The sequence below is a fragment of the Pelodiscus sinensis genome, chromosome 29 (genome assembly GCF_049634645.1).
Source record: "Pelodiscus sinensis isolate JC-2024 chromosome 29, ASM4963464v1, whole genome shotgun sequence".
NCBI lineage: Eukaryota > Metazoa > Chordata > Testudines > Trionychidae > Pelodiscus > Pelodiscus sinensis.
In genome coordinates this window covers 14264588-14324971 of record NC_134739.1, presented here as the reverse complement: position 1 = coordinate 14324971, position 60384 = coordinate 14264588, and the positions used below count along the sequence as shown (strand labels likewise).

Genomic DNA, 60384 nt, shown 5'->3' with positions numbered 1-60384 from the left:
AATTTTCAGAAGGCCCACATGACCTGAGAGGACTCTGTAAATAACTGATGTTTTTGATTTGCTGGGGGTTCTGGAAAAAATCATTTTGGGTCAATTTTTTTTTCCAGAATTTTGGGCAAATTGAAAAGTTAAAAAAATGTTTTAAGTCAAAGAAAATATTTTTAAGCTCAAACCAAAATGTGTCATTTCAATTTTGAACTCATTTTTAAAAAAATTTTTAAATTAAGGAAACTTTCAAAACAAAAAAAATTTGAATAAAAAATCAAAATATTTTCAGATTTTTTCCCAACTGAAACCATTTGGCAAAATCGGTATAAATTTGTGAAGTGTTTTGATCGATCCGAATCTTCTTTTTTAATTGAAAAAAGTCTCGCTTCGTTGAGGAGCCTAAAATTCATTTTCAAAAGTGACTTACAGACAGATACGTAAAAGTATTTAGGTGCCTAAGCATAGACAGATGTCAAGTGAGATTATCAAAAACATCTAAGCAGGTTAGATGTTGCTTTTGAAATCTCGTTAGGCTCTTACCTACATATTTAGGCACCTAAATACATTGGTAAATCTGCTCCTTAATCTCCTAATTCACTTTGGAAAATATTATCCTCTGTATAGATATCTATTATCCTTCTGCATATAATAAAAACATTCACATGTCACTTTTCAAACATAGAAATGCCCCTGCCATGGGAAATGTAAATAGACAAAATGCAGGTGAACAATGTGGGTGAGGGGTGGGAGGAATGCAACACACCAGCAAGTGGTTATGTTAGTCACTCAGCTTGTCAGTTCCATTTTGAGACACAGCAAGAAGGATGGTCATCATTTCTTTACATGGTTTTGTATGATATACATCTCATGTTAAAGCTATGTGATCAATAGAAAGCTTATTTCAGGGATCATTTCTATTCGTTTTTTGCTAGCTTTGTAGACATGTAGATATTTTACTTGCCATTTCTCACAATTTGGGCAAAATGTTGGGTGCTGTTCCAAAAGCCACTTGGCATTGGATGTTAAAGGTTCAGAAACCTTAATGCACCTATGTAGAATTTGAAAACTAAATAAATGCAGAGATTCTTACTGTGAATCCAGGGCTTTTTATTTATTTTTATTCATGTTGTTTTCTAACAAAAGATCCCTGTAGAGGTCCCAGCTAACACTGAGAACCTGCTCCCATTAAAGTCAACAAGAGCCTGTGTTTCTCCATTACCCACAGTTTATGTAGTCGTGTACATGAATGCAAAGTGGGCCTAAATGCCACCAGGTCAGAATGGTGGCATTCTACACTCACTTTGCATTGCTATGAATGATGACATGAGGTGCAGGCATGGCAAAGTCAGGCCTTGAAAGGTTGGGCAATAGCCACAGAACCAAGTCCCAAATAAAAGCAGTTGTTTTCACCACCAACCATTTGTTGGGCTCCTCCATTATACTAACAGAGCAGGTTTCTCATTTGTTCCAAACAGCATAATTGAAGCAGAATGGTGCCTAGGCCTGGGACATTAGGAGCACTGTTGGCCCTGTCGTAAATCACAAGTTGTCAAGGATTTTAATGGAAGCCCTCTGAGTGCTGTAAATTTGTGCAGTTTTGCCTGCATTCCCTCCCTCATTTCCATCACAATATCACTCCAGTGGGACTGCAGCCCTGCAGCATGTGCCAGGCAGCCTAGATTGGTAGGGCACAGGGGAAGAAGCAGAAAAAAAGAGAGAGAAGGGGCGGGGGATTCAGAACAGTTGGTATTGCAGAAGCAGCTGCTGGGTGGCCAGTTATAGAGTCACCTGGTCCCATAGTGGGGGAAGGGCAATTCATCCAGGGGATTGGAGGCTGGGTAGAACGTAACCATGGAGGCTGCTGGAATAAAGACAGATGTGCTGCAGTTTACACTTCGCTCCCTCAGTCTGTGAAGCAGTAAATTAGGCAAACACAGGGTCTCTTTAGCAATGGAGTTCCTGATCCGAGCTGGTTTGGCAGAGTTACTGTGTCTGCACTACACATCTTATCTCCTGTTCTTAGCCAGAGAGGAGGTTTTTCTTTTTAAGATGGATCCTTTTACCATGTTATGCCCCCATAGCCAACCTCAGCTATCGTCAGTGGAAATTTGGGGCCGTATCCTGGTCCCAGTGACAGAGTTCCCCTCAACTTCAGCATGACCTGGATTTAGCTTTTTAGGAATTATTTTCACACAATTGCCACTGTGGTGTGGAAACTTCAAAATGCCATGAAATCCCTAGCAACACAGACCCTAAACTGCAGGACCTGCTGTGAAACATAACTTATTTTTTGCCCTTCTCTAGTCTTTCTCCTCTCAGGATCTCAAAATACATGACAAATATTGGTAAAATGGGCCTCGTGATTCTGCCTTTTCTCCTTCTCCCATTGATGCAGAATGTGAAGGCCAAGACTATAATGGGATTGACAAAATAACTAGATAAGTTAACGGAGGATAGGTACATCAATGGCAATTAACCAGGATGGGTACGCATGGTATCCTTAGCCTCTGTGTGCCAGAAACTGAGAACGGGATACAGAGGAGGAGAGATCACTTGACAAATCCCTGTTCTGTTCATTCCCGCTAGGACACCTAGCAATGGCCGCTGTTGGAAGGCAGGATACTGGGTGAGATGGACCTTTGATCCACACCAGTATGACCATTCTTATGTTCTTATATTATCCCTGTTTTACAGACGAAAAATAAAATTGGATTTGGCAAGCAATACAATCTGACCAATTCTTTTGTTTTAGAACAGAGAGTGTGTTCTTAAAAGCAGATGCTGCACATGTGCAGTGATATTGTTTAGAAAGTCATATGGATCTTTAATCTAGGGATTTTATTACCCAGCTGCTGCAGCAGCAGTGAGTATAACAAACTTCACTAGTCCTAGCAGAACAATTAGAGTTGACAATCCTCTTTTAAAGGGATCAAGGCAAATTAGGTCCAAAATTTAGGATTTGCATTCATCTTCTGCCAGATATTTCCCAGGAATTTCAATTCATACATTGTCATAAAAGATCATTCTAGTGTTCTAGATCATCATTGTTCAGTATAGTCCTTTGAACCACAAAGCCCACAAGAATACCTAACCTTTGCCTTTGATAAAATAGACTCCAAAGATATTTAAACTTAATTCAGTAAGGCTTTTTCAAGGGTATTGCAGACAATTGCCCTGCCACCATCACTCTATGGATGAGAAAATAGTATAATCTTCACAACTCATTCAGTCTTTGGCCTCTCCATTGAGACTGACTCCTTCCCCCTAAAAGGAGGGGGAATGATGGGTGTGTTTGTGGAGGGGAGAATCAGCTATAGTGATTTTTTAAATACTTGTCTGCTAGAAATTGGACTGAGTCTGTCCAAAACTCATTTCACACAGGAAATCAAGCAGCCATCAGATGATATGCAGTGTTGCCAACTCTTGTAACTTTCTCATGAGTAACATAAAGTATGCATGGATTCACATAATTTTGTGAGAATCTCAGTTTTTATTTTGTTGAACAATAAACAGAAAATACTGGACATGTAAGGCCAGTGGGGACATTGTTCCCCTGCTGCATCTGGTGTGCGTGGGGAGAGGCGAGGAGCGCAGAGATTCTTAAAGGTGCATGCCAGTTTTTTTGTACTCCTGGTTTTTTTTTTTTCTGAGATTTTTGGTGACAGCATTTGGCAAGCCTATGTGAAGCTGTTTTGAGGGTCTTTTATATCTCCAAAACAAGGGGTTGACTTGAGACCTGAGCGACCGAGGGCAGCTGGCAACACTACAATGGGATGAAGCCAATGCCCACAATGTAGTCACTTCATATCAAGTCACTTCATATCATAAAATCATGACTGATATGAAGAAAGTAAATTAGGAAAAACTATTTATTCCTTCCCATAATGTAAGAACTAGATGTCACCAAATTAAATTAATAGGCAGTAGGTTTAAAACAAACAAAAGAAAGTATTATTTCACACAACACACAGTCAACCTGTGGAACTCCCTGCCAGAGGATGTTGTGAAGACCAAGACTATAACAAGGTTCAAAAAAGAACTAGATAGATTCATGAAGGCCAGGTCCATCAATGGCTATTAGCCAGGATGGGCAGGGATGGTGTCCTAGCTTCTAGGGTTGCCAGGTGTCCAGTTTTGAACCGGACAGTCCAGTATTTGAGTTTTCTGTTCAGGAAACAAATTGAGAAAATATAAATGTCCAGTGTTTTCCAAGTAAGATGTAATGTAGATTTTGATGTAATGTCAAGTGTGTCTGATATTTTTGTTGAAACCATCTGGCAACCCTACTAGCCTCTGTTTGATGAAAGCTGGGAATGGGTGACAGGGGAGGGATCCCTTGATGGTTAATATCCTCTGGGGCACCTGTCACTGGCCACTGTCAGAAGACAGGACACGGGGCTAGATGGACTGTTTGCTCTGACAGAGCATGGACGTTCTTACGTTTTTAAGGCTGTGTGCACTGACATGTTTGGTGCTGTGATGTCATGCGGTACATTTAGAGCTGTGATGTCACTGTGACACATTTGGCATGATGCTGTCTCGGCAACGCCACAGCAACACTGGAAGCACTGTGATGTGCTGAGTCGTTTGGCAGGGTGATGTGGGGATACATGTATTGCACTTATGTCACAAGAGACATGTTTGGTGCACTGATATGTTTTTAGTGCTATGTTGTCATGGTAATGGCAGGCCATGGTGATGTACAGAGTGATGTCACAGGGACGCTGTGATGTCACAGTGATACATTTAGCCTGGTGAAGTCTCAGTTTGGCGTGGTGATGTCATAATGACGTTTGGAGTGGTGATGTCATGTCAGGCTATGGCAGGGGATAAGAAATGGGGGTCGAGAGGAGTCTCCCCCTTTATAAGAGGGCCTCCCCCCTCAGTTGCTGGCTACCCCCACATCTCCTGAGGAGGAGGGCAGTTCTTACGTATATGGAAATCAGCGAGCTCCCTCACAGCTCTGATTGGTTGCGGAGGTTCAAATCGAAGCCCCGCCCCCTGCCTCCACTCCCGAGGGCCGTTGGTAACGGTTCAGCTCGAGCTTTTTTTTTTTTTTTTTTTTTTTTTTTGAGGGAGGGCAGGAAAGCAGAGTCGCCGAGAAGCCCAACTGCGCATGTGCCCACTGGCACGCGCCTTCCCTCTCAGGAGCGCGAGACCACAGCGTCCCTAACATCGCCGTGACAACCCTCTGCTCACCCAATCAGAAGCCGGGCAGATGCTTGGCCCAATGGGACTGAGGAGTGAAGTTAGCGCAAGGTCCCCGGGAGGCGGGAGGCGGGGCTGACGGGAGGATTTCAACCAATAAGAAGGCGGGCGGTAGCAAGCAGGGTAGGCAGCGGGGTGCAGGTTGGTTGAGAGCGTTACGGGGCGAGGCGGAAAGTTGGGGGGTAAAACGGGGGAGTGAGGCGGAGAGGAAGGGATCGGGGTCAGGTAAGAGCGGGGAGCCCCCAGGATCCTCCAGTCAGCGGGGAGCCCCCACTCCCCCTGCCCCCCAACAGAACCCCCAACAACCCGCACCTCAGCGCCCCTGCCCCCAACAGAGCCCCCAACAGCCCCCACCTCAGAGCCCCCCAAATGAGCAGCCCCCACCTCAGTTCCCCCGCCCCCCAACAGAGCCCCCCAACAGCCCCCACCTCAGTGCTCCAGCCCCACTGCAGAGCCCCTCCAAATGAGCAGCCCCCACCTCAGCGCCCCTGCCCCCCAGCCCTAGTGCAGAGCCCTCCAAGTGAGCAGCCCCCACCTCAGCATCCCTCCATGCCCTAGCCCCAGTGAGCTCCCTGCAGTTTCCCCAGTGCACAGTCCCTGAATATTCTCCCCAATGCAGGTTCCACCTATTATCCCCTGAGCAGATTCCTTCATATTTTCTCTTGTGCAGAGTCCACCCCAGTGTAGAGCCCCATCCTGATGCAGAGCTCTCCCATTGCCCCCTCCCCCACACCCAGACTGGAGCAGGGGGGCTGTGAGGGAGTAAGGAGTGATTGGGAGCTGTCCCTTACATTTCCTTTTCTCCACCCCCTTTGTGGGAATAGTACCTAAGCATTGTTGCTTTTCCTACTGTTGCCCTGCCAGTATCAAATTGTCCCTTTCCTTGCCAATGCCAATTCCTCTGACTGGTGGAGAGCATTACTATTAGGATAGGGGTGATGGAGGAAGGGGAGCTGCTCTCCCTAGCAAAGATAGTAATATGGTGGCACTGCATAGTGGGGATTTTACTTTTTTTTAAGTTGTCTCCCCTAGACAAGGTGGTTGTGTAGGCAGCAGATACAATATCTGACTAGGTTTTGCCCTTGTTTATACTGTCACTCACTCATGCTGTCTGTCTCTAGACCCCCACCTTCTTTACCCAACAATATTACCCCTTCACATTCTTTATACTCCCCTCTTGGGGAGATGTCCATACAGATTTCAAAGGATAAAAGTGGACATATACTGTGCTATAATTTATCCAAGTTGTGCAGTGATTGACAGTGATATCTGAGTACATAACAAGCTTTCCTGTGGCATTGGTGAAACATCTCCACTGTCTGATTAGTCATAAGTGAACTTATAAATTACATTACTCATAACTAAATTTTTAAATGTAAGCTTGCAAGATGCTGTCAATATGCTGGAATTTCTGGGGGAGGGGGTCCAGTTTGCTTTTTTAAAAATATCAAAAATCACATACACAAAACTACACTAAAAGAACATTAAAGGTCCTGCTTTGGGCAGGGGGCTGGACTCGATGACCTCCTAGGTCTCTTCCAGCCCTATGATTCTATGAAAGTTACAAAGAAAAGCACTCAAATTTAGGCTATGCAATCCTAATTCACTTCCCTTGTGTATATGCATTATAATACAATCTTTATATGATCACTACTATATTTTTTCCACAGTGTCTGCGTCATTCAAGTTTTTTGTATGTAAAAATGGAGATTGGTCAGTATTTCTCTTTATTTTTGGTTGATTTCACTTTCAGGTTCTCAAAGCTAATAATGAGCTACTTGAGTGATAAATACTGCAAGGAAAATTTTAAGTGCAAACAGAAATGATGTTTTAAATAAAAAATATGAGAACATTTTTGTTAATACATAACTACTATTTATACTTTAAGAGAAATTAAGCTTTACGTCCCAGAGAATTCAGTCAAACATGTCTCTGCCAAGATGGTAGGGTAGAATCTGAAGCCATTTGAGAAACATTAACTTCTGTATAAAGATTTCCTTTACCTTAATCTCCCTGTACTTTGCCAAAAATTTCTCTGTTGGCAGCAAAACCTGATTTGTTACGCTTGGATTTGTCATCCGTCTGATCACATGTAAGCACTGAGCTGGCATTCGTGTTAGGTGCTCACTAGTCAGTGCTTTAGTATTCCATTCACAAGTCTGAGGCGGATTGAGCCTTTAGGAAGAGAGAGAGGTCAAAGTGTTAAGGGAGCACTAATTCTGATGAAACAAAAACTATAAATAAATAATTCCACTTTAGTTTCTTGCAATAACACTAAGGATTTGCACCAACGCAGCTTCCTGATATCCTATTAGAATAATATCACAGATAGCAAGAGGTCAGAAATCGTCTTCAGCATCAACGCTTTTTCCCTCTGTGGAGATATCATTCAGATGGTAATCACTAAAAGCAGATGAGATATACATACTAGACATTCTATGTTCCTTCTGATCTGGTCTGGATGGGGAGAGAGGCATAGAGAGTGTACTTGTGAGGAAGAAATGAACATATCTCTTCCTGGAATATGCAGGGAGTCATATTGTATTTTATTTTACCAAATGTATTTGAGAAAACAGCTGGATCCACAAAAAGATGGATGGAATTGTTACTCATCCCCATACACTTTTCATTTTTCTTGTGGTCTGTTGTGCCTTTTTCCACAGGATGAAGGCATCAGATATCCTGCAAAAATATGGATCCTTTGAAGGAGTGGAACAGGAGACTGAAGAGTCGGATGAGAAGGATGTAACTGAACTAGACTTCTTACCAAGAGAACTAGAAAGTGAAGATAGTGCCGTGGACACCATAGACCTGGATAGAGTGGGGTATGAAGAGAAAAAAAGAATTCAAGATCCAAACATATCCATGAAAAAGAAAAGAAAGAGAAAGAGGTTAGAAATAACTACTGAAAGGGCTTTAAAAGTCCTGAAGAAGGCATATTATGTTAGTAGGAGAGCTTCTGAAAACACAGGAGGGTAATGGGGGAGAAAATGTTGGGGGACCGGGTGTTCTGACTGGTGCTGTGCAGAAGGGGATGAACACAGGATTTTTTTGGTGAGAGAGGAATAGGTAAGTTGTGAAAGGGTGTGTCTACACTGCAGGGCTTAACTTGAAATAAGGTATGCAAATTGAGCTACATCAATTGTGTAGCTTATTTTGAAATAGGGAGCATGTACACAGCACTTATTTCAAAATAGAGCACTCTTCCTCTGACTTCCCTTACTCCTCATACAATGAGGGTTACAGGAGTCAGAGTAAAAAGTCCTTTGGCTTGACAGTATTTTCACACTATTTCGAAATAACTGCCTGCTGTGTAGACTCAGACTAAGTTATTTCAAAATAGGGTTGCAATGTCGATTTACCCTTAGGGTGTGTCTAAACTACATGCCTTCGTCGACAGAGGCATGTAGATTAGACAGATCGGCAAAGGGAAATGAAGCCACGATTTAAATAATCGCGGCTTCATTTAAATTTACATGGCTGCCACCCTGAGCCGACAAACAGCTGACCAGCTGTTTGTCGGCTCAGCGCGCTAGTCTGGACGCTCCCGCGCCGACCTGAAAGCCCTTTATCGACCTCCCCATTATGCCTCGTAGGATGAGGTTTACCGGGGAGGTCGATAAAGGGCTTTTATGTCGGCAGGGGAGCATCCAGACTAGCGCGCTGAGCTGACAAACAGCTGATCAGCTGTTTGTCGGCTCAGCGCGGCAGCCATGTAAATTTAAATGAAGCCGCGATTATTTAAATCGTGGCTTCATTTCCCTTTTTCGAATAAACTAATCTACATGCCTCCATCAACGGAAGCATGTAGTTTAGACGTACCCTTAGAGTGGAAGGTAGATGAAATTGTTCTGGTGTTATGAAAAAGTGATGATTTTTAAGTTTCATAGGTTGTCAGCTACTGAAGTAGGTACTGCTTTTCTTGAATGTATAGAAAGAACTTAACATGTAATTGTTACTACCATAATAGTAGTTGCAGTATAGCCCAGTAGAAGAAGAATCTTTACAGACTCTGAGCATAAATATTTTTGTCGATCCCCATTTATGCTTTATCACTTGGCTTTTGGATCATGACTCTGGGGAAGCTCATTAATAGACTGGTTATTTAGGAATCAGTCTTATTGAGTAACTGCCATATCTTTTTCTCCCACTGTAACCGAAAGATAGGCGCCGTATAGTACCAGATTGGAACTGAAAGCAGTAGCCAGGCCATATATTGCCCAGAGCATCCAGAAAGAGCGCTCTTCCTATAACACAGTAACTTTGGTTTCATCACTATATTCTTCCAGTATTCTGGTATTCTAGAATTTTTAATTGCGGGTATTTCTGCAGTGCCCATTGCTGTATTCTCTTTCTATATTATGTAAAATGTGCTCGCTCTTTCCTAATAAACTGTGTTGTTAAACTATAGTAATTTCTTGTTGAAAATTATCATTAGATTTCTGATGTAGCCTGACTACTGTAGCTGGTTACCCATACCATAGTAGACTTGATTAAGATTACTCTGTCCCCTTTTTATCCTTTCCCAGTGGGACTGCAATATCAGAGGTAAAATTAGGCTTTGTCTACACTGCCAATTGAATGACAAAACTTTTGTCGGTGCTTTGTTTTGCCATGACAAATGGCAGTGTAAACAGTGTACTCTTGCCAGAAGGAGCACTTTCCTGTCAATAGCGCAAACCCCACTCACAGAGGATGGAAGTATTTTGTCACCGAAAGTATTGACAAACAGCATTTGCACTACCCGACTTTTAGTGACATGGCCATGTTGCTAAAAGTTGTATAGCTGTGTAGACAAAATCTTAGCATTATTAGCCTCTCCCTCTTCCTCTTACCATCTCTCCATCATCTCTTTCTTATTTAATTTGCATACTGTTGTCCTGTTGGTTAGAAGGCCTTCACATTCTTATTATTAACAATCAGTTAAAACTTTGTAAGTATATGAAATGCTTACAGAAAATTGTGATTCCAGTGAACCCCACCATTTTGTGTGCTGTCTCTTCATTGTAGGAGTATTCAGAGGGAGATTGCTGATCACTTATTTTGTTATGGGGAAATGGGGTTTAAGATTTGTTTTGTTTGTTTAGTTCAGAGTCGTTACTAGCTAATTTGGCACCTGAGGCAAGTCTGTCCTCGGCGCAAGCGGGGGTGCTGATGTGGCACGAGGCATGAGCAAAGACAGTGTAGTAGCTGTCTTTTCTGTTCCCCCTCAGCTATGCGCCTGAGACAAGTGCCTCACTCACCTCGCTCTTGTTATGGCACTGGTTTAGTTTTCTGGTTATTGTAGGATTAGTTTCAGCGTTTCTTTTGTATTGACTTTTGTTTGCCCTCTTGGCTGGCACAATCAGGCCAGAGGGACAATGACCACAGTTCGTTGCAGATTCTGAGGGCTTAACCTGGGGACATGGCTTGTGGACTTTGCCTCCAGAGTCTATCTCTGTGGAGGAGTGTGTTCTAGCCATGGGAAGAGAGATTAGGTGTAGTATGCCTCCCACATGAGCAAGGCTGTTGTCATGTTTGTTGCCATATTTATCTTGTTGATCAGGTGGTTGCAGAGAAGATTGTTTTGCAGAGTGTTTTTGTCTTTAGTGTTCCCTCTGCTCTAAGCTGTGAAGCCCTGCTCAGCCAAGGTGAGCCCCTCCCAGATGGTAGGGAGGGGACATTTCCTTACTGGCTGGGAGAGACTCGCTGCTTTATCCTCAGCAGGTAGCTGCTGCTGTCACTGAGGGAGAAGTGCCTCTCCCCTGACCAGGCAGCTCCGTGCATGAGTCCTGAGCCCTGGGTAGTCTTCATTAAGCAGTTGTGGGGCTGTGCTGCTGCGCAGCTTAGAGGAAACTCTATTGCTGGATTGGTCCCTCTTGATACCGGCTTCTTAAGTCACTCTTTCTAATGTGCCTACATTTTCAGGAAATAAGCGGCTGGCCAGAGACCTGCTGAATTACAGTGAGAATGCTAGTCTTATTAAAAGGATTTCTTTGGGCTAGAAAGCCCCAGAGGTTCACTGTCTCCAGTCCTTTCATAGGCAGAGCTGGGCAGGTGATGAAACAGTAGGTGGAACAGAGCCATAGGTGGGGCTGGAGCTGGGTTGGAACCAGAGCAGAGCTGTGGCTGTGGGAAGAGAGGAGCTGTAGATGGGATTGGAATTGGCCTAAATGGCACTCCCTTTCCACCCTTGTATGGGGGCTGGCTGAAGCCCTGCCACACATACCCCTACAGTTCCTCCATGACCCCCTATGGGAGCACGTCCCACAATTTGGGGACCATTGGACTATACTATGTTTGTGCCTTGGCCACTGAAGACATAGCCTGCTTTCATTGTGGGACACATCTAGTCAATCAGTGCCCTAAGAACAGGAAGGTTACCCCTGATATGGTGATTCCATTCTTACGTATGTGCAAATTTCTGTGAGTAAAGCACAGGGTGGAGAGATTGAGCTGTGACAGAGACTAGGTCCTAATGGATCCTCACAGAATCATAGAACACTAGAACTGGAAGGGACTTCGAGAGGTCATCGAGTCCAGTCCTGTGCCCTCACGGCAGGGCCAAGCACCGTCTAGATCAGGGGTGGACAAAAGGGCCTCCGCCAGAGATGGCTTTAGTGGTCCTGTGGCCCTTGACTCAGGATTAAAAGGCCTGTGGCACAGCTGTAGCAGGCTTTGGTCAGCTCACTTGGGCTTGTGAGGCTCGGCTGCTGAACTAAAAGTTGTAGATATTCAAACTCAGGCTGCAGCCTAGCCATTGGGATCTTCCTTCCTCATGGGGCCCCACAGCTTGGACTCCAGCCTGAGCACACACATCTACACAGAAGTTTTACAACCCCACAAGCCAAGTCAGCTGACTTGGGCCAGCTTCTGGCATTTAATCGGTGCATAAACTCATCTTCAGTGGCACCTCATCCTGAGCCTAGCTCTGAAATGGAAGCTGAGCTTGCTGCTATGGATTCTGTGGCTTTCACTGTGGATCCTGGCCTGCATGCAAAGCTCCAGAGTGAAAAAAGTCTGTTGGAAGCATAGGGGCTATGCTGGTTTCTGAGGTGCTATGAAGAGGGTTAGTTTAGTCCATGCAACCAGGGAGCATACTGTTGAGTGAGGGTGCTGCTGAAGGTCATTCTTTGGTTGGAAGCATGGGGAATTCTCAGGTCTCGTCCCGGCAAACCACCTTCTCCAGTTTGTATAATGATATGTGCCAGAGACCCTGTAACCAGGTGTAACTCAGAGGCACTGAGACCACTGACAAGGGAGAGTAAATTCTGCTCTAAAGCCTGAGCTGAGAGCTGGCTGGCTTCTAAGTCATGTGGTAGAGGCATATGCCGATGACCCGGGTCTGTCAGCTTTACACAGAGAATAACAGTCACACTATGTCTCTAGTATAATTGTCTTCAGAGACATCTACTTAATTATTTCCATCAAATAATTTTTTAAGTGACCACTGAGCCAAAAAAAAAGAAAAAAAAGAGAGAGAGAGAATAGCCTATTGGATGAACATTTAGATAGTGCTGTACATAAATTTGTGGAAGTACACCTGTATAGTTCCCAGGACTTCCCCATAAAGCATAAACTGTTCTTTGTCTGTCTGCCTCTGTCTCTGCTTTTTTTTGGTTTTTTTCCAGATGATCTGTGATATGTTTGACCAGCTGCAAGTATGAGAGTGGTGAGTTCCTTTTTCATCTTTCCCAAATGCAGGAGATAAAGAATGGTGACCTAGTCAATTCATGTAAAGAGGGGTGCATTTTCATTTGCTCTGAAGAAAAAGAGCTCAATTTAAAATGAAATTTATTTTGTCATGTGAATTGTTAACTGAATATTAGTACTTATGAACATGAGCAAATAAAAGCATCATTTAGAAATATCATGCAGTCTGGGCAAGGATTGTGCGAGATTTTCCTCCTGGTGAAACTCATTCTTGACCCACGGCATTCCTGTTATTCCACCCATTTGGCCCCACATAGTTCTCTCAGCATATCTCATTACTGACCCAAGCATCCTCTGCTGTTTTACTACTTGCCCTCCCAAGACATAGTCTGCTAATGATGCTGAATTGTCACAGGATGAGCTTGTGATCATCAAATACATTTCCCTCATCATGACTGAAGTTAGGCAAGAATTAAAATCCTATGTGAAATCCATGAGCTTTTGCCCATGCAAGATTTGAATTTTTCTGATGGATTTGGAACATGGGGAACCAGTTCAAATAGCTCCATTCCAAATTAAATGAATCATTAACATTTTTTATTTCAAGAAGTTCTACTTTTCACCATTAGTTAGAAAGACCAATGCAAGCTTACGCCATCTCACAATTTTCTGCTGGTGTACTGGAGAGGTCAGCTTGCTCAACAATCATCAGTGAGTGACTGTCCAATTTGTCAAACAAAATGGACATTTTTGGGGCAGCAAATTCATGGGGACTAAAGGAAAAGTGGCTACCACTCAAAGTGGACATGGGGTCTGTAGATGGTTGAATTGAGTGGCATAAGTGAACCATGAGTCTAATTCTCCTTCTGAGTCCAAACAGCTAGAATTTTCTAAAGCCTAAATTTCGAATATGATTGAAACTGTTTCTTTTCTTATGATGCAGTGCGTCGCGCTGCTAAGAAGTATGGTTTACGGGAAGCAGGTGAGAATGATGAATGGACTCTCTATTGGACAGACTATTCAGTCTCACTGGATCGCATAATGGAAATGAAAAGTTATCAGGTACTCATCACTGTGAGGTAGTGAGGATATCAAATTATTACTTTTTCCCCAGTGCAAATAACAAAGAGGCTGGCAAGATGGTTGTTGTTATTATGTCTTTTCTCTGGACTTTTTTTTCCAGAAAATCAACCACTTTCCTGGGATGAGTGAAATCTGTAGAAAGGACCTGCTAGCAAGGAACATGAGCAGGATGCTAAAGCTCTTCCCAAAAGAATTTAACTTCTTTCCTAGGACGTGGTGTCTTCCTGCTGAGTGAGTTTTCCTTCTTAAAATGTCTACTGATTGATTTTTCTCTTGTCTTGCTTCCCTTCATATCACTCCCATTTTTTCCTCTCATCCTTTATTTCAGCTTACTGGTCTCTTCCTTCGTTTGGGCCTGAGTCTCTTCTTATTCCAGTGTAAAATGATAGTAACTCCTTTCACCTCCATGAAGATGCATCAATGTACAATTTGAGCAAGGGAGAAGAGAATCAAACCCATTATCATTCTGTTCTTTTATTTACACAGAGTAGTGGAAAAGACAAGGAACATTTTCACAGTTGAATGTTGTTGCTTTGAGCTGAATGCAGTAATCTGTTTCATTGCCAATGCAAGCCCCTTTGCTATTGAATGGAATACAATTCTTTTTTTATAATTAAGTCTACTGCTATATTACTCAATGGGATGGGTATTCATTGGAAGAAGAAATGATTTCTACATCATATTAAAAGTCTCTTTTATCTAAGAAACAAAAAGATCATTTCCATAACACTGTGTGACTCTAAATTTGCCTTTACTGGAAATAAAGGAGAGAGAGAGAAAGAAAAAAAGTTGTATTCCTGGCTCTGTGGAGAGACAGATATTTTTTCTTTCTGATCATTGGCTCTGTAAACATTTGCATTTGTCTGCCAAAATGTTAGCACTGGTAGGTGGTCAGACATCAAACCTTGGAATCATGTAATTCTAATTAATGTGTGACTTTTCTTTCTTTCCTCCATACCATCTCTCCTTATAGCTATGGGGATCTGCAAGCCTATAGCAGATCAAGGAAACATAAGACATACATCTGCAAACCAGACTCTGGCTGTCAGGGGAGAGGAATTTTCATCACCAGATCTGTGAAAGACATAAAACCTGGAGAGGATATGATCTGCCAGCTCTACATCTCAAGGGTAATCCCCCTGTTCCTCATGCCAAAACTACTGTTCTGTCATTCATAGTTTAATTCAGCTCAGCTTTTCTTGTCTATAATCAGCCAGCCAGTCACAAACAGCACTCACTCATTGGTCGTTGTCTTTGAATACATGACTATCAAAATAATCTCTCTCTTGTGTGCCATTGGGGTTCCTAAGTAATTTTTGAATAAGCTTTCCACTAGCAGATTTACCCACTGTTGTCTGGGTCTATAATTTGGGAATTCCATCAAGTGTATTTTAGTTCTTCATCCCTATAAACTCTTATCATTCACAATGTTTTAACAAAAAAGGGCTATAGTCAATGTGGTTTGCAATAACAGGTTCTTCTAGTTTTCAAACCTTAAACATTGATTTAGCTGTGCCAAATCAGAGCCCTACTCCACATTTCTGCATTTTATCTCTTTTCTGTAAAGTTTATTGGGAAGCAATCCTATTCCATGTTCATCCTATTTTTTCTGGCTCATCTTGGTTCAGTCTCTTTCAACATTTGCTCAGTTATGACATTTTGAAGCCTGTTCTTACTTTGGTGATTATATCTCTTTTCTGTTAGGTTTTATGAAAAGCAATCCCATTCCAGGCACATCCTGTTTTCCTTGGCACAACCAAACTCTTATGTTGCTTTAAGTTATGATAAAAGGACACTTTATACTTAATTTGGTGGCCTTAGATCTTCCCATTTAGGGAGAGTTCTTGATCAAACAGACAGACAAATTCTCTAAAATGTATCGTAGATTCACCTCTCCTCGGTGAACTAACCATTTGAGTGAACTTAACTAAATGAGGGACATCTTCTTCCTGCTGTACAGTGAGTTAGCTCTCAAAGATACACAGTATTTCTGTAGACCCAACTGGAGAAGAGAGTGAATGAATAGGATTGCTTGTGCCCTATCCTACAAACCTGTTTATAATGTATCTTACTCATGAATATATTGGCTGACATCTTGGCATTATCCTCTCTTCATAGAAAACATCCACATTCAATCCACTAGGATCTTCTGTGTGGCTTGGACTTTCATTTTGAATATGTTTCAGTATTATTTATTGCTGGTTTTTTTAACAGAGATAAAGCATGGTCTGGGGAGCTGAGATTCAGAACTGCTGGATTTTATATCTGCTCTTGCTCTGACTCACTATTTGGCATTCAGCAAATAACCATTCCATGTCAATTTCCCCACCTTTAAAATGGAGGGGGGGGAGGAAGAGGGAAAGCCTATGTGAGGATTAATGAGTTTGTTCAATGCTCAGAAAATTAATTTATAAGAATAAAGTACTCTGACAAGAATTGATTATATACCGGATACTGGGGTATATGTAAATTGTTTGCAGTATAGTAGAACGCAGGACCTCAAACAGAATTAGGGCCCATTCTACTGGATGCTTTATAATCATTTTAAGAACACCCAGACCTGTTAAGTTTCCAGGACTAGTTCTGATCATGTGAGCTTATAAAAATGATAATGCCCTTCATAAGGTTTGCAATTATCCTTTTTTGGATGGAATGTCTTATCCAAACAGTTACCCAATTTCTAAAATGGAGATAGGTAAGGAAGTGTTATCTTCCAAAGGATATTGAAAGATTTAATTGGTTAATAACTGCCTAGCAATGTAAAGAAGGAAAGTGATGTATATGTGCTAATGTGTTATAACGTTTGCAAGACTTGTTTTTTTCAGCCTGTAGGTAGGACTGTACAGCTATTTTCATCACCTCAGCTTTGAGTTAATGAGTTACTAATGTTCCTCTTGTTCTTCAAACAAACTATAATCAACTTGGTTTCATCTTCTCTTTCCCAGCCTTTTATTATTGATAGTTTTAAGTTTGATCTGAGGATTTATGTGCTGGTAACATCATGTGATCCTTTGAGGATATTTGTCTATAATGAGGGCCTTGCACGCTTTGCTACATCAGCCTATTCCGATCCCTCACACAGCAATCTGGTAAGTAAAGAGCTCTGTTAACATAAATTAACACCATTCAAATTCATAACAACAGGAACTATCTGTGGCACAGAAAGATAATGTTTTTGACTGCTACAATACCTTTAATCTGAGAATCTCCCTGTCCTTCACAAACAATAATAATTAAGTCTCATTTCATCACTGTGACACGGGTAAGGTATGGATGAACACCTCAAACACCACTGAAATGCAGCCACCTCTGTGGTAGAACATGGCTAGAGTTTAAAAGCGCACAATATCACTACATAATAGTTTCAGGACAGTTAGGGGCTGATCCTGCAAACACTTTCGTGTCACAATGACTTCCCATATAAATGATCCCATTTAAATGATCTTAAGACTATTTTGGGTTCATTAGAATGATGAAATCAATATTGAGCTGATCATATTTATTGCTATTAAATGCCTTGTGATTAAGATTTTTTTCTGTGTTAAGTAATGTCACCTGGTATCATGTACAAGAAGAGTGAACAAGACAGTTGCCTTTCTAACCTATAACCCACTTGTTTATTTGCAGAATAATGTTTGCATGCACCTGACTAATTATTCCATTAATAAGCACAGTACTAATTTTGTCCGAGATGAAGATTCTGGAAGTAAGAGGTAAGAAGGAGAAAATGTTAATCTTAACCAGCTAGTCTAGTCTCCTGAATCTTCATACATATTTCTACGCTTTCTTCATATATGTTTAAGAAATATTTCTTTCCATGGTATATTTTGTGTCATTAGTTACATAAGCCATTGAAGGGGTTTCAGACTTTGGGTTGTGGCTTGTAAGGACAATTCAACAGCTGGTAGTGAGACATTTTGTTTACCTGTGCCTGCACAGGTACATGGAATCGCAACTTCTGTTGGCCAATGGGAGCAAGCAGTCCTTGGTAGTTATGTGCCAATGTTTCTTCTGCAGGTCTCTGTTGATGCCAGAAAGACTCCAGTAGTATGTGATCATTTGGAGCAATGCCTTGGTCACTGTCCAACAGTGTAAATGTCTTCTTTCTGCTTCCTATCCTAAAGCCTTGTCTATACATGAAAGTTGTACAGCTCTGACTATACAAATATATTTAAATAAGTATCACCCACCTAGTACAGACACAGTTATATTTGTAGAAAGGTGCTTCATGGTGGTATAGATATTACCAGACAGGAAGGGGAATAACTATTCTAGCATAAGACATCTTTATACCAGTAAAACTGTGTCCATCTACAGTACAGTGAGGATGAAGGCTCTGAGATTGATCCAATGATCAATTTAGTGGGTCTTGTGAGGACCCAGCAAATTGACTGCAGATCACTCTCCAATCAACCCCATTATTCTACTCTAGATGAGAAGAGAAAGGTAAGCCAATGGGAGAATTTTTCTTGTTGATCCCCCATGGTGCAGTAACTCAGCCAAAGGTACATTATTCATCTAACTCAGGGTTTCCCAGCCTATGGGTCAGGACCCGAATATGGGTGGCCATTACATTTCAAAAGTATTGCCAAGTTTCTCCCCAGGTGGCTCTGCCCCCTACCTCCCCCCGTTTTTGAATTGCCTTGGGTCATCAAGTCTTCCTGAATTGTCAAAATGGGTCGCCATCTAGAAAAGGTTGGGAACTGCTGATCTAGCGGGAGTTGAGTATGTTAGGTCGACTTTTTGCAGTAGTGTAGACGTAGGCTAAGGCTTCTACTAAAACAACTATATCATTTAAAAAACCACACACATCCCCACTGGCATAATTATACCCAGGGCTTGACAAATTGCTGTTTCTACTCGCCCATTGTGAGCAGATTTCAGCCGGTCGCCCTGTTCACCGGCAGCGCACGCATGCGCAATGCGGGTCTTGTGCATGAGCAATGCGGGGCTGGCGAGTAGATTTCGCCGCCATTTGTCAAGCCCTGATTATACCAATACAATTTAAAGTGTAGAACTGTCCAAAGACGGAGAGATTAATTAGAACAGTGGTTCTCATTATTTTCCATATAAGGAATCCTTTCCTGTATTTCTGGGATCCTCTCTCTATTAGCAATATAGTTAAGGCAGGCAGGACATACTTTACTGACACTTATTCATAACATAACTGTTGAGAATCCTTGTAGTAATGCATAGGCCATCCTCAATATCTGAGAAGAGCTTACATTGATATATGCAAGAGTTTCAATAATAATTTGTTTTGTTAAACTTTATTTTGTTTCTGCAGGTATATGAATATAATGAACTATGCTTCACTAAAGCAGCATAAAAGCAAACAGAAAAGTGCTTACTGTGCACTGATTTGACATTAATATGGGTTACCAACTTATTTTTTTTTCTTAATAGGAAGCTCTCCACCTTTAATAAGTACATGCAGAAGCATGGCTATGATATCGACCTGATGTGGCTGGATATAGAAGATGTTGTTATTAAAACCCTGATATCAGCACATCCTGTTATCAAACATAACTATCACTCTTGTTTCCCCAACCACACTGTGGGTAGTGCTTGCTTTGAAATACTAGGATTTGATATTCTGTTGGATCTCAAACTCAAACCTTGGTTGCTTGAGGTAAGAACCACAGCAAAGAACCACTCTTAGATCTTATAACATGTCCATACTGTGAACTGGTATCCTTTTTCACCTTTCCTTACCTCTGGGGCCAAATTCTGCCAAATGAGTTGCTATCACAATACACAAGCCTCTTCCTTAACACCAATTTTGCCTTTTTGTTTCTCTAGATCTCCTAACAAAAGTCCATTGCATATCATCTCCTGCATTATTCCAGAAGCTTGGAAAACTGATTGGTGACCAGCAGAGGGGGTTAGACTACAGAAAAGCTAAAAACAGCATGCCCACAGACAGTCACATTGATCTGTAGCCTTGACATTTAAATGTGTTCCTGCATGTGGGGACAGCCTTACTCTCCAGTTCTTTGCACAAAGGACTCTTCCAGGGTTATCCATTAACTTCAATAGGAGCTGAACCTGCTAATATCAGAGTCTGAATTTGGTCCTCACAGTAAATCTAATTACATAAGAATGGCCATACTGTGTCAGACCAAAGGTTCCTCTAGCCCAATATCCTGTCTTTCAACAGTGGCCCATGCCAGATGCTCCAAAGGGAGTGAACAAAACAAGTAATCATCATGTGATCCCTCTCCTGTCATCCATTTCCAGCCTCTGACAAAGAGAGGCTAGCGACACCATTCCTATTCATCCTGGCTAATAGACAGGATGGACCCTAACCTCCATGAATTGATCTAGTTCTTTTCTGAACCCTGTTAAAGTCCTGGTTTTCACAACATTCTCTGTCAAGGAGTGCCACAGGTTGACCGTGCACTGTGTGAAGAAAAACTTCCTTTTGTTTGTTTTAAACTTGCTACCTATTAATTTCATTTGCTGTCCCCTAGTTCTTATGTTATGGGAACAAGTAAATAACTTTTCCTTATTCACTTTTTCCACACACGTCATGATTTCATAGACCTCTATCATATCCCCCCTTAGTCTACTTTTTTCTAAGCTGAAAAGTCCCAGTCTTTTTAAACTCTCTACATATGGGACCTGTTCCAAACCCCTCATAATTTGTGTTGCCCTTTTTTTAACCTTTTCCAATGCCAATATATCCTTTTTGAAACAAGGCAACCACATCTGTATGCAGTATTTAAGGTGTGGGCATCCCATGGTTTTATATATATATATTTACTCATATATATTACTCATCTTGCACGGAATACTATATTGGTTCAAGCTGCACCACTCTTGCAACTTGCACCTGTTTTCTGCCAAATCTAATCCACCCATTGTGTCACTTTGAATTTGGCCCATGGATCCTACTATACATCTGTTTCATACGTTGAAGTCTGCCAAGGATTCTTGCCAACACCAGATTCTGATTGGAATCCCTGTCAATCTAGTTTTCAGTCTAGTTTAATGTCCTGGGCTACGTCTAGACTGTCATGATTTTCCGGAAATGCTTTTAACGGAAAAGTTTTCCATTAAAAGCATTTTCGGAACAGAGCGTCTAGATTGGCACGGACACTTTTCTGCAAAAGCACTTTTTGCGGAAAAGCGTCCGTGGCCAATCTAGACGCGCTTTTCCACAAAAAAGCCCCAATCACCATTTTCGCAATTGGGGCTTTTTTGCAGAAAACAAATCTGAGCTGTCTACACTGGCCCTTTTGCGCAAAAGTTTTGCACAAAAGGACTTTTGCCCGAATGGGAGCAGCATAGTATTTCCGCAAGAACACTGACAATCTTACATGAGATCGTCAGTGCTTTTGCGGAAATTTGAGCGGCCAGTGTAGACAGCTGGCAAGTTTTTCCGGAAAAGCGGCTGATTTTCCAGAAAAACTGGCCAGTCTAGACACAGCCCTGAGGTATAATTTTCATTGGCTATGAACTACAGTTAATAGATAATATTCTTCATTTCAGGTGAATCACTCTCCAAGCTTTACCACTGACTCCTGGCTAGATAAAGAAGTGAAGGACCAACTACTGTATGACACTTTGGTTCTGATAAACTTAGGGGCCTGTGACAAGAGAAAAATCCTAGAAGAAGCGAAGCGGCGTGGAAAGGAGAGGATCCTGAAGCAATGCCGTTCTCGAGAGACCAGGTGTGTCCTACTATAGCTTCATCTAATTTCCTCTGATTATGTGAACCATAATTTTAAGGTGACCTGCAAATAATTTTTTTAAATGGCTTTTGTTTCTTTGTGATGTATACAGATGACCTGAACTGATTATTTTTAAAGGTTTTTTCTTTCCTGTTTTTTTAACCTTCAAACTACCAAGATTGTAAAGTCTAGCCTTTCCTGGCTTTGCTGGAGCGCCGCTGGGATACAAAAGGTTGTTCATTATAAGTTCTTCATAATCAAACTAAAAAAGTAAGGGTGCTGAATGTATAACAAAGTCTTCCTTTATTCAAAACGTTAATTAACATTTATTGAACAATTTGTTTAAATTAACAAAAGTAATCTGACTAAAGATTGCTTCCCCTCTTGATAGCTCATCTTTCGCTTTGTGCACTGTTGTGATATCATAATTTCATTACAGGTTGAACTTTAGCCCGGCATTTTCTGGTCCGGTAATATCTCTGGTCTGGTATGATTTTAGTTAAGCAGATGTCCATTTATCATAGGTGTGGCCAAGTTTCCCACAGTCCTATAAAGTTTGTTTACAGCCACCAGTCCTGGCCCTCAGTGTCCTGTACTGTTATTTAGCTCTAATTTATCCCTAAATGTCTTCTAAGAACCCAGTAAGCAGTGGAAGTGTTGGTAGTGCTGCTAGACAGTTTTGATCTCCTATGGTTTGGCATCGGTCAGGTCCCAAGGTGCTGGACTAGAGACGTTCAACCTGCAGTTCTTTAGTCATCATAGAGTCTTCTGGTTTAGACAGTTCCCGAATTTTTAATGTAAAAAACGAGCAAAAGATAAAATAAAAGTTCAGACCCTCTTTAACAACCACAGGGAAACCAGAAAGGAGACAAGCTCATTTTTTTTCCTTTGCAGATAATCTTTACATTTATGTTATGGGCTTGCTACATAGGAAAAAAATGAGAACCGTTCTGCATTAAGCCAAAACAAAGATGACAGGATTAGAGATGCAATTACAGTGTGAAACGAAACTTCTGTTCTGGAGATTTTTCCAAGGAGCTTGGCTTCACTTAAAATGCTGCAGCTTTGTTGCTGTCGTGCTTCGATAAAGGTGCTACCCATGCTGACATGGGGCTTCTCCAGAGGGTGTAGTTACTCCACTGCCTGGAGAGGTGATAACTGTGCCAGTGGGAGAAGTCCTCCTGTCAACTGGCAGTGAGATCTGCGTAATGGGGTCACTCAGAGATGCAAGCAATGCAGTTACAATTACATAAATTCCTATTCTGGATCCCACATGATTTGTTAACGGGTCTATCTGGGTTTTTTTTCCAGGGCTGAGGAGTATAAGAACTGCCAGGCCACTTGGCTGAAACAAGCTGAGAAATATGAGGAGAAAAACACAGGTGGTTTTCGTAGAATTTATCCCACATCTGATTGGGACAAATATGATAAGTTTTTCCAGAACAATAATTCACTCTTTCAGGAGACTGCAGCTTCCAGGGCACGAGAAGAACATGCTAGGTAAGGAGTATTTCCCACTCAGTTTTCATTAGAGAGGGTAGAGGATGCATCCTGAATTAGTATTAAATCAAAATACCCGTCACTTACATGGCACTTTATGTAAACTGATGGTTCTTTCAGATGGCCCTGTCAGATAGGTAAATTAATATTATCAATCTTAATCTGACAGGTGGTAAAATGAACACACATAGGTCAAGTGACATGCTCACAAATCCATGTTAAAGCCAGGATTAGAATTCTAGAGTTCCTGAGTTCAGGGCAGAGCTCAATACTCTAAATCATGTTGCCTGTAGATTTGACCAGATTTGTTCCATATCAGGCAGAATTTGTTGCCAAGATCCAGTGGGACTTGCAAACTGACAGATCTCATCAGAACTATTTTAGATCTTTTAGAACCCACCTGTTTCTTTATCTACAGGCAGCAGCTACAGGAACTGCGAATGAAGCAGGAGCAGAAAACAGCCCATTTGCAAGAGAAGAAGATAGAGCTGCTGGGAGAGTCAGGATGTGAAAAAATGAAGACTTTCAAAAATAAGCTGGTGAGAAGGGCAGCTACAGCACAAAGACTGAAGCAGGTGTGATTAGGGGGGATGATTCAGTTGATTTTTCACCAATTTTCCTTCTTCTTGGGGTAGGGGAATAGAAGCCCTAAAGGTCAGAAATAGAACATCCACAAGAAAACTAATGAGATGGGATATAACAGCAATGGGGATATTCGTGTGTGTCTGTGTGTATACACACACACATATGAAAACTCCACTTTTTTCCATCCAATCAGGTGAAGGACCCAGCGCTAATAATCTACAGGGTTTTTTTTCCATGTAGGCAAATATGTGCACCTTATAAGCAAATATCACCACCTAGATCTGGTTGTCATCTTTTTTGTGCCACACCACAAAAATGTTTCCTCCTTTCTCAGCAGTACCCCATATCAGATTGGCGAGGGGTCATCTGGCACTGGACATGCCTCCCTTAGGTTTATACAAATGGAGAATTCCCCACCACAAAGGGACTTCTCCACTGTCCATTTGCAGCTAGAACACGGTCCTTTTGTGCCACTTAAACCAGAGAAAGTGGCCGTAGTTCTTATTCTGGTAATAGTATTGCTCTTTATTCATATGAGATTTAATTTATTTTCTTTCATTCTCAGCATTATCTTTGTTCGGAGTCAGGACCGGGCACTTCTCTCCTGCTTCAAAGTTTCTCAGGGGAAAAAGAATCAAAGAAAGAAATTGTTAATGGGGAATCAATTCAACAAAAAATGCGCCCCACATCTGATGAGTATTCAAATGCACCTGAAAAACAATCAGGGAGGCATTACAGGTCCATGCCAAACTTGACAGAGCAAAACTCAACTGGTGCCTCCAACCAGTACAACTCCAACCCAGACCCAATGGACCAGGCAGTACATGGTCATCACTCTGTAGCAGATATGGACATCAGATTAATAGTAAGTAGCAGAACAATTGTATATACATATAGTAGTTTGCCTATGTTTCTATCTGCAGTCCATTCAAACATCCATCTCAGACTAGATATGGCACTTAATGTGGGCCCTGGCACTAACCTACAAGCTGTCTATTGTCTACATTTCTTCAGGCTCACTAAAAAGGGTTAATATGAGTAGTTGTTCAGTATAATTAACATTAAAACAAGGAAGAAGGACCATCAAACAGGGAAAGAGCAAATTAAAGAATATTTAGGTAAATTAGCTATATTCAAGTCAGCAGATCCTTATGCAAGTCATCAGTAGGATACTTAAGGGATGAGTGTAAGCAATATCAAAACTGTTAGCAATTATCTTTGAGAATTCATGTAGGATGGATGAGGTCCCAGAGGATTGGAGAAGAGCAGACATAGTACCTACTTTTAAAAAAGGGAACAAAGAAGATCTGGGGAATTATAGACCAATCAGCCTAACTTGGAAACCTGAAAGATACTGGAACTAATTATTAAACATTCAATTTGTAAACAGCTCTAGAGCATGTCTACACAGCAGGGCAAAAGTCGAATTAAGCTACACAACTTGAGCTACATCAATTGTGTAGCTTAAGTGGGAATAGCTTAATTCAGCTTTTGGTGCTGTCTACACAGCAGGAAGTCGAAGGAAGAATAGTCTTCCATCGACTTCCCTTACTTCTCATGAAATTAGGGTTACATGGAATACTTTGCAGTTAATGGAGTCGGAGTAAGACACACTGTTTGTTATTTTGGAATAACATCAGTTATTCTGAAATAACGCTGCTGTGTAGACATACCCCTAGAGGATAATCAGGGTATAAGAACAAATCTTGCCAAATGAACCTAATTTTCCATGTTGACAGCATTACTGGCATAGTGGATAAGGGAGACGCAAGAGACATTATGCATCTTAATTTTAGTAAGGCTTTTGACATGGTCACATGCAACATTCTCATAAGCAAACTAGGGAAATATGTTCTAGATTAAACTATTAAAAGGTAGGTGTATAGCTGGTTGAAAGACTGTTCTCAAAGAGTAGCTATCAATAGTTTGCTGTCAAACTGGATGTTAACTAGTGTGACCTTGCAGGGATCAGTTTTGTGTCCAGCACTATTCAATAGCTTAATTAATGACTTGGATAATGGAGTAAAGAACATGCTTATAAAATCTGGAGACAACAAGCTGGGAGGGTTGCAAACACTTTAGGGGCTAGGATTAGAATTTAAATTTATCTTGATAAATCAGATAAATGGTCTGAAATCAACAAGATGAAATTCAATGAAGTGCAAAGTATTGCACTTAGAAAGGAAAGATCAAATGCACAACTACAAAATGGGGAATAACTGGCTAGGAGGTAATACTGCAGAAAAAGATGTAGGAGTTATAGTAGATCACAAATTGAATGAGCCAACAATATGATGCATTTGAGAAAAAAAATGATATCAGCATGGGATGTATTAACTGGAGTGTCATATGTAAGACAGTCTAGTCTAGTTTACACTGGTGAACCTTCAACAGAAATACTATGTCCAGTTTTGGGCTCCACACTTGAGAAAGATGTGGATAAAATTGGAGAGTCTTAAGAAAAGCAACAAGAATGATCAATGTTTTAGAAAACCTGACATATGAGGAAAAGTTTAAAAACCTGGGCTTGTTTAGTTTTGAGAAAAGAAGACTGAGGGGACCTGACAACAGTCTTCAAATATGTTAAGGGCTTTTATAAAGAGGGTGATAATAATTTGTTCTCTAAATGTACTAAAGACAGACCAAGTACTAATGGGCTTAATCTACAGCGAGTTGGATTTAAATTAGATATTAGGAAAAACTTTCTAACTAAAGAGATTTAAGACCTTGAACAGGCTGCCTCCAAGAGAGATTATGAAATCCCTATCATAGGGATTTTAAAGAACAGGTTGGGTAAATGTTCATCTGAAGTGGTTTAATTTTCCTTTTCTTGTCACAGAGCAGAGGTCTGCACTTGATGACATCTTGAGATCCCTTCAAGCCTTGCATTTCTATAATTCTGTTATTCTACAAAGGATATAATTCTAATGGAAATTAGTCTATTTATATTAAATGACAAGCTCAATATACAGATAAGTCAGAGGTCAGAGCAGGTGGTATGTCCAAGCTAGATCCACCCACAATTCCAAGATCTACCTGCAATCCTGGGATAGATAGGTATTTCTTCTAAAATTATCAGCAGCAGTGAAATGATTCATGTTGAAATACAAATGATCATCATTAGACTGTAAAGTCAACACCTCGTTGAAGTGAATGGGATAGTTTACAGCTCACTAATTTTTCTTCCAAAAATACATTCCACTGTCATTCTGCAGCTGCTGAGGGAGTTGGTGCTGTCACAGTGGTCAGCATATAGCTTCATGAGCAAAGGAGCACGCCCATGAGATTAATGGAATAATTTATGGATTGTTTTTCGGAAGACTCATTCAGACAACAGTATGGGTATGTCTACACTGCATCCCTAGTTCGGACTAGGGATGCAGATGGAGACGACCGAAGTAGTTAATGAAGCGGGGATTTAAATATCACACGCTTCATTAACATGATCTCGCCGGTGTGCTAGTTCAAATCACAGCTGATTTGAACCAGGAAGTGTGCACCGGGACGTGTTAGTTCGAACTAAAGCCCTTAGTCCTAACTAACGTTACTCCTCAAAAAATGAGGAGTAATGTTAGTTCTGACTAAGGGCTTTAGTCCGAACTAACGCGTTCCGTCGCACACTTCCTGGTTCGAATCAGCTGTGATTCCAACTAATGCGCCGTCGAGATCATGTTAAAGAAGCGCGGGATATTTAAATCCCCGCTTCATTAACTACTTCGGTCGTCTCCATTTGCATCCCTACTCCGAACTAGGGATGCAGTGTAGACGTACCCTCTGTTACATAAGATGGAAGCCATCTCCTCCATCATAAGTGCTAAAATGTTAGACCGCAAATCTCTGTGCCTCCATATGCTTTGCAAAGGAATGGAAGGAGGCAAATATGACTTCAATACAGTCCCCCTAATCTTGTAGCAGCTGTTGGCCTGCCTGGGCCTCCAGCATAAATATATCAGCTTCCAGGATTCTCCAACCTATGCTTTGGCTGCAGCAGCCCCAGATGAGCTCTTTGACAGGTGACACTACCTGGAACGCAGTATGCTAAGACTGCCCCTTCCCTGCTTCAGCATGCCTACTGTACTGCCTCTCTTCTATAGAGACAGCTCAGCACTGGCCTGGGAGCCCCATTAACTGGGCTCTCTCTCAGAGCTTGTTTCTGGCTCCTTTACTGCCCCTAAACTCCACTGGGTTAATGTAAAGGGGCATTTGCATGAGGGAGAATCAAGCTTTTAGTTTTTTTAAATAATAATCAAATTTCAAATCCTGTAGAAACTGCTAGGGTCACTAGAAAAGTTTTGGTCAATCTGACTTTTGCCCCTCACTACCGTGATCTTTCTGATTTTTTCCTTGCAGCTCCAAACACCAGGGGATTGTGCCAGAGTATCAGATAATCCAATTCATTCTTCTTCAAAACCTTTCCCAACATTGGCTCAGCCTCAGGCTGCGATCACAACAGCAACTGATGTGGTTTACTGTGGAAGCACAGTCATTCAGAATGTGGTGCCATTTGGATGTCAGAGAGAATATTACCAGTCTCGTGCCAGAGAGAACTTGGTTTCATACTCAAAAATCCATAGACCACATGGAAACCTGTTAGAACCTGATATAGAAAAAAACCCCATCTTGATGTCGGAATTCTTCAGCAAGCTCAATTTATCACCAGGAGAGAAGGCCATAATATTCCCTTTCCGTCACTACCCTCATCTCATCAATAAAACACGTGAGTGCCATCTTCATGGAGCACATTTGTATTTGGCACTTACATGATACATTTCTGTGGAAATACAGGGTGATAGTCCCAGTATGCTTCAGACACACATGATTATTACAGCACAAGAGGAAATTCTAACATACCCACAATCTTAGTGTAAGAATACAATAGATATGCCCCTATAGTATTCTTACACTCTGTCTCACTATCTATTCTACCTTTTATCTCAGATACAGATACACAGACATGAACTCTACGAAAAGAGGTCTGGGGTACATATTGATTGCGGACTATAAATCTGACTTTTGTTTACACAGAAAGTGCTTTCCACTCCAGTAGAATCTATCTGAGTAGCAGAAACTCCATAGACAAGAGACAAACGAAACTTCAGAGTGCTCAAGTGGTATTCCAAAAAACAAACTGCCACCAGTTCAGCCTTCAGGATCTTTTGGTGATCTCCACTCCAGCTCGAGTGAACCCACGTCTTAAGAAAAGCAATACTCTGACTTCAGGGGATAATCCAACAGGCAGGTAATAGATAGAATCACTCTGCTGTAATGTTGTACAGGTCAGTAGCAATCTGGGCTCCTTCAGGGAATACTTTGCTGTTAATAGACATTGGTGAGGGGTAAATTGCAGTGTGAAGTTATACTGTTTAATTTTTAGTTGTAAGGTCAGGCTATCGCAGAAAATCTTGTTAATAACGTAACACAGTCAGTGACATTCTTTTTTCTGAGTAATCACTGTATCAGTCCCTCAGTTTGATGCTCAGGTGTTCTGTGCTTAATGGTATTGGGGAAAATTTTCAGAAGAGCTTAAGTGCCATTTTCAAAGGTGACTTAGGTACTCAAGAGCTAAAATGTCATTGAAAGACTTAGACTTCTAAGGCCCAGATCCTCAAAGATATGTAGGTATGTAACTCCCACTGTAATCAATCTAAAAATCAGTGGTAGGTAGGTGTTTAAATACCTTTGAGGATCTGGGCTTTAAGTGCCAAAGTCACTTTTGAAAATAGGAATTAGTCTCCTAAGTCACCGAGAGACAGATTTTTAAAGGAATTTACCGTAGTTGCCGAAATATTCACAGACACCTAGTGGGATTTTAAAAGCACCTAGGCTCTTTATAAAATCCCACTAGGCATCTATAGGCATCTTTACATAGCTATATTCCTCTAAAAATCTAGCTTTTAGGCACTTCTGAAAATTTTACCCAGCATCTTTTGATAATACATAACCTCAAAGCCTGGAACACAGGGGTTTCATTACACTTTTTGTAACACCAGGGGGTGCTAAACCCAGTCTCCTTTTCAAGTTGGGTCACTGCCTTCCTAGATTCCTGCTATAGTTTCAACTGGATGCATTCTTCTTCACATCCCTACCTATAGATTATTGGATGGTGTTGCTGCTTTAGAAAGCTCACTGCATTTCATTGTTGGGTGACTAATCTCTATATTTTAGCACCTGTGGATCTTTCAGGATAAAACAGATGTAATCTACTAATATTGTTATTGTCAGTTTCTGGTATAAATCTACACATGGGAATAGCAATGAACTCATGCCGTGATCTGGGACAAGGAGGCACAGCAGAGAAGGTGCATTCCAGGAAGAAAAAGAGCAGATTCCAGGCTGTTATAGCAGTGAGAGCAATTCATGGCATAATTTACAGTAAACTCCCAAGGGTTGTACTACAAAATCTTTCATAGTAGCCCTGAGTGCTATACTACTCCACCTTTCTCTTGAGGGCTGTGAGAAGGGTATATAACATCTCAGATACTGGACTGTTATATCTCCTATAACTAAGGAATTTTCCCAACACTCGTGGCTTCTTTCTGGATGCTACACATTGCTGGAAAGGTGTATAGTGGCTGGAGTGCTTATTTGTCCCTATTTGGCATTATTCAGTGTGGCATCTGACTCAGAAATGATCTGTTTTCTTGGTCTGAACTGTAGGTAGTCTAAAAAGAGAATGAAGCTGCTGCCTTCTTCATTTCTCCTATCATATATAATGTTAGAACTTCTATGAAAAGTGCTAGAAAATGTATCTTTGACCCACCTATTCAGTTTGTTTGTTGTTATATTTCCTTCCTGACAGGGCCTGAGCAGAACAGTGGCATTGTTTTGCCTCCTGAAGCCTGAGAGATGCTCACGCATATAGACAGTGTGTTCATCAGGAACTGACAGAACCGTTTTGTTGTTTCTTTTCAGATATACTCACTGGTGACTGCCTCCAGTTATGCAGCTTCCATAGCATGAAACATCACTGAATGACCAATGAAATTTGCTTTTAAAAACTGTCAGGAGTTTGTGGGTGTCTTGATGGGAAACTGCTGTACTGGAACTTGATGTAGATCTCCTCCTTTTAGCAGTGTCTGCTTGCTGCCAACTCTTGTTTTGTTTAGTGAAAAATGCTTTTATAAGAAGAATTACAGTGTGATGTCTGTTCTATACCCTGCACAACTCCAAATAACATCAGCTGGAAATGCACAGCTGTATCCTTGCAACATCATTTGAAAAATTGCCTTAACATTTGCATGACAAATTTATTTCAGCTAATATAGGGTGAAACTACAGTCCTGACTTCTAACAAGAGTTAAAAGGAAATAAAAATGGGCAGTGTAGTATTGAAGAGGTTACTACTTCTCAACATCACAGAAAGCAAAGGCAGAAGGCTAAAACAAAAAGTGCAACGGATACATTCTGTGGGGGAATATTGTAGATGCTTTCTACATTGACAGAGTATTTAATTCACCTCTCTGAGAGGCAGTATGTGGGTCTATAGAAGTATTCTTTCATTGACTTATCTGCATCTTTTATTGGAGGTTAAGCTGACCTAACTACATTGCATAAGGCACTAAACCTTTCATAACCCTGAGTGATATAATTAGGTCAATCTAAACATTTAAGCAAGCGTAGGCTTCCCCAAACATGATGCTGCAGGTTTTTAGATTCAGCAGTGTTTGTAGTTTAGACTCTTCCATTGGGAGTCAGTATTTTGCATTTAACATTCTCAGAGTACTCATCACTCAAAAATGCCTTTTGTTGTTCCGGTCTCAATCTGATTAGTGGAGACAAGATCTAAAATCACTGTGAGAAGTTAATTCATTGAACGGAGCTGCATCTTTTTCAAGCTGAATTTCTGAACCTGCGTGTTTGATTCTAAAATTAGTAATAGCAATGGCTACTTAGCTCATGCTGAAAGCCACAATACAGGGTAGCTGGATGACTGACGGGATACATGGATGTAGCTAGGGGCAGAAGGCTAGGTAATGCAAGTACTGCTAGTTAGAAAATGCACTGGTCAGTTGGAGAGGTGGTAAGATCCATCACCTTGTCATGATGGGTGATCACTCATTGCCACCTCTCAAGGTCTTTCAAGTGACGTCTGTAGGTTGTCCAAGTTTCAGACCCATACAATAGTGGTGGGAGAATCATGGCTTGATGGACCTTGTCATAATGTTTGCATTTGTGAACAAGGAAATCCCACTAGTTCATTATTAATTATATAGTGCCAGTATCTCTCTACAAGAAGGCACTGGTCTTTCCCAGTGGGCTTACAATTCAAGCAGTGATTTCACTGAGAAGTTTATCCAAGTAAGGAATGCAGATTTAGGCCCGAAGTGATGAAGTGAGGGATTAGTTAGTTTTCCAGGGGATTTGCATGCAGGGGGTGGACTCATTGTCTCTGGGAGCTACTGGTTTAAGAGGGTGGGGGAAGCTTGTTGCAGGAACCAGCACAGAACTGGGGACCCTGGCCAAAGGAGACCCCATGGTTGGTGACCAGGAGACCCAGCTCCCATAGCATAGCTGGTTCTGGTCAGTGGAAGGACAATGGGCTGCAGAGAAAGGACCCTGGTGACATGACCAGCTGGTTCCAGCCAGGGGGAACAAAGGATAGATGAGAGGGGAGGTGAAGAAGAAAAGGGCCAGGCAACACTGTTTACCTGGCCAGAAGGCAAAGGACAGGAGAGTATCTGCTGGGGAGGGATATCAAAGGCTCAGCTGAAAAGGCGGGGGGGGGGGAGGGTTCTGTATTGGGAAGGGAGAACAGGCAGAGCCACCTGGATGTAGGAAAGGCTTAGACATGCTGTGCTGTGGGAGGCCAGGCGTATGAGCCCTGAGAGTTCCTATGCTGTGTTCAGATGCTCAATAAATCCTCCTGTTTTGTGCTAGCTGAGAGTTGCTCAGATCTAGAGAACAGGGTTGCGTTATTCCCTCTAGGCGTGGAGGACCCATGTGTCCAGAGCGAGTGGACTCCTTGCGGGGGCCCATGGCAAGCGACAGGTGTGCTGAAGATTCAGAGAGGTGTGGTTTCAAGAAGCAGAGGGGCTTAACTCCTGAGAGAGCGCGAACCCCCAAGAAGAGCTGTCCCTCCTAGGGACCATATGGGGTCTGTGATGCACCTTTCATCCCATTCAACCCTGGGAGCTACAGGGGCTTGCAGTGACCCCCAGCACAAGTTAAAAAGAATCTATGTGCTGCTCTAAGTTGCTCCAGCCTGTAATAGTCTCCAAGGGGCCTATGCACTTGTAAGGTTCCCTGAAGCACAGGCATTCAGATCTTGCCCCATGCATGGGAGACATGCAGGCCCTGGCATAGAAGCAGCTATTCTAGCTTTAGAATAGCTAAGGGGTGCTTCACCCTAAGGCAATCCCCAACCCCATCAGTTTTATGCCAGCTGAGGATTTCTGCAGCGCACTTAGTGTCCCCATTCAGCAAACACATGAGTTTTTGTGACAATTGTCACAATTTTAGCAGGGATTTGCCTCCTGTATTTGGGATATTAAATAGTTTTTAGAACAGTGTAGAATTCACCAGTAAATTATGAGCGTAATATCCCAAGAATATATGATCCAAGATGTTCAACCATTTTAAATGGAGCTGTTGTATAATATTTCTCAGGTAATTAGTGATTTTACCCAATCAATCAACCTGTGAATTTTTTTCTCAGTGATTTAACAACTCTGATCATTAGCAACAGATAGATGTTAAGATCTAAAAACTATTAATAGGGTCATATTAGAGGCATAGATTTAGGGCTGCCACATTTTTAACTACCTTGCAACTAATTAGATTTGATTAGCTTTTGGAAACAGTGGAAAAATGTAGTGCTGGATCTAGGAAATAAATGAATTTTACAAATGCCTTTTTGTAATTATTGGATACTAAGGTGCTCTTAAAGCATCATCTCAAAAGCATTTACTCCATCACCTAACTAAAATTAATGTGGGAAATGAGGGTTACAAAAATACAGCATTTCTTCAGTTAACTAGTCAATGGAGACCAAGAAGAGAATATTTGCAGTTGAAAAAATGAGTACAGGGAGATGCATTTGGTGACAAAGGATTACACAACAAAAATGTACATAAAATACAGCATTTGTATTTTAAGTCTGCCTTGTCCTTAAAACTTTGCTCTTGAAACAGGCAGGCTCATCAGCAGCTGAGCGGAGGGGGGGGGAGTTTTTCAACAGTGAATGATCTTCAGCTGCCCAAATAAGGAAGCTGTCTTTACAAAAGGAGGGTGTTCTCCACCTTTAGCATTAATTCCTCTTATACTCTCCAAATCAGCAAATTACGTGCAGGAGAGAAACTCACTGATGTCAAATTCGTTCACGAATGAATGAATTCCCATGCATTTCAAATTTGTGTATCACTTATTTACTACCAGCAAACCAGGAGAATTACATTGTCTACTGTAATTACATTGTCTATTGTCTATCGTCTACATGTTTTGTTAGTCTTTAAGGTGCTACTAGACTATAGGTTGTTTTTTAAGTTTTTCTTGTTACAGACTAACTCAGCTATCCTTCTGAACCTATTGTCTACTGTAACAGGGTCAAGCTGGGGGACTACAATAGATAGAGAGAAAGGCAGCTCTAAAGCATCAACAGCTTTGGTCAATCAGGAGCAAAGGAGATAGGGCTGCTGTAAATCAATCAGAGTCAGCTGATCTCACCTGAGGCTGCCATGGAGCCTTTAAAAAGGAAAGTGATAGCAATGTAGCCATGTTAGTCTAGGGTAGCTGAAACAAAATAAGTGCTACATAGTCCAGTATTTTGTTTTAAAAGGAAGTCCTCCTTTTGGGGAGGGTGGAGAGAAAGTGCAGGCGGGTGAGCCCACCTGCCCCTGGCCTGAGACAGAAAAAAAGCAGGGGGTTTAGGCCCCCTCTCCTTTACCTGGTAGCCTGAGAGCCCAGCTGAGAGCTGGAAAGCACTGTTTTGGCAGGCTTGGCTGGCTCTGGGGCACTGGCTCCAATGCCCTTTGTGGCTGAGGGACCAGAGCTAATACCCTTCCAAGGGCTAATAGCACAGTACTGAGACTTCCCAGTGAAGGACTGAGCAAGGTACTGGGACCCAGGAGTGGGGTCACCCTGCCACGCTATATAATATCCATACCAAGTTCACTATTCTCTTATTGCACCAACTATGCCCTATGATTTTGCAATATAAAACATACATCTCTCAAACCACTGCTTTACAAAAGATCAAAACCTACACTGAACATCAATGGGGATTAAATCAGATTGGGAGTTTAGGCATGTAAATACAGTTGAGAATCTGGATTTACGTTCAGACTTCACTTTTATGCCTTTGAAAGCCTCCTCTGACATTCCTAGTTTTCTGACTTAGATCTAATTTCTGTTTCAGTCTGGAATCCCTTCTGAACCAATATGTTTTCCTGTGCAATGAGGAAGGGTGACTTTTAAGGACTGAAAAAATCAGACACCCCACACACCATTTTTCTGGTGTATTTTTAAAAGTAATTGTCTACTCTGGTTCTGTCAGACAGACACATTTATCCCTGCTGCTGTAATTCCACAGACCTCAGCAGCATTGCACCAAGAATGAATCTGGTCTAAACCATCGATCAATTGTTTGAGCAAGTGGAGTTACAGCTGTTCAGCCTGGCTGGGAGACGGATAACAGGGTCTGAATTGCAAAGAAAAAACTCCAATAGAGACCCCACTTAAAACACAAACCCAAGTTTTAATACTGACTGATTCAGTGTAATTTTGCTGTCCTGAGCCTTTCCTAGTTCCTATATGAAAACATTTCTAGTATAATACTTGTGCCTGGAACTGCCTTTTGACCCCTTCTCCTCCTGCCCTACACATGGGCTATGTCTAGACTGGCATGATTTTCTGCAAATGCTTTTAACAGAAAAGTTTTCCGTTAAAAGCATTTGCGGAAAAGAGCGTCTAGATTGGCACGGACGCTTTTCCACAAAATCACTTTTTGCGGAAAAGCGTCCGTGCCAATCTAGACGCACTTTTCCACAAAAAAAACCTCGATCGCCATTTTCGCGATGGGGGCTTTTTTGCGCAAAACAAATCTGAGCTGTCTACACTGGCCCTTTTGTGCAAAAGCTTTGCGCAAAAGGACTTTTGCCCGAACAGGAGCAGCATAGTATTTCCGCAAGAAGCACTGATTTCAGACAGTAGGAAGTCAGTGTTCTTGTAGAAATTCAAGCGGCCAGTGTAGACAGCTGGCAAGTTTTTCCGCAAAAGCACCTGCTTTTGCGGAAAAACTTGCCAGTCTAAACAGAGCCATGGAGTTTACCGTCCTATTGCAAGAACAGAAAGATCACTGCAGTCTTTGAGGAGGCCACTGTTTTGTTTTCTTGCTCCATTCCAATATCTTGACTCTCAGTGCAGTAATAGATGGTAGGGTAGTCTGCAAAAGAGGGGGATATCTGAGATTGGAGAGGACATCAGGCCTCTGAAATGGTGGAGGAAAAAATCTGAGGTTATCCAAGAGCTTTAAAAATGTTGGGAAGATACTTGAGTACAAAGGAAGAGGAATTGGAGACAGTAGAGAGTATGGGATAGGGGAGCTCTGATTCATGTTGCTGTATAAAACTGAGCCCAAGAACAGAGGCCAAAGAGGCAGACAGACTCTCTTCCTTTTATCCCTCATCCTTCAGTGCTGGAACCAAACCTGCGTGAAGGAAATGATCATGTTTTGCGCTTCTGAAGCACTTTCCATGCAAAGCACTTTATAAACATTTATAACTCAGCCACTAAGGAAGTAACCAAGAATTGCTATCAGTTTTACAAGTGGGGGATTTCTGAAGCATGCAGCAGAAAATAGCTGTCAAAGAGGAAGGGAACTTCAATAAAATGAACCTTATGACAGATGGAGCAGGGGACCAGATCCTCAAAGGTATTTAGGCACCTAACTACCACTAAAACCGTACAAGTTAGGTACCCATATGCCTTTGAGGATATGGGCCTAAGTGACTTGCATGGTCTCACACCAGTCATGAATGGAGTGAGAAATAGAATGTGGACCTCTGGATTCTTCCAGTATCAATCTAATCCCCTTGCATCAGCTTGCATTTTGATTTGGGCCCTGTTCTGAAATGCCCATGTCATGGGATTTAGTTAACGATCCGGTGAAATAAGCTGGTGTGCCCTGATGTGGTGCACCAGTAAGAGACTAGAGGCCACAGCCCCCGCCGCCCTGGCCAGCCCCCAGTGCTTGGGTAGCCAGGCAGGGTGGTCCCCGCCACCCCAGGGATCTGGCAGTTGCACAGCATGGTGGCTGCACTCCCAGCTCCAAGCTCTCCCACACAACCCACCCCCAACTCTGACTCCTATTCTCCCACCCATTGCCCTCAGCTCCCCCATGCCTCCAGCTCCCTGTCCTCAGTGCCCTCATAGCTATCCCCCACAACGTCCATCCCATACTTAAATTTCTTACAGGTGCTGTCTTATCACAACCCCCCTTGAACAGTACCTGTGAGAAATTTGTTACTTTTGCCTCTGCTTAGAACTGACTCAAGACATGTCATCTCCTTGCCAGGGTCTTACCAGACTATTCTTGTCTCAGAACAAACCAGAGACAACAGTTTACCTTGGTGGTGCATTCAGGTAGATTCAAAGCACCAGCCAATTTGTACATCCTGGCCCTGGAAAGAGCTGTTTTTGGCATATTCCTGCTCCAGAATCACCAGTTGCCCCAGACTAAAAGCAGTCCTGTGTCCTCGTCAGCTTCCCAACTGGGAGACAGCTTCCAAGCCAAACCTTTCTCTGTTGGTTCAGCATCAGTCAGTGGCTAGGTATTTGTTGTCTTGGCTCGCTGTTGAGAAATTAGAATGACTTTAATTAACGCTCTGTCCTCTAACCGCTTGTCTTTTAAAAGAGCTCAACTCATCTCCCAGTTAGGCACCTGAATAAAATGATCAGATGTTGTAAAATGCCTGCCAAACAGCAGCTCCTGCTGTTGCTGGTGGGCCAGATTTTCAGGAGAATTCAGCCCGCTGTGTCATTTTAAAAAATCAGACCACATTTGGGGCAGGGGAGATGGTGGGAGCTAAGCACCTTGGCTTTTACTGAGGCTTCTAAATGGAGCATTTTTGAAAACCTGCCTCCAGAGGTGGATGCTTCAAACTCTGCCCTGAGCACTTTTTCCATGAGAATCACTAAAACAGACCCCCATGGTGGGTTCTGAGTACTTAGGGGCCTGAATGAGAACTGGTCTCTTTCGAAGCATGACAAGAAGAGACTGTTAACTGCCCCTTTTATTTAACTTGAGGAGAATCAGCCAAACTCATATTGAAAAGAAAAGTGTGTGTGAGGGGATGGGGAGAAACAGCGTCCACTCGACAGGCTTCAGAGCACATTTTCTATCAGTTTCTGCTCTAACAAGCTGCATCAGTTTCATCTCACTAGATCTGATGGTTAGTGAACAATGTTTAATGTCCTGGAGGGGCGGAGAGACATAATTGTGTTTTGCAACGCTGGGAAAAGAATCAGAGTGAAATTAGTGTCACCGGGCAGAATCCTTGCCCTTTAAATTACTTGATAGAGTGGGGGCAATCAGAAAGGAAATGAAGTTTTGAAGCTGCCCTTCAGCTAAGGGCGAACAGATCAGCTGCAACTGGCGACAGAAAAGGGGGTTTAGAATCATTGTACTCTCGCGTGTCAGAGTCTGTCCTGGTCAGTTTCCCAGTGGTGGAATCCAGAATGGAGTAAAAACAAGTCTTCTCTTCCCAGTGATTCCCCTTAATGCAGGTGCTACTTCCAGTGTGAATCTCCTGCCAGGTTTGAGTCAGTAAAGTTGGGGTCATGGAAGAGCTGCAGAAGCTGGTGCTGCAGAGTGCGTTTCCCAGGAAAAAGGATTTACAACAGAGGGTAGGGGTGCTGCTGAGGCAGCTCCAGCTCTTTTAAGGCCCAGAGAGCAATTTCCCTATCCCCATCCCTCCTTCAACGCTTCTTGGGCTCTGGGCTAAAGAGGTGCAAACTGTGTCTGCTGCAATGGCCCAGTTCTCCCAGCATGGTATTGAAAATTAGACATCACCTCCTCCTAGATTTCTCTTGTATAAAGCGGTTCCTCACGCCGATAAACCAAACCTCCATTGTGTTGCTTCCTTTGATGTGTGTGTTTTGGAAGCAAGTTCCTATAAACTTCTCCGCCTTTCAGGCTTTTAAGTCTTGCCCCGTATGGCTGTTGCCTTGTTCTGGCCATTCATGGTGCAGTTCTGTGGCTTTTGTTTTCTGTGTGTGTGTGGGAGTGTTAGTGACATGTCTTGGCTGACATGTTCTTACAACAACTTCTAGCTGATGAATTTTACCAGTAAGTGAGCTGGGCGACATAGAAGTGATCCTGAGCAATGCTTTCAGCTGGGAACTCTGAGGACTTGTCTCAACTAGGCATTGGTGTCATTACATAGACACTGAGGCTCTGTCTACACTCGTGGCTTCTTGCTCAAATACGGCCGTTCTTGTGCAGGAATCTGCAGAGCGTCCACACTGCCCCCCCGCTCTTGCGCAAGGAAATTTACAGTACGTCGTGGCAAGAGAGGGCTTCTTGCACAAGAGCTACACTCTTTTTTAACAGGTGTAAGCCCTCTTGCACAGGGCTCTTGCACAAGAGGGCAACGATCTCACCAGTGCTTCTGGGGTGATAAAACCATGGCTTAGTTATAAATGGAAGATCCAAGCCATTGATGGATTTGATAGAGCACCTAAGCTTTTAACGCTGGATTCAGAAATACATGACCAGTTGAAGTCATCTGGGGGGCAGCGTTACTCAGCAACGACTTACAGTCCATCGATCAGTATGTCTTGGCACTGGGTTATGGGTTTCATAAATGACAACAGCCATTAGTTGGCCTTTTTGTGGGAGGTAACTGGTCAACATGAAATGTGCCGTGTGGCAACCTGGGAAGGGATTTGTTTATCCCAAACCATCTGCCTGTCCATTGTGCTTAGCCCATTTGCTGACTGGCGCATTACAGATATTACACAAATAGAGAGCAGTGAAACTGCAACTTGCATCTTGCTCACGTTTTACATAGTTTCCATTCAGCTGTCCCCTCTCAAACTTGTGAATTGTGAAGTATTTATTCCTATTGCTATTTATTGGCATAGTGTACAAACATCCTAATCTAGCTATTTAGCTTACACTCCCCAATACCTGTCCACCTAATGACTCCCATCACATCTTATATCTGAGCTCCTCTCATTACTTAGAAGAACCTTAAACAACAATGGTCCTTCAGTACCTTAGGGTATGTCTACACTGCCACCCTAGTTCGAACGAGGGTGGTTAATGTAGTCAATCGAAGTTGCAAATGAAGCCCAGGATTTAAATATCCCGGGCTTCATTTGCATCTTGCCGGGCGCCACCATTTTTAAATCCCCGGTAGTTCGGACTCCGTGCCCACGGCTACACGCGGCACGGAGTAGGTAGTTCGAATTAGGTTTTTTAATTCGAACTACCATTACACCTCGTTCCATGAGGAGAATTAGAAAGCCTAATTTGAACTACCTACTCCGTGCCGCGTGTAGCCGCGGGCACGGAGTCCGAACTACCGGGGATTTAAAAATGGCGGCACCCGGCAAGATGCAAATGAAGCCCGGGATATTTAAATCCCGGGCTTCATTTGCAACTTCGAATGACTACATTAACCACCCTAGTTCGAACTAGGGTGGTAGTGTAGACATACCCTTAGAGACTAATAAAAATATATAAATAATATCATGAGCTTTTGTGGGTACAACCCCACTTCTTCAGATGACTAACATGACTACCCCTCTGAGACTACTTAAAAAAACGTCAGTGCTCCCACCCCTCCCCCACCTACAAAAAAGCAGGGTTATGGCTTTGTTTCTGAATGGAGCTGTGGGAACATACTGTTGTGGGAAAGCCTAAGTGAAATAGTGAGGTTTGGATTTGTCTCTGAATGCAGAGATCTTGATGGTGGTTTTATTTTTTCTGGAAGCAAGGTTCATATTCATGGCAATGTTCACCTAAGACTGTCAAAGCATTTTACAGACATTAATTAGTCTCCCAAGACTGCAGGGATGCAACTGGCTAGCTACAAAAACATGTGCAGGGGCTAGTTTCAAAAGAGATTACAGAGGCACACTGTTTTGGATGCTCTCAAAACGGGGGAAATTTTGGAAGTGGATATTCAGAGGTTCTGGATATTTTTGTCCCACTCTTTGTTCATCTCAGTTACTTCCACACTCTGAAACTGAGGCCTTGTCTACACTGGCATGTTTTGAGGGCGCTTACACTACAATGCAACTTTTGTTGGAGAAAAACAACCAGTTGTGATGACAAAAACCGTCTGTCCCTTTGAAAGATGTTTGTCTTTTATTGTTGTCAAAGAGTCAGTGTGGTCTCTGCTGCTTGTTTTGTCAACAGAACTGACTTTCCCAGTACACCACAGTGCCTGCCCCGGTGGCTGTGCTCAGTGTTCTTTGATCTCTGCTGCCATGCAGGCATGCACTTCCTCTCTTTCAAAGCTCTGGGAAGTATCTGACAGCTGAGTGAGCTGTTCCATTTGGGGAACAAAGAACAAATCATTGGAGTGTTCCTGTTCTGCCCTGCCAGGAACCCAGCGGCTGGCTGGCTGCTGCTGCAGGGGGAGGGCTGGAGAGACGGCTGTGTTGCTTTGCCATTCCTCAGCACAGAGAGCTCACAGAGCTACCAGGGAATCCCAAGAAGTGTGGGGATCAGCTCTGTCTTCCCACAACACAGCACTGTGGGATGCTTCCCCACAATGCTTTGCTCTGTCTGCTGACAGGGTGCTAGCCCTGTGGTCATGTAATGTTGACAATGGGGGGCAGAAAAACTGGTTTGACCTGTTTTCACTGTTGGTGACTTTTGCATGTTGATGGCACTTTTGTCGCCAAACCTTCCTGTTGTAGACACAGCCTGAGTGTTTGTTCAATTTTTCCAAAGGGAGCCATCACATTAGGTTACAGTACCCAGCTACTGCTGCATCTGCCTGTTTCAAAATATAAAAGTTTTTGTGCATTGCTCTTGGAGCCTGCCACTCTTGGGTGACTGCTGGGTCACACAAAGCACATACCCAGCCCTGGGAAAAATGCAAGCTATCAGAAATGCAGGCAACGCTTGGACAAGTATGAGCATTTCAGCACATCAGTCACGTTGTTCCTGCTCAGCGGAGCTGCTAGAGAAACACTGCAGAAAAGGAATATGCATCAGCTACGGGGCTTTCAGCCCAAACGGATACATTTTGATCCATGACTACCTTAAGGCACATAGAGTGCTGGCAGCCTCCTGGTGCATTCAACGTCACACTCACATTGTGGCAAGTAACTATGGGTCTGCCCATGAGCCTAAGGGATAGGGAGTGACTACAGTTCCTGGTGTTTGGGGCAGGGATCCAGTACACTCTCCCCTTGTTGTGGAGACACAGACACAGGAACAACAGCATCCAGGGACAACCCCTGCAGAGAACTCTACTCAGCATCAATGTTCCCTCTCATTTTTTTTTACATCCGTGTGCAGAATAAATTTTGTTATGTGCACCAAGGCATGCGCAGATGTGCACCACCAGTAGAAACACCTGCTGTCAGATGAGGGTGCTCTGCTAATCCACTGGGTGACATTAGAATCTCTCTTGGGTGGCCGCCCAGGTGCTGAGCTTACGGGGAACACTGCTCAGCACCCAACCCCATCCTCCTATTTGGGATTGGGAAAGAACTTTCCCTCAGGATCAGATTGGCAGAGACCCTCTGCATGTGGTTGGGTGCGGTGATTTGCCTTTCTCTGCAGCACGGGAAATGGGTCACTTGCAGGTAAAAACTAGTGTAAATGGTTTTCAGCCCTAGATAAGGGGTCTGCAGGTTGAGCTCCTCTACCCACACCTGAAGAGCTTGGGCTTTGACACAGGGCAGTGGGGCTCAGATTTTAGCCCTGGATACCAACAAGGTTTGAGACCTGCTGGATTAGAGGGTCACGAAGATCCCTTCCGGCTTTAAATCTAAACCAGTGGTCCTCACCTTATTTACCATGGTGAGCCGCATATGCAGCTTGTGGGTCACATCCATGCAACATTTATGCTTTTATATGGCCCCGGGGAGGTCCCATGGGCCTCAGCGTTTTGCTGATTAGGCCACTAGCAGCCTGTGGACCACAGGTTGAGAACCACTGGTCTTAAATCAACGGTGCACCATGTGCAATTCGACACCAGCCCCAGCCGCCCGGGAGTTTTTTAAAAGGATGGTTCCAGCCCACGGTCCTGGCATCAGCAGGAGCAGGTGATCTAGAGGTTATCGGAAAACAGATTAGCCACCTCGCCATCCCAGAAGCATCGCACACCTCAGCAGGAAGGACTGAATCCTTCAGAGAGAAAATTGGGAGTTGAGATGATGGTCCATGGCAATCAGCCAGGTCATTTCCCCGGGTCAGGCATTACCACCCACCAATGCATTACAGCTTGGGGTGGACAGACCGACCAACCAGGAGTAGAGGGTCCATACTGAGGATGCAGTTCTATTGCTCATTCAGAAAAAAAAACGCAATTAGCGCCATTGTCAGCCAAGTTTGCAGCATTTAGAAATCTGTTCTCTGCGTTTGTGGTGGACAGCAGAGGCCAGCGAGGGAAGGGACTCCAGAGGAACAAGGCACTCAAACTGGTTACATGCAAATCAGCTCACATGAAGACACCCCCTCCTCCACCCATTATGCCAATGAAGGACAGCTTTGTTAACCAGAGACCAAGCATAGCAAGGCAGTGTGCCCTCCTAGAGAGATGGCTGGGTCAGGGACTCAGGACATCGAGTCTCATGGTCTCAGCTCTGCCTCTGACCTTGTTGAGTGACGTTGGCAAGTCTTCGTGCCTCAGTTGTCCCATCTGTAAAATGGGGATGAGGATATTGAACTTACAGGTTAGTGCTTGGTGCTCTGGGGAGGAGAAGTGATCGGTAAAAGTAAGGTTCTGTCATAGCACCTGGCTTCTATCACAACACCAAAGAAAGACCACAGGTATTTGTGACTGTCCTGGGTGCGTAAGTGCAGAGCAGCCAATGCCTGGCTTGAGTTGTCTCATTTAGTGTAACCGTGTCCCTGATGTGACTATGCCAGCAGCACCTGACTGAGAACATGGGAGTCTCTGCATGCGAGGTGAGTAGCTGGCCCCTTCGTCAGGATCTGGACACATGCCCCCTCCAAGACCTCGGTGTGACTGGAGCATGCAGCATGTTTCTGCACATTCCAGGGTATGCCGCTCACTAAGGATGTGGACATTTAACTGGTTAATGGGTGAGGCCTACCAGTTAAATGATTAAGGTTCCAGCTCTCTCCCCCCAACCCTCTTTAATTGGTTAACCAGTTAAACAATATGTTTAACCGGTTAGCCCAGGGGTTCTCAAACTTTGTGATACTGTGACCCCCCCCCCAATTGCTTGCAACCCCCTGGGGGGTCGGGACCCACAGTTTGAGAAACGTGGGGTTAGCCAATTAAAAGGGATTTTACATACCTGCTGCTCACCAAAGGCTGGGGAGGGGTGTGTGTGTCAAAGTTAAACTCGTGATTGGTCCTCTGGCCTCCTGAGACCCTGCCTACCCCAGAAAGTCAGTGGTTTGATCTTTGATTTTCAAAAATTAGCTCCCTGTACACTTGTAACATGTTTTACATGGTTTCTGCTACTGATCCTCTTTAGCAACCCACTTATTCCCCTGCATTTGTGCACTTTGTTTAGCGGGCGGGGACTCAAATTCCTTGGTCTTCTTATGGTTTTGAGTATAGTGCCATCCTGTGCATGCACAGAACAGTGCAGTAGAGACCTGGGCACCAGAGGAGGGTCTGAGGGCCCACAACCCGCCACACATTTTGGGTTTCGTAGGTGCCTGTAGCTAGTAGCTTTAGCCAAGCCAAGGCTCAGTCTAAAAGGTCTGGTCTCAAGCCCCTTCTAAGTCAGCGGGAATCATTCCATGGATTCTAATGGACATTGGATCGGGCATTTTCAAAAGACCAAAATCTTCTACTGCCAGGGCCAGCTTTTGCAAAGTGCTGGGTTTTGGGTGTTGAGCAACTCTGTAAATGAGCCTTGGTTCGTGGGAATACAGCTGAGCATTTTGATCCTTCCAGCTCAGGAGGAGGAAAGGGCCAGCAGTCACATAGCAGGGGTGGGGACAGGGAAGCATTTGTGATCAGCAGACGCTGCAAAGGGACCATCACAAATGGAGTGTCATGTGCTTTCATGCTCCCCTTGGGAGACGGGAGCCCAAGGAACCGAATGATAAATAGCCGTGAAAACGCCCACTGCTGGATTTCCAATGCCAGGTGACAACGGCTTGGCAGTTTGTCTTGACTCCCATGCCTGAATCCGGGCACTGGTGTCTTCTTGGCTCTTTTTAAAAATGTATTTATTTCCAACTTGCTCTGCCCAGCTAGTGTCTTTGGACTATGACAGCCGGTGCTACCCCCGAGCTGCGCCCCTCATGACTTGTACACCCTGCAACCGGTTTGGAACCGGCACGGGATCGGAAATACGCCCCTGGTGACACCGTGTCTGCTTGTGCTCCCCAGCTCTGCATTTGCTTGGGATACCTCGGGCTGTCCCTTTCCCCCTGCCGATCGCTCAGTGGGCCTTGCTTAATCGAGTGTTATTTTAGGGACAGTGCTTAGGGCTCTAAAGTGCTGTTTCTACCCCCTCTCACTGCTAGCAGGTTTCTCCCGTTGGGCAGAAAGGTGCATCCATGCTCTCTCCCCTCCCTCACTAAGAAGGGGAAATGTTCCAGGATTTGCAAGGAAGCAGCAGCCGGGGAAAGGGAGAGAGGTCCTACAGGGAGTGTTTGGGATGCCAGGGTTGAGTGAGAGTCAGTCATTCAAAGGCCCTTGAAATCAAAAGTCCATTAATTGTCTCTCTGACTTACTCCCGTGAGCAAGGGAAGCATGACTGGATCCAGGCAGAGCCAAAGCCGGGGGCTTCTTCCAGTGCGCCTTAATTTTAATGAGCTTTTTTTATTAGAAGTAGCGACTCTACAGAGCTTTCCGGGAGAAATAATGCCACGTGCTCACCCCTGCAAGCAGCCATGAGGCGGGTTCCAAACGGCTTTGCAGCCTGATGTGACACGTGCCCAGGCATTTCCTGTAAAGCTTGGAAACCCTCCCGAGCAAAACTTGGAAGGGAAGAAAAGAGCCGCTTGCCAAGAGCCAGCAAACAGAGCTCAGCACGGATGTGATTGTAACATGGTGAATTCAGTACTTGGTTACCCTAAGGTACCCTCAGCCTCCCTGGCACAGACCTCCCGACCTAGACACACAAGCAAGTGCATATTTAGGGTGCATCTACAGTGCAATGCTATTTTGGGATACTGGAATATCCCAAAATAGCTATCCCGCATCTCCACGGCAAGCTCGTCATTTCAGGCTCGGTATTCCGATGTCCCCATAATCCTCATTCCACAAGGAGTAAGGGACAAATTAAGAAATAAGATAATTTGAAATTAGATTAAAATAAGATACACAATTTGTGTAGCTCAAATTGCATATCTTATTTAGAGTTACAGTGTAGTGGAGATGCACCCTTGGGGTATGTCTACATTGTACAACTATTTGGGGATACCAGAGGTATCCCCAAATAGCTACCCCATGTCTACACAAGCCACCTGTTATTTTGAAATATTTTTTGAAATAATGGGCATGATATTTCACCAGCCGGGTAAACCTCGTTGCACAAAGGATAAGAGATCACCTGAAATAGCTTATTTTGAAATTTGGCATGTCTACACAGCTCCAGATTTTGAAATAACATGCTATTTCAAAATTGATTTGAAATAAGATATGCAATTTGTGCTACACAAATTGAGTATCTTATTTCGAGATTGGGGTGCTGTGTAGACACACCTTAGTGTGGTTTGTTTCCCTGCAGACCCTCAGACACTCATTCATATGTGTACTTACATTTGTGTACCCACGTCTGTGTGTAAAGAAGCTAGAAATAAGATATACACAATAGTGTGTAGCTCAAATTGTGTAGCTTACTTCGATCTTATTTCAAAATATCTTATTTCATAATTTGTCCCTTACTCCCCGTGGAATGAGGTTTACAGGGTCGTCAGAATAAGGGGCTTGCTGTGAAGAGGCAGGATAGCTATTTCGGGATACCAAAATAGCGTTGCAGTGTAGAGTAGCCCAATATAATTGGCACTCAGAATTTGAATGGTCTTCATCGCATGCACCCGAATATCTACCTATCCCCCCAGTTCATCCATCTACTCATCTATACACTCGCCAATATCTATCCATCTCCATACACTCGCCAATATCTATCCTCATGCACACTCCTCTATCCCGGTACCCTCCCCCCCCAAAATCTATCCATCCATCGATCCATCTAATGAAGTAGACCCTATTGTTCTATCAATTCATAGCGACAATTTCCTTTTCAAACGAGCAGGGGATTTTGCCTGGGGTAGCTCTAGCGCTAGAGGTGGACGGAAGATACCCGGCCCGATCACTGGAGCGGTTTTCGCCTTCGCTTTTGGAGAGCTGCCCGGTTCTGTACCTGGAGTTTAACGCGCTGCGTTTCCCCTCCAGCTGCCCGGGCGGTTAACCCTTTCCGGTATTAGCTGGCCCTGGGCCAGGCAGGGTCCGTTGTTAATTGACACGGGGCGGTGACAATGAACTAAAAGCAGCCAAAGGACAGTTGTCTGGGCAGTCGGAAAGCTTCCGGGCTTTCCCCCTGTTTCTTGAAAATCAACCCGTGAATGGGCCGGATTGCACAATGGAAATAAAGCGAATGGGGGGGGGGGGGCGGCAGGATCCATTCTCCGCGTGGGTCCGAGGACAGAAAACTTACAGCCAGTTCTCGGTCAGGAAATACAGCGCCCCCCTTAAAGACCATGGTTGGAATAATTGTGTCTCCATAGACGGGTAAAAAACTGGAGTCAGTAATGTCCGCTCCTCCTCCCACATTTATAGAGGAAAAAAATGACGTTAGAAATAAAATACCTGTAAATGACCAAACTAGTCCGGTGCGGAAGAACAGATGCTCCCGACTAGAATTTCCTTCTGTTTTGCTCTGGTTTCGAATTGCAAAGTTTTCTGTAGATTCTCAGATCGGAAAGTATCAGCTTTCAATCTCGGGAAGCTATTCTGTTTAGTAAAAGGAAGCACATGTTTTCCGACGATCATGTACTGATCCAAAACCTCCTCAAAAGTATCCCATCGACTTGAAAAGTTTTGGGGATCAGGCCCGGACAAAGAATCCATTAACCTCCAGAACTTCAATAGACCAAAATGAAAGGACCAGTCTTTAGGATAAATCTAAAGTTCCCGGAGAGAGAACCTAGAAGAAGCGTCTCTTAGCACATGAAGAGGTAGGGATCCGTTTATTAATCGGATTTCGCCGAGATTCCTTTAATCGGGATTCAGTGCGGATTCATTCTGCCGGCAGGGTTCAGGAAATGCTAGCTGTGTTACAAACAGAAGACAGAAATCTATCCCCGAGTCTTTTCCCCCCAAATTTGACAGGATCTGTTTTAATCATGACAAGTGGTTTGATTTTTTTTTAAATCAAATGTAATAGTATCTGGTTTTTGTCTTTGTAAGAAGAAGGATTGATCTGGAAACGGCATTAAATGCTTCCGCATGGCTTGTCTTTCTCACCACAAGAAACGAGTCCAATAAAAGACTGGATCAAATAATACCAAGAAGGGATTGATTAACTTAATTAACTGGATGTGTGTGGATTTAGAGTAAATTAAATGGATTTATTTAATTAATTGGTTATTTGTGCAGGAGAAAAGCAGGATCGGATCATTTATATTTTTGACACTAATTATATTGGGTTGGAAACCCTATTTGGCCTGTTCCATGCCCTGGTCTACACTAGGAGATAAATTCAAATTAAGAAATGCAACTTCAGCTATGTTAATTGCATAGCTTAAATGGAAGTATCTTAACTCGAACTTTGGCACGATACACACTGCAGAAAGTGGAAGGGAGAGTATTCTCCCTTTGACTTCCCTTACTCCTCATAGAAGCAGGACTACTGGCATTGACCCGAGCGTCCCTCTCAGTTCAAATTAGTGTGTCTTCACTAGACCCTAAAGCTACATCTACATTGCACTGTAGTTTGAAATAAGATATGCAATTTGAGCTATGCAAATTGCGTATCCTGTTCCAAGCTCATTTCAAAATAGCTTATTTCATCATTTGGTGCTACCTACACAGTACCAAATTTTGAAATAATCTGCTATTCCGAAATGTCTCTTACTCCTTGTGGAATGAGGTTTACAGAGATGTTGGAATAGTGAGCCCGAAATAACGGGCTTGCTGTTAAGACAGAGGATATCTATTTTGGGATACTCCGATGTCCTGAAATAGCGTTGCAGTGTAGACATAGCCTAAGGGTGTGTCTACAGTGCACCCATAGCTCAAAATAAGCTGCGCAATTTGAACTAATCAAAGACTATGTCTATCCTACATGCTTCTTGCACAAGAAGCCTTTTGCACAAGAGTTTTTGTGCAAAAACTTCTTGCACAAGAGCACATCCACACCTCAAAGAGCACATCCACACTGCTGGACACTCTTGCACAAGAAAGCTCTGATGGCCATTCTCTGTGCTCTGTGCTTTTTCCTCTGGAGCATCCACACTTGCCTTTTTGTGCAAGAACTCTTGTACAAAAGGGAGTTATGCCTCATAAAAGGAGATTTACCTATGGTGGAAAAAGCCCTCTCTTCTGCCATTTTACTCTTGATTTCCTAGTGCAAAAGTGCATTGGAGGAGTGGACGCTCCACAGGTTTTTGCGCGAAAACCTTGCAGTATAGACTAGCAAAATTGTGTAGCATATTTTGAGATAATTTCAAAATAGCTTATTTTGTCAACACAACACTTATTTTGAAATTAATTGCTATTCCACAACATCCCTTCCTTCTCGTGAAATGAGGTTTACAGGAACATTGGAATAGTGAGCCTGTTATATTTCGAAATAATGGGCATGCTCAAAAGACATGGAATAGCTATTTTGGGATACTGCTAGTATTGGGATACCTCTAGCAGTCTAGACATAACCTAATTCGAACTCTGGAAGATCGACTGTGGCTGCTTGGATCTTATCTGTAGTGAAGACATAGCATCTAATCAGATGCAGGTATTCCATTGCTCACAATTGCCTCTTTCCCCCTCCCCTCCAGTTTCTGAAAGTTGGTAAACAAATCCCCTCTCCAGCAGTGGAGTTCCCTTTAGAGGGCAGCTCAGGCCTGCTGCTTCCAGTGACATGAATGGCAAAGCTCCCCTTGACTTTAATGGAACCAGGACTATGGAATAAATCCCCTATTTAAATCAATGAGATTCTTCCCATTAAAATCCATTCATCCAGGATGTCATCCCTGATTTCTTCCACGCAACCCTCCGACTGTCTGGGGCAGACTGGAAGTTGTAGCATTTATTAACAACGTATGAACTGGGGAAGTGCGACTGTTGCAATGTGCCAGTTAGGCCAGACCCTTGTTATGCTTGTGAATCTTTTTGCAGATGGTGCACCCGTTAAGGATACCACGGAAGCGAGCACTAGCTAAGCAAATGCAAAATGGGGACGTGGGGAATAAAACTCCCACCGAAATCCAGACAAGCAGCGTGTCCTTATTTAGCCTGCATGTTGCCCATTCTACAGCAGGACACAACTTTGCAATGAATCCCAATCTTCATAAAGCTATGCTGTAATATACTGGGCACGTTTCCACCCTGCACTGATGCGGAGTCTTTCTCTACAAACCACAACATTCCTAAATTAGTTGCCTCGGGAGCTGCACAGGCTGTAGAATTAAAGTAATTAATGTAAGAGGGTATTGCAGGGCTCTATGAGGAGTTAATGAGCCTTCATAACATAATTAGAGCCTTTGGTTTTGCATATAGATTGTAAGTGTTTTGACTTCTTAATTAAAAACAATATTTCCAAGCAGCGCTTCCCAGATAACAATTAAATGCAGCCTCATCTCTCCTTACGGCTCTTGCTTCTTTATGAGGGCATCAGAATAATTTCCTGGTCTATTTCCTCCTATAAAAGGAGATTCTTGTCAGCGATTTAAAATGGCCCAGAGGTTGGAAGTGGCCTTGTTAATTGCCGCTGCGATCGACACTAAATGGAGAAATAGGCTGGCGGAATATGGAAACTCTCCTGAAACTTGCCCCTGAAGTCAAAGCCACAATGTCAGCAAACTCCAAAATAAAATCCAGTGTAAGCAGGTCTGTTCCTTAAAGGATGACTGGAGAGTTTTACCTCATACATCTACACAGCTGCGTTATTTTGGAATAATGGATGTTATTCTGTAATAATGTATTGAGCGTCTACGCAGCAAGCCTGTTCTTTCAAAATGCATTCAAAATAACGTGCTTCTTACTCCAACGTCTGTAAACCTCATTGTATGAGGAGTAAGGGAAGTTGGAGGAAGAGTGCTCTATTTTGAAATAAGTGCTGTGTAGACGTGCCCTTTGCTGCCAATTAGCATAGCTAACGTTGCATAGCTTATTCGAGTTTAGCCCTGCTGTGTAGATGTAGGCCATGTCTACACAGCGGAGCTATTTCAGGATACCTCCCATATCCCAAAATAACTATTCTGCATCTATAAACACTCCCATTATTTCAAAATATAACAGGTGCGCTATTCTGGCATTCCTGTCCCCTTGTTCCACGAGTGTTAAGGGATTTGTCAAAATAGCGCTTTATTTCAAAATTTGGCACTGGGTAGACGGTGCCAAATTCTGAAATAAGCTATTTTGAAATAATCTATGCAATTTGCATAGCACAATTTGTGTAGATTATTTTGAGGTAAGGGTGCTGTGTAGATGCACCTATATTGGGGGAGGGACTATTTATTGCAGCTTTTGAAAATGCAGGGAAATGGGATTTTAGAAACATCATAACCCCCCCAAAAAACTGGCCATTAAGAAAAAGGATGGAATGAATAGTTGGTCTGTTCAGGAGAGGAGAAATGAAAACTAATCACCCCAGGACACTTGCGACATGTTAAAACAGGATAAATCAGCTCCCCTGCATAAGAGCTAAGGGTACCTCTATATTGCACCGTAGGTCGAAATAAGATATACAATTTGAGTTATGCAAATTGCATATCCTATTTCGATCTCATTTCAAAATAGCTTATTTCCAAGGTTAACCCTTCCCATTTTCAACTCCATTCCTGGGCCATTCCCTGGATTTCAGATGTAAGCTGCCACCTGTATTCTGTAGCCAAGAAATGGGGCGCTGCTTGTGAATGAAGGCCCCCCCCGCTGATTCCTTAGACAGAGTGATTGGTCGCCACATGACACCCCTTCCCCAACAGGCCCAGGCATGGGGAACGGGGAGGTTAAGTTCAAGCATGCTAAGCAGAGTCTACCTTTGCCCCTTTAAAAATTCTTTCCCGGTCGCAGCACCCCCCCCCCCCGTTGTTTGCACAGGCCAGGTCCCCCTTTGGAAAGAGCCTGTAAATCCTTTGAGCCCGGATGTGCTTCCAGTCTATTTCCCAATGGGAAGCATTTCCAGAACAACATTCTTCGGGTCTCTTGCAGGGCAAGGGAGTTAAAGGGGGATGGTGCTAGTTCATGGCTACCCAGAGCTATTTTGAATCCTAGACAGGGGCGGGGCAACTACAAATCTCCCAGCATGCCCACTGGTAAATTGATCCAAGAATAGATACTGCATCACAACAGATCCATTCTTTCTCTGTGGTTTGGGCTGGTCTTTCTCCATAGTGTTAACTTTCATGTGCCTTAGGGGGTGTCTACACAGCACCCTAAACTCGAAATAAGGTATGCAATTTGCAGTATGCAAATTGAGGGTCTTATTTTGAATCTATTTAGATTCAATATAGCTTATTTTGAAAGTTGGCACATCTACACAGCACCAAATTTTGAAATAATGCACCATTTCAAGCCATCCCTTATCCCTTGTGCAACGGGGTTTACTGGGAAAGCGAAATAGCATGCCCATTATTTCGACAAATATTTCAAAAGAACAGGCGGCTTGTAGGTGTAACCAATTGCAACGTTTCTTTTGCTCCCCTCTTTCTAATCTATTGCAAGTGTTGCCCGGCTCTGCTGAGGGGGCCTGAGGTGAGATTTGAGTGGCAAAGGTGTTTTCCCAGGAAAGCTCACGATACTATTTTTTTTTTGCTAGGGCATGTCTACACTAAGAAATTATTTCAAAATAACTTATTTTGAAATAACATCTCCCGAAATAACAATTTCGAAATAGCTCTATTCCGAGCAAGAGTTCTTATTTTAAAATAATAAGCTTGCTCCTTGTGAAATAACTCTTTAGTGTAGACACGCATTTCACCCGGCTACTCCTTTGTAGCATAGAAATAAATAAATACAATTTGTTGAGCACTGGCTGGACACAGTCACGTACATACATGCATCCAAACACGTTGGGGGATGGATATTTCTCCCTCCATAAATATATTCCTATACATTCGGGTGAATTAAAAATCCAGTCGGGTGTTATTCTGTTTTGGTTTTTTTTAGGTGCTGAAGTGTCTTGTAGGAACGTAAATCCCATTGATATCCGGAGACTTGGGCGGGGATCGGCGCGTTTGAAATAAAACAGCTTTAATATTTCGTGTTCGATCAGAGATTCCTGCGTTGGAGAAGGGAAATAATCTAGTCACAGTTGTGAGAAAGGGGAGCCCAGCAGGTGCTGGTTCGCTCGCCGGGTATCAAGAGCTAAGCTTTTCCTTCAGAATGAACCAGACAATAAACATTTTCTTATTTTTTTAATTGAAAATACGTCGCAACAGATGTGAATGAAATGCGCCTCTACCTGCCTCGGTAAGGTATCCAAATGGAGACACTGAGGCACGAGGGACAGAAAGTGACCAGCCCAAAATCACAAAGAGAACTGTGGCCGATTTATGAATTGGACACAGGAGTCGCTATTCTCAGTCCTCCCTCGCCCCAAAACACGAGGTAACAGAGCCCCCAGAATGACCAGAGTACAGCACAACACAGTAAGGTAAAGCCATTAAAAAGAACCCACGAGTCGTCTGTCAAGCGGCCTGTGCTACAGGACTCAGTAACACGTGGCGGCGGGGAAAGCTACCAGCTGGATGGAATCGTGCGCCAGGAAAGACTCGAATTGTAGGTTAACGCGCGTGCAGGGAAGAGGCCTTCAGTTCTTCCGCCTGCATCACGTTTCATTTTTGCCGCTGAAGCTGCTCGTCGGCTGAAATTAATCGATGACCGGCCAGATAGGGTCGGTGGTTACACAGATGTAAAGGGAGCCGCTCCGAATTTGCACTCGGAATAACTGAGAGCAGAATCGGGAGGGAAAGAAAGAAAGAATCAATCAATACATCTGGGATATAGATTTGTTTCTCCACACACTGGACTTCAATATTTATTTCACCACAGGCTGGCTCCAGAACGGGGCGTGTTTCCCTTTAAAAGGAGCCAAAGTAAACAGCTTGTTTTCAAACCCTGAAGCTGATCAAAGTCCCCTTTTAGCCAGTGGCAAGAACCCCCTCCCCCTCCCCACGCCATGGGCGTCAGTGGGTCTGGTCAAGTCCCTGGGGTCTGACTTCCACCCCCCAGGCAGGGCTAGAGAATCCATCCACCTGCTGTGGGTCGCGCGATTGCACGAATGGATTCGCGATGGACTTTCTGGCGTGTCTGGCGTTTACTAGCGCTGCAGGGCAGCTAGGTCCACACAGAGGCAGTTTGGGATGAGTTGTGAGAGGCGAGTCGCTTTCGGATCCCTCCTAGCCCCAAGCGCCGACTGTAACTGCGCCGAACTGCTGTCTAACCAAGGCGTATGCTAAACAATGGCCCCCCGGACACAATGGAAGCGGCGTGTCTGCCGAAAACCAAATTCCCGCTCACAGCCTCTTTCCCCCGCGTGACTAGCCCCCTCCCTTTCGCAGGTTCATTTCTGTGTTTTAAAATACAACGACAAGGGGGAAGGGAAAGAGCACCGGCGAGTTCTCTCCGCTCGCGCTACAAACCAACAACCGGTGTGAACTGGGGGGGGGGGGGTTCTTACCGGAGCAGAATCCGTTTTGAAACCACATTCGATTTGATAAGCGTCTCAGAACGCCGCGGGGATGAGAAGGAAATATCTTTATTTTAATCCGTGCAGTGTCTGCCCATTCGCTGCTTTGCAGGGGGTGCACAAGACACGCATCGATCGAGCGATCAAATCATTCCAGCCCCATAATCAATAACTTCTTCCAAAGGTTCCCACGGGCAGCCACATGGTTTTAATCTGGCTCGTTCCATCTGAGACCTCTGACAGACAGGGATGGGGCAGGGATGTGTGTTTGTATATTATAGTCACCAACGGTTTGTCATATTCGTGCCATTGCTGTCTTCATTGTATTCATGTCAGGCCGCGTTCGCTCGTGTTTCCTTTGCACGGATCTCACGGCGGTGCTATTGAAATGACCATCACTAGTGACACTGATATGAAAATACACCTCTCTGTCTCCATCCCTTTGTTAGAGAAAATACATTCTAGAAAACAGGTCTACACTGCACCCTTATTTCCAGATAATTAGCATTATTTTGAAATAACAATGTGAGCCATTCTGATGTTTTGAAATAATTTCAAAATAACCGAGGGCTTATTCCAATATCTGTAAACCTCATTCTACAAGGTACACTGCCTATTTTGAAACAGCTATTTCGAAATAAGGCGTGTGTAGACACTGGACTGCCGCTATTTTGAAATAGCCCCTTACCAGGGCCATTCTAAGGGTATGTCTGGACAGCACCTTTCTGTTGGAATAAGCTACACAATTTGCGCGAACAACTGGTCTATTAGCACCTTAAAGACTAAATAGTTAAAAGAGGCTGATAAGAACCATTCGTTTGCACTAGGAAAGGAAGAATGCTAACACCAGATTCAGCCTCTTTTAACTATTTAGTCTTTCAGGTGCTAATAGACGATTTGTTGTTTTTAAGTTTTTCCTATTACAGACTGGCTCAGCTTTCCCTTTGAAACTTATCTACCCAATGTCCTCTTCCCCGCTCCCCCCCTCCTTCCCTTATTTATTCTTGGTTCTGGACATCCAACACTCCGACATCTGAAGTGGGCTGTGCCCACGAAAGCTCATGATGCCATCTCCATGTTTTGTTGGTCTATAAAGTGCTACCAGAAGATGTGTTGGGTTATTTTTTTAGTTTTTTTCCTGTTACAGACTAAGCCAGCTGCCCCTCTGAAGCTGTTGAAATTATAATTATTCCACTCAATGAGCGGTGGGGTGCATGATGCATTTTCGCCGCAACCAGCCGTAGCTCTTGCTTCATTCATTTGCCATTTCAGTGCCGAATTCACCAGGGAAAGAGGAAACTTCCTGCCCCTTTCCGACTGATTTGACACACGAGTAACAAGGGAAAAAAGGAATCTACTTTGTGCCGACCCAGAACAAAGATCAAGTGTATAAAAGATGTTAGTCCCAAAGTTATGAGAATCTGGGGAATGAAATGAATAAGCCTCCAAATTAGCGTTCAAGGAAAGTTGCAGTCCCTAATTATTTAGTATGAAAAAACATACTAGTAACCAGAAATCTCAGAGGGGGTCCCCGTGTTAGTTTGTAATTTTAAAAACAAAAACAACCAGTGTCCTGTGGTACCAGATTAGACTCACCAAAATATACAGACTCATGAGCTTTCGTGGGTTGAACTCTCAGCTGAGGAAGTGGGTCTGGCCCAGGAAAGCTCCTCACCTAATAAACCATCTTGTTAGTCTTTAAAGTGCTACATAGTCCTGTTTTTTGTTTCGGATGTAGTGAGTTTTACCCAGGAACGCTCCTGATTTTTTAAAATTACGGACTAACACGGCTGCCCCTTTGAGAGTAAGTATTTGTGTTAATCTCGAACAGGACTAGTAATCAGAAGGAAGCACTCAGATGCAAAGAATGGGAGATGCTAAATAAGAGAAAATGTGCGAATCCGTTTTGCAACCAGATTTTTTTTTTAATTCTTAAATCTCTCACGTTTGTCTTTGTTTTGATCATGAATATAAAATAAGAGAACGAGGGAGAAAGTCGTTCCAGCCATTTCAGGAAAGGAGGGACTGTTTGACTACTCTCACCATGGGACATGTTGAGGCAAACTCTGACAGGGCAGGCGAAAAGAAGACTTAAAAAAACTAATTTTAGCTGGAATTAAATTAAATCGGTCTTTTTATGCAAGGTGTGGGGGGAGGGGGGAGAGAATTAAGGTAACTGGACCAGATCCTGCCCCGGTTAATTTTTGTCACTGAAATGTAATGAAAACAAAATGAGTCTCTTAGCTTGAATGTGAGCGACTGGATTTACTAATCGGAAGAGAACGCAAAGCTTTCCCGCAGACTGTGCAGAGATTTAATTTAGGAAATCGCGTGTACAGCCCACCCCGCAGACAGGAGGAAAACAAGCGAGGTAGCAAACGGCACTACATGGATTTCTTTGCCTGGAAATCCCACGCACTCTCCCTTTGTGTCTGACTCTTTGCCATCAGCAGATTCCAGCAGGGGCGGCGGTGCAGTAAATCTGCCTGGATCAAGTCGAGCGAGGTGCCTCGCTAATTTAAACGCAAGCACCTTTGTAAGGAAAGGAAGAAAGTCACAAAAACAGGATCACCTGGCCAGGGAATGGGCGGGCTGCTTCTGGTCTTCGAAGCGCATGGAAGGTCCCGGCTGTGTCACTGTGGGCTGGACACGGCACCTCGAACAGCTCTGTAACGAAAGACCGAGCGGGCCAGACCCCGACCCTCGTCCCCAGGCACGAAATCCGGCTGGTGCCCCTCAGTAAGAACCAGAAAAGCCATGGCTCGCGGGGGGACCCAGGTCTGTTCCCCTTGCCAAGTCCCGGGGACAGACCAGCGCTTCCGGATCGGGGCCGGGGCGGCAGAATCCGGCTCGTGGCGCGCGAGGAGAATCGATTCATTCTCAAACTCGGGCTCCTTCCTTTCTCGGTGCGCATCCCCCGCCGGCGCGGAGCCGGGCCGGGTTCCTACGGCTCGACTCGAGGGCGCGTCTCCTCTCGGGTTTGACCCAGGGGGCGCGGCCCCAAACGGTTAAAAAGCAGGAACGCTCACAGGGGTCTGAAGGCAAAAAGACCCTCCCTGGACAGTGGGAAACCCGCAACCGGCGCTTCAGGGCGCGACACGAATCCAGTTCGGTAGGCACTTGTATTGCCAATCGCAGCACTGCCAAAGCGCGGGCGTCTGGACAAAGTCTGGCGGCTCATTTTCGTTCATACGCGGGTGGAAACTAAACAGGAAAGTGCTTTTCAAATTCTCCGGACTGTGCCACTTACCCAAAAGCAACAGGGATGGAGCGTTCTGTAAATATCCACCCTCTTCCTCCATACACTGGAATCTGTGCATTGTGTTTCTTTAAAAGGCCTTCAGATTAAACCCGCCTGATTCTATGCCAGGGGCTGCACATGGCAAAATCAGTCAACCTTTTATAATCAACATGCTTTTAAAAATTACCTCGAGTATAAAAACTATTATTGAGGGTGTGACATAATTCAGCTTTGACTACGATTTAATAATGCTAGTCATTTTCTTGAAAAATCTATCTATCTATCTATCTATCTATCTATCTATCTATCTATCTATCTATCTATCCCCACCCCCTCTATCTATCTATCTATCTATCTATCTATCTATCTATCTATCTATCTATCTATCTATCTATCTATCCCCACCCCCCACCCCCCATCTATCTATCTATCTATCTATCTATCTATCTATCTATCTATCTATCTATTTCAATGAACCCCCTCTATCTATCCTCCAATAATATCAATCCGATTTGGAATAATACATATATATTTAAATCATGAGATTACCTCAAATATTGGGTACACCACATACTCTACAGACAAATTCCCTTTTGCTGAGAATTGGAGGCAGGACAGTGAATTCACACCTGCAAGCTGATGCCACACAACCAGCCAATTCGGGGTGATTTATTATAGTTTGTTCATAACTTTTTGGGATTCCTTTCCTTAATTTAGGTGATGAGGCCGGGATCCTGGAAGGGCCGGAGCTGCTTCAATTCCTGTTCAAGTCCCCAGCTGCTGCGGAAGGTCTGCTCCTCTCAGGAGAAGCCTGGGAAGCAGCCCAATATGCCATCACTCGGAGTGGCCGGACCCTCATCTCTCCCTCCCTGAAGTCCATGGGAGCCTTTCCTTGGATGTCAGTGAGGTCTGGATCAGGCCTAGTCTGCACTCACACATGTTAGCAGCCCGGGTGGGAACTGAGTCAGGTTCTGCTTTACCAGTGAGCCGGTGAATGGCTGGATTTCACTCCTAGGAAAATTGCTGGCACAAGTTGTGTTGCATCAGCTTGCAGGTGTGAATTCACTGTCCTTTCTCCAATTCTCAGCAAAAGGGAATTTGTGGATGGCAAAGGCGTTGGTGGAGTTCTGGCCAGTGGGAGAAGTCTTCTGAAATGGGGAGCAGGATCATGGATTTCACAGAACTCCCGGCCACTGCTCCCAGGACTGTTTCTACAGGGCCCAGTCTAACAGCCAAGTGTATGCACTGAGCTCTGTAGACCTCAGCCAAAGCCCACTGAAATCCACAGGCCTCTCCTCACTGGTTCATCCAGCTTGCAATCAGCTCCCCAGTGCAGACTTTGGATGCCATGTGTTTTCATGTTATGTTCATCATGCCTCCAAGGGACATTTTCCTTTCTCCTCCTCTAAAAGCTCCTGCACTGTGTCAAATGCTGAGTTTCCACATGTGTGTTAGGATGGCTGACTTTGTGCCAGCATTTCTGGTTGGCTGGAAGGAATTTTGCAATGTCTTCCTCAAAGGAATGAAACGGGCAAGGGAGATGGCCGAATGAAAAAAAAAGAAAAAGAAAAAAAGCATCTGGAATGTGAAGATTTGTGTTTCTAATGTAATAACCCTACTTGATGGTTCATGTATTTACTTGGAAAATAGTGCTGGTTTAGAGCTGGTTGAATAGTGGAATGAATGTTTGTGTGCATGAAAGCATTTTTTACTATAATTCACGGGGCTGTATTATTCATGACTCCTATTTGGAGTAATGCCTGTTTAGACAGCTACCAGTTATCCCTGAAAATATGTGTAAAAGTAGAAAATAGCAAAGCATAACACAAATGCATAGGTTGAAAAGCCACACAAAAAAGAACATAAATTTGTTATTCCCCTTTTGCTACTTTTGCTCTTCCCCCAGTTAAAATGTTTCCATCAGCCAATCAGGAAGCAGAAACCAAGCGAAGTGGCTGACTTGGGAGATAAGGAAAATAACAAGAATATGGATTATCTTCTGACAAGAGCTGTGACTGGTAGCATGGACCTGATACACCCTTTTTATACTAGTTACAGATTCACATTTAGGGTACATATACACTGCACAGCTATTTCGGTATCTTGAAATAGCTACCCCACGTCTTAACGGTGCCTGTTATTTTGAAATCTTTTTAAAAATAGTGGGTGTGCTGTTTTGGCATCCTGGTAACTCTCATTCCATGAAGGTTAAGGGATGTCTCAAAATAGTGTGTTGTTATCAAATTTGGCACTGTGGAGACACGTCAAATTTTGAAATGGCCTATTTCGAAATTCAATCAAAATAAGATACGCAATTTCCATAGCACAAATTGCCTATCTTATTTCAAATTTAGGGTGCTGTGTAGCTGCACCCTTGGAGTAGCTTTCTATGCATTGTTTCTGCAGCCCAAAGGAATCAAAGTGTGGTATAAGATCTGCTTCTGTCTATTGTACTACAAGATTCATGGGTCCTTAACTCAATTAATTTTTGTTTTTTGAAAA

At 43.4% G+C, this 60384-nt stretch overlaps 1 protein-coding gene across 4 annotated transcripts; it reads left to right on the top strand.

Annotated features, from left to right (window-relative positions):
• Positions 1-7364: 7364 nt before the first annotated feature.
• Positions 7365-32992, top strand: TTLL6 (tubulin tyrosine ligase like 6). Of its 4 annotated transcripts, XM_075911253.1 has the most exons (16): positions 7365-7592; positions 7860-8087; positions 12807-12847; positions 13772-13890; positions 14012-14142; positions 14885-15041; positions 16857-17000; positions 17539-17624; positions 19318-19543; positions 21406-21587; positions 22899-23087; positions 23506-23662; positions 24238-24537; positions 28023-28389; positions 28698-28907; positions 30585-32992. In XM_075911253.1, the coding sequence occupies exons 4-16, from the start codon at positions 13870-13872 to the stop codon at positions 30641-30643; spliced, it is 2229 nt and encodes a 742-aa protein (XP_075767368.1). In that variant the 5' UTR covers positions 7365-7592; positions 7860-8087; positions 12807-12847; positions 13772-13869; the 3' UTR covers positions 30644-32992. The 4 variants fall into 4 exon arrangements, with proteins under 4 accessions (XP_075767368.1, XP_025039059.2, XP_025039060.2 ...); XM_025183274.2 differs by lacking the exon at positions 7365-7592 and having other exon boundaries at positions 12810-12847; XM_025183275.2 differs by lacking the exons at positions 7365-7592; positions 7860-8087 and having other exon boundaries at positions 23506-23626.
• Positions 32993-60384: the final 27392 nt, after the last annotated feature.

What these genes read in the sequence shown, in the direction of transcription:
- TTLL6 (XM_025183274.2), top strand. Translation starts at nt 7,861, where the DNA reads ATGAAGGCATCAGATATCCTGCAAAAATATGGATCCTTTGAAGGAGTG. An exon ending in ACGTGGTGTCTTCCTGCTGA is followed by an intron (nt 14,143 to 14,884) that starts GTGAGTTTTCCT and finishes CTCTCCTTATAG; the next exon opens with CTATGGGGATCTGCAAGCCT. An exon ending in ATCCCTCACACAGCAATCTG is followed by an intron (nt 17,001 to 17,538) that starts GTAAGTAAAGAG and finishes GTTTATTTGCAG; the next exon opens with AATAATGTTTGCATGCACCT.